Source organism: Nyctibius grandis, chromosome 25 (genome assembly GCF_013368605.1).
Source record: "Nyctibius grandis isolate bNycGra1 chromosome 25, bNycGra1.pri, whole genome shotgun sequence".
NCBI classification, from domain to species: Eukaryota; Metazoa; Chordata; class Aves; order Nyctibiiformes; family Nyctibiidae; genus Nyctibius; species Nyctibius grandis.
In genome coordinates, this window is record NC_090682.1 from 7,409,759 (window position 1) to 7,470,706 (window position 60,948).

At 58.6% G+C, this 60,948-nt stretch overlaps 1 protein-coding gene across 2 annotated transcripts; it reads left to right on the forward strand.

Annotated features, from left to right (window-relative positions):
• The first annotated feature begins 9,993 nt into the window (after positions 1–9,993).
• Positions 9,994–60,678, forward strand: BCL9L (BCL9 like). Of its 2 annotated transcripts, none has more exons than XM_068418236.1 (8): positions 9,994–10,046; positions 47,339–47,696; positions 49,402–49,524; positions 50,346–50,556; positions 51,140–51,224; positions 51,639–54,024; positions 54,468–54,728; positions 56,016–60,678. In XM_068418236.1, the coding sequence occupies exons 2-8, from the start codon at positions 47,402–47,404 to the stop codon at positions 57,173–57,175; spliced, it is 4,521 nt and encodes a 1,506-aa protein (XP_068274337.1). In that variant the 5' UTR covers positions 9,994–10,046; positions 47,339–47,401; the 3' UTR covers positions 57,176–60,678. The 2 variants fall into 2 exon arrangements, with proteins under 2 accessions (XP_068274337.1, XP_068274338.1); XM_068418237.1 differs by having other exon boundaries at positions 54,564–54,728.
• The last annotated feature ends 270 nt before the right edge of the window (positions 60,679–60,948 follow it).

Here is a 60,948-nt window from a genome sequence, read left to right on the forward strand (position 1 = left end):
GACTCTTAGACAGGACCCGCTCTACATATTGCAAAGAGTCAAAGCAGGGATCTCAAACCTAGCTGTCCTTTTGAATGGGGGAAGTTGTACTGAGTGCCTGAATCAAAGGATGTCTATACAGTTTGTGCCAAACGCAGTCCAGCCCCCCTAGAGATGTCTTTTTCTGGTGCCAGCTGGATATTGCGCCTTTCTTGAAACCTGGGTTCTGGTTAGGAATGGCCGTCTGGTTGCATCTTGTATTTTGGGGCCAGTGCAGCGTTCTGACAGGGCGTTATGGTGCTAGGAGTGTTCTGGGGCCTGATAGGGCTGTCCGTCTACCCCTCTGCAGATCAGGCCAGGGTGCAGCTTTCTCTGCCAGGATATTGCTGCCAGGTGGAGGATGGCAGGTTTGTGCAGGAGCTGCTGGCACCGCCTGTGGCTCCTCATACTGCTGGCCCTGCAGAGCAAATGTGGGCAGAGGAGGTCCCTTTACCCTTGGGGGGGCTTCTCTTCTCGGTGGGCTCCCTGGGAGTTGGAGAGTGCTGACCTGGGGTCTGTCCTTTTGTGTCCCTGACCGCACAGCGCAAATCCGCATCTGCACGACGGTGCTGAAGCATCTTCTCCCTGTCAGGAAATACGCCCGTCTCCAAAAGGGCTTGAGAGCAGCAAACCTGTGTGTCCCTCCCGTGCCCCCCCCCCAGCACGCAGGCAGTCTGTGCTGCAGAGAGGGCGGCTGTGGGCTCTGCTGTGAGGTCAAGCCAGATCCAGGCAGCTGATCTCTGTCTTTGAGGAAATAAAACAGAGCAGAAAAGATGTAGCAAAACCCCAGGAGGTGCTTTTGAGACTTAACCCTTTCCAGGCTAGGAAGCACCGGCAGAGAGAGTGTGCTGTGAGCAGCCTAAGCAGTGCAGGGGGAGCCAGATCTAGAGAGCAGCTGAGATGCTATGGTCCTTCTGGACCATACCAGAAGGACTCTGCTGGAACAGGCTCTGCTGCTGTTGGATGTGCTGGTGTAAATCCATCTGATGCGAGGTGCTGTGCTTCTCCTGGCTTTATCGAGAGCCGCCTTGATTTCACTGTACTCGCTCCGCAAAGCGCGAGTCCTTGCGAGAATGTCACAGAGGAGCACTGTGTTTCCACTGTGGGTGGAGAAGCATAAATCTTGAGTCTCATGAGTTACTTCTCTTTGATTTTTTTTTTTTAATGTTCAGGGCATTTTTGAGCCTCCTCCTCATTTATGGTTGAGATGTCAGACAGTGAAAGTAATATATTGCATCAATTATAGGGAGGCTGCTCCTCTCAGGGGAAAGTTTCTGGGCTGGGAGTGGTGGTGGTAGGGCTCCCTCGGTGACCTCCGTGAGCCCTGTTGTGCTGCAGGGACCTGACCTCGCCGGGTGACTGGAGCAGGGCGAGCTGCTGCTTGAGGAACTCTCTGGGCAGGCGTTAAGGTGAGGAGGGGATTCGGTACTTGGGCACGTAGCACAGGGGGTGTTTGAGCAGCCTGGCTGGACTGGCAGATGCCACTGGTTCATTTGTCCCTCCCTGTTCATCCCCTTGATAATCCGATTTACATTCCCTTTTCTTCCCCTGGATCCTGCTGTTACCATGGGAACTATGTTCACAGTTGCATTTCATTGGCTTCTGGAAAAACTCCTTTTTCCCTTTTCCCTTGTCTCTTTCCCCTTTTCCAGCTTGGACGTGGAGCTGTGACTGTCAGAGGATGGGGAAGCTTGAAAGGCTTCTGATAACTGGGACGAAGGCAGCGGTTAGAGGGAGAAATTGGGTTAGAGGGAGAAATATGGCAAGACCGTTAGGGACTGGGTGAAGTAATTCTGCTTGTGTGGTCTTTAGCTTGGTCTTTTGTGCGTCCCGCAGCTATGAAAGGGAGTCCTGGGCACTACTGTCCACAAGTCTGCCCGCTCACCCCACGGGTCCCACCGTTGTCTCTGGTGGCCTGGGAAGCCAGCCCCAGGGTGGTACGTACTGTGCTCTTCGTTGTAGCTGAGGGATTTTCCTGCCTGTTTCTGCAAAGACCAATCTGGTGTCGTGACTGCTGTGTGGTTGGGAGACAGGAAGGAAGGAGATGCTGCTCCAGGCTCTGGCACTGTCACCTTCTTGCTGCCTTTTGCTTTGTCCAAGAAAATTTCCTTTGGCCTGGTAGACTAAGAGTGTGCACAGCAAGTTGCAAACAATTGCAGTGCTACATCTTAACGAATTGTCATTTGTTGGCTTCTTTGCTCCTTAAGTAACTGTGCCTTGGTGTTTTCAAGTACAGCATATTTGCTTGAATTGGGAGAGAGGTTGCATCTGAAGGAGGAAGGGGCAGTGGCAGAGGGGAGAGGGGTTCCCCAGGCCCCTTCTTAGGAAGGCTGTCCTTCTGTTCCTCGGTCCCATGTGTAGGGGGCTCGCAGCTCGGCTGCTTCAGCCTCACCACTCTGGCCTCCGCTCTCCCTCGCTCTGTCTAGGCACACTGCTGAGCCAACAGGGCTCTGGCAGCCTCCCTCCATCTCTACCCATCTAAACCCAGTTCCTGCCTCTGTTTTTGTCCTGGCCAAGCACCTCAGCGTCAGGCTGACCTCGTCACCTGTGGCCAGGCCAACCCCTGTATTTGCTGTTCTGGCTCTGTCAGCCTTTGCTGCCAGACTCGCAACTCCTGCGGCCCCTCGTGCCACCTTCCACCTAGGAGAGGCTTTCGATGCTCGGTTCTCAGTGTCCACACCATACAGTGGGCAGTTGTAAGGTGTGTTGAGGTACCCGTACAGAGAGATTCAGGAAGGGCTGTCTGTGCAGGAAGGCACGATTTAATGGTTCAGGTGCCAGCTGCAAGCCGCTGCTGCTGGCGAGGATGGAGAGTTTGTTTAGCTCTTTGTATTCTAGCGCGGGGATGAGGATGTATTGCGTGCTGCGGAAATCCATTTCCTCGCTTCTGCGCCTGGGTGTTAAAGCTCCGTCTGGCATTTTTCACCGGAGCCACAGTTTCTCCTTTTCCTCTTAATTAAAATATCTCCTTCTGCTGTGCCCGTGCTGCTATGCTGTTGTCATAGCCCGGGAGATAGCTGCGTGTCCGTTGCGTCAGCTTGGGAGAGAAAATAGGGTAAACGCGACACGGCAGCGTGTTTTCTAGCGCTTCTCGTCCCAGCATCCCGTGGCTGCGAGGAGAGCGGCCGCGGCCTCCCCGGGCGGAGGAGCAGAGCGGGACCCCTGCGCGGTGGGGTGGCCGGGCCGGGCCCGGTGTGCCCGCGCGGCGGCTCCCGGGAGCGGTGTCGCGGCCGCCAGGTGGCGCCGCCGCGCCCCGGTGCCAGCCCCGCGCGCTGCCCGGCCGCTCTCTGCGGGCAGCGGGCCCGAGCCGCGCCGGTGCCGGTGCTGGGGTCGGAGCCCGCTGCCCCTCGCCGAGGCCGGCCCCGGGTTGGGCTGGGGCGGCCCGCTGCCCAGTTCTCTCTGCCGGAGCCCCCGGACCGAGCTGCGCCCGGGCAGCCCGCGCCGGCTGCAGGCAGGAGATGCCAGCGGCCTCCATGGGCGCGGGTCGGAGGTGGCGTGAGGCCGGCTTGTGCGTGCAGAGCAGCCCCCTTCACCAAGGGGGGACCTTTCTCTCTGCCCTCCTGTGTCCTCCTCGTCCCCCTGCCCAGGCAGCCGAGGGATGCGCGAGCACTCCCAAGGCTGGAGAAGCTGGCCCTCTGCGTGCGTTCCTCTGTAGCCCTCTGCCCGCGGCAGGCAATAGCATGAATGTTTAATAACGCTGACATTGGAGAGAGGGAGGAGCGCAGGGAGAGGCAGCCGGCCTCCAGCACCGCGCTCGCCTTGCCGTGCGCTGTGGAGAAGGCAGGCTGGGGTTTGATAGTGCCCCCGTGTCTGCAGGGGTGGATGCACAGGGCACGTTGTTGGAGAGCATGAAGGGAGGTGGAGAAATCCAGAGCATGAGAGGAAACTGAACAGAAATGCAAGCAACAAGTAGTTGGGCAGGGATGGGGTGGTCCCAGCAAGGAGGACCTTTTCCTCCTCCCAAATTCTGTAGAGTCCTCGTGGCAGTCAGCCGAGGTGCTCAGCACCTCTGACAGGAAAGTGCCATCAGACCTGCGTAAATGCATGCATGTCTTGGGACACGGGCGCAGGAGAGCAAGGGCTGGGTGAAAACCAAGGGAGCAGAAGTGGGAGCAGAGCCTGAACATGCACGTAGAGCCTGTGGCTTTGCTCGGATGGTCACCCTCCCCGGAGCATGCAGGACAAATGGGTCTATCCAGGCAGCTGTGTGTTGATGCAGGTGAGTCTGGCTGCATCAGCCCTGCGTGGCAGGGTATGTGCCCTGCTCCTCTGCACAACAGGTCTGCCCTGAGATGCTGTGGGAGAGGCTTTTCCTTCAGTTAGAGATTTGTGTGGTTGAGGCCTTGCATGCACCAAGATGCACATGACTCTCTCCGGAACCGAGACTGTGTCTGTGGGAATGGAGGTACCAAGTGCTAGTCCAAGCTATCAGCAGCACAAGTCCTTCTCGTGCTGGCAGATGGCGCAAGGCAGCAGCTCGCTAACTTTTCCTGTTATGACCCCATTTACAGAGTGGTGATTTCGAGTGACCCTATATACTAATAGAGACATTGAACAAAATTGAATTTGTATCAGGCTTGTGACCTCCCTGAAAACTCTCCTGACCTGTGCTCTGTGCCTTGCTGACGCAGGGCTTGAGTGTCTGTACTGACCAAGCTTCCAGGAGTCCTCTGGAGATGAAGGCACTCAGTAAATAAACCAAAGGGAGGGATTGCTTCGTTCCTGGTTCTGCCTTACTGTACGACTGTAGTAGCAGGGACAGCAAAAGCTGTTCTGGCACCTTCCTTGCCTCTCTCGTTATGCCCAGGTACGATTCACCACGGACTCGCCACTGCCCTGTCTGCAGCGTGGCTCGTGGCTCTGGTGCTGCTGTCTGTGGTTGCACACGCTCGTGCACACCCGCAGCACCGTGTCTGCCCCGGCAGTCTCTGACACCCGTCGCTGGCGCACACGCGAAGGTCTGCCCGCCTGCGAGGTGCCTTTGCACGTGTGCGCGGCGTGCGCCGTGCGTGCCGGGGCTGCTCTGGGGGCCGCCTCGGCAGGCGGGGACCAGAGCGGGGCAGGGGGCTGTGGGCAGGCTGGCGGAGCCGCGGAACGCCACCGCGGGAGCCAGCCGGCGCCGAGAGCCGCCCGACTGCGTGCACAGACCCGCAACCCCCCGCAGCCTGCGCAGGGCCTGCCCGCGCCCTGCCGGGCTCGCCCCCAGCAGCGAGGGCCTGGGCCGTCCCCGGCCGGGGCTCGCCGGCTTTGTGGCCCCGCGCCGCCGTGGCAGAGCCAGCCCTGCCTGCTCGGTCTCTCCGAACCCGCACCGGGAGGAAGGCGCCGTATCAGGATAAGAGTCCTCCCAGCCCTGGGTGGCAGTGGGAGGCGCCGGCGCTGCCGATGGCTGCGTTTATCACGCTGGTGGCCTCGCTAAGTGGTTTAACCCTTGGCGCCCCGCAGGCTGCCGGACGGGCTCTGGCTCTCCCGGCTTTACCAGGTGGCAGGGGCAGCAGCTCCCTCCGAGCTCCAGCAGCGGTAAACCTCTGCCTTTTCTGGGTTTGCTGCTCACCAGGGGCTGCTCTGGACAGCAGCGATGTACCGAGACTAGAGACAGCAAAGCAAACGTCTCCGTGCAAAGAGCAGACCAAATAGAGCCAGAGCATGTAGCAGAGCTGCTCGAGGCCAGGCTGTTGTGGTAGGAGTTAAGCTCATCTCCTGTGCCAGCATCTCAGCGGCATCAGGACTTTGTGCGCCGTGCAGCAGACCTGGGATGACTTCCCCTGGGCTGCAGCAAGGATCTGAGGTGGTGGGAGGATGAGGCTGGTGTTCAGAGCGCGCGGCAGTCGCAAGAAGGGAAGGCTCGAAGAGCTGCGTCGTGCCTGCGCCCATAGGGGCATTATGAGTGCATCTGACGTTGCAGGAATAGCAAGGCATCCAGGACCCCGAGCCTCGGTGTCTTCGTGATCCTGGAACCGTGTCAGGAGTTTGTCTTTGCTAGACGATGCTGTGTCAGCCATGCTGTGACTGCAGCAGTGTATTTGCATTTGGGAAGAGGATGGCTCAGCTGGATTAAATTCTTCTCCAGTACTCCAGCACAGGCTGTGTTTTGCCTTTAGGACTGCAGCATAGGAAAATCCCAGCATAGAGAGGGGGGCCAGGGCCCAGCTCTGGCGTGAGGACGCTGAGCAGGAGGCTCTGGCTGGCTGGCTGCGTCGCTTCACACGTTGTCTTTGCGCTTCCCAGTTTCTTCTGGCTGTGGAGGGTGAATGGCCTTGGCCTGCTTGAGCTGTGATGGTTAATAAGTTAGTGTGAAGGAAGCGGGCTGGGATCCCATTTGAAAGGAGTAGAGAAGCCAAGCTGGGCACTGCTGAATCTGCTCAGGTCCATCTGGCCAATGGCACAGACTGCCTAGGCAGCTGCAGAGGTGGCAGAGGTAGCGCGGGCTTCTCGCAGCTGACTGCCCTGCTCAAGCTCCAACGAGCACGAAATGAGGGAGCCCATTCTTCCCTGTCTGGCTGCAGCGCTGGGCACAGACCTGGGGCCTTTCCTGGGCTGGCGTTTTTCCCCTTTCACTGAGCGATGGCTTTGTGGTACCATCAACACAGAAGTGGGATTGAGACCTCGCGATGCAGCCCGAGGGAGGTGGAGGCGCGGCAGGGAGTTGCGAGGCTGTGGGATAGGATCCGTGCCAGCGTCTGAGGGGAGAAGAGGGCACTGTGGCCAGGAGTCTGTGTAGGGATGGGCAGGACTGAGGGCAGCGTGGGGAGAGCTGAAAAGACTTTTTTAGGCCAGAGTCTGCCTCTGCAGCAGTAACATAGCCTCTTCCATTTCCTCGCTGGCCCTTTGCCTTTCTGGGGGACCATAGGACGAGCCTGCGTGCCAGGTCCGTGGATTTAACGCTGGAGCTGCCGTCAGCTCCCTGCTCTGTACCTACATGGATCAGCAAAGCGAGGGCTGCTCCTAAACCAGGCGTTTCACAGCCCTAGACTCATTTCCTTCATCCCAGTTCATTTGTACTCTTCCATCTCTGGGGCCTCTGCTGGGGGTTGGTCTGGGACTGGAGCGAGCCACTGGGGAAACGCTTTGCAGCTCCAGCTAACTGTGAGTCACATCATTAATTCCAGTATAGTTAATTGGACCTAATTAATCATATTCATAATTGTAATGAGGGCCTTGCCCACAGGGGTCTTGTGAACGTCTGAGGTTGGGGCTGGCGTTCTGGAGAGGCAATGGGAACGAGCAAGTCCCAGAGCCTCGGAGGTGGCCAGGGACCTGGTTTCCGTGTACTCCAGATGTCTGTCGGCAAACGTGCCAGGACGAGGCCAATCCTTCTGACCCTGTAGCCCGGTATCCTCTGCATCCCATAGAGGCAGAACGTGTCAGGAGCTTTTGGGCGGCTGGTCCCAGTTCTTCCCAGGGAAAGCTGGAGTCACAGTCACAGATGGCTCCCTCTTGGTCCTTGACTAGTTTGGAAGGGAGACTTTTGATTTCTGGGTGTATCTTTTGCCGCTCGAAAGCAAGAAAGCCCTGTGCAAGGGAAGGGCAGGTGACAGCCGGTCTGGGCATCTCGGCCAGGGGTTGGCTAACGTCCTGATATACCAGGCAGCTCCTGGGATGAGCTGCTGCTGTGGTGGTGGGGTTGGCAGAGGGAGGCCTTGAGGAGCTCCAAGGACTCTGCTGCCTTGTCTCCTCCCCTCCTTGTCTCTCCTAGCGTGGGCGTAATGATAGAGGAGGGAAGGGGAGACTGGGAGTCGGAGTCAAGTGTAGGGAGGGCAGCTAGCCCGGCAGATGTTAATTAAAGACAGAGGTTCAGCGCTGAGCCGGCAGCGGCTGGTCCTCCTGCTGACCTTTCCCAGTCTCGCTCTGCCACTTTCATGTGCACGGGCTGGGAGAGATGCGAGGGGCTGTGATGTAGAAAGCCTTGGAGGCTGCAGGCAAGGAGCAGGAGGGAGAGGCAGCCGGAGGGCCTGGGGGACAGGTGGCTCTGCACGTCCCCTATGCACCAGATGTGGCTCGAGGGAAGCAGCTGCCAGTCTGCCCCTGGCACCGAGCTGTTGTGCCACACAGAGGTGGTTGGGCACCGTCTTTAACCCACTGCGCCTATGCATGCCGTCTGCAGGGACATGGGCCCAGGAGTGCTTCTGGGAAGGGTGAAAGCGTGAAAATACGTCCCCCCGCTGGGGATCGGGGGCCAGCGGCGCTGCCTCTGCAGGGGGTGCCCCCCTGCCTGCCCCGTGCCTTGGCAGGGGATGCTGCTGCACACCCTGCCTGCGCTCCCGCCGCAGCACCCTGGGTTTGGGGGGGATGCGGGGGGTGCCCCCACATCCCTGCCGCCCCCCGCGTCTTCTCCTGCCTCTGCACGCCCGAGCCCCCGGTGTGCGCACAGGCAGAGCGGGAGGGCATGGTGCCTTTCATGTACAGTCCGGACTGCCACTTCCCATCAGCAGAGATGGATTGCATGTCCCCGCATCCCCTTTAGCTCTGCAGTGCTCTGAGATGCTGCCAAGTGGCCTTTGCCTCCAGCCCTTTCTTCCCAGCCCACCCCTGAGCAGTTAGTGCGCTGCAGACAGGAAGGTGACACATCCTGGTTAGGATGCTGCTGGCATCATCCAGAAGCGGGTGGACCGGCTTAATAGCCTGGTGTGTATGTGTGCACTTGTGCAGCTCCCTTCTGCCTGCGAGGGGAGGGAGCAGGCACAGAGCACAGGCAGCCAGCGAGCCAGCTGTGTCCCCTCTCAGCTGCATCCTGCGCGCCTGCAGCAGCAGCCCCCAGTTCGGCCGCAGCGCCCAAGCCCCGTGGAGGGCTGCGCTCCTGCTGCCAGCTGAAGCAAATGGTGTGTTTGAGATGGACGCTGTTTCCACCCGAGCCTGCACCCAGCTATCCCAGCCATCTTGCCCCCTGCGTCCATCTGCTCCATGGGGCTCATCGGCCTCTCCCCGCTCCTGTCACACCCACCCTGGTCTAGCTGTGGACAGAGGCTGTTGCTCAGGGGAAGAGGGTGGTTCACGCATGCAAAACTTGTTGGCAAAGGCAGGAACGTGCTGCCCTTCCCAGGTGCTGGGGCCAGCCCTTGTGCAGCTTGTGCATGAGCGCTGGGAGATGCGGCAGAGAGCGGCTCAGGTGTGGGATCTCCCCAGCACCGCGAGGCTCGAGAGCAGGATAGGCGAGGTGTCAGCACGACCAGAGCTGGAGGCTCGCAGGCTGATGCTGTGGTGATAAAGCAGGGCGGAGAGCTGCTCGGTGCAAGCGCTGGTGCTGCCGTGGGGAGCTCTGGGACGCAGAGCTGCTGTCTACAGGCGACGCCGGGACCCGCGCACAGGCGTGCGGTGTCACGCACCTGGATGGCCGCTCGCGGGGAGACAGCCTCTCCCCTCGGGAGGCCGCGGCGGACCCCAGACGGGGCTCCGCGGCGGGGGGTGCCCCGGCCCCCGCCCGGCGCGGTGCTGGTCCCCCGCAGGCCGCTGGGCGGCCGCGCAGCGCCCGCGACGAGGAAGCGGTTAATCGGCGCGCGGGGCTTTTATTTTGACAGGGCAGCGCCTGGCTCCGCGCTCGGAGGAAAGTGAATGATCCTGTTTCTCCAAATGATTATTCAGGCTCCGGCGGAGAAAGGAGCACTCGGCACGCAGCGCCGCGCCCCTCGCCACGGCGCCCCCGCCCGCGCCCGGGCCGCCGCGCCCGCCGGCTCCGCAGCCCGTCGCCCGCGCCCGGCCGCCCGCCGCAGCGCGGGGAAGCCGCCCGCGGCCCGGGGCCGGGCGGGCAGCCGGGGCCCGCCGCGGCCGGACGCCCACCGCCGCCGCCGCCGGCGGGCGCGGGCTGGAGCCGCTGCCGGCGGAAGGAGCGGCGCGGCGGAGCGGGGGGCTCCGCCGGCAGCGCCGCCGCCGGCCCCGGCCCCGCGCCCCGCGGCGGGCGGCCGAGCCATGAGCGCGGCCCGCGCCGCCGGCCCCGCGCCGCCGGCCGGCCCTCAGCAGCCCGCGGAGCCGCGCCGCGCCGCCCCGGCGGGCTCGCCCGGCCTGCGCTGAGCCGCGCCGCCGCCGCCGCCGCCGAGGTGAGTGCCCCGCCGGGCCCGGGCGGCCGCCGCCCCATTGTTCCGCCCCGGGCTGGGGGGGCCGGGGCTCCCCGCGCAGCCGGCGGCGGCCGGGCCCGCCTCGGGGCTGTCAGCCGGGCGCATCTCGGTGCGCCCCGGGGGGCGGTGGGCCGCCGTGCTACTACTGCCGTGGGGCGGCGTGGTCAGCGCGGGGGGGCGGCGAGAACTTGGCGGGGACACGGCGCCGGTCCCGGCCCCGGCTCGAGCTGCCCAGGCGGGTCTGGTGCTCCAGCCCCCGGTGCTCCAGCCCGCTGTTCGCGGGGCCGGGCCGGCGAGGCTGGCCGGCTGCGTGCGCTGCCTGGGGCTGTGCTGTCAATGCTCCCGCTTTCCTTGGGCACGTCCTGGACGTCGCCCCGGGTCCGCGTGGCCCTTCCCGCTTTGCTATTAACGTTTCGGGTACCGCTCTTCCCGAGTCCTTGTAACCCGTTGCAGTGGCCGCTGGTAATTCCTCGAGGACCAAAGAGTCTCGAGTGGGGCTCCGCTCTAGATGCAAAGAACTTACTTGTGTTGCGCCTGGTTTTACCCGGGCTGCTCTGGATTTTGCAAGGCGTTATCAGTGCTGTTAAAGCCCCAGGGAGGAGCGGAACTGGGATTCCTGTACCTGGACTCGCCGTGTTTCACATGGGGTTTGAAGGCTCCTGTCGGAGCCCATCCGAAGTGCCAGAGGAGACCTCTCTCCTCTCTTTGTGGTGTCCTACTTGATGGGCTTCTGTTATTTCCTGAGGCAAACCAGGCATGTGGTCGGCTTGGAGGAAAAAGGGGTGAAACACCACACGTACATGCTTTCCTTGCATGCAGAAAGGAACCGCTGTAACAAAACCTTCCCTGCGTTGTGTTAGGGACGTGTCTTTAGCAGGTGGTGAGCTTGTCCTAGCCCTGCTCTGCTAGCAACCACTTGCTGGAGTAGAAACGTGAGAAGGATGCATATCTGAACACATAAGTAATGCTACATGACAGGGCAGGCTGTTGCGCTGTTGTGTGCGGCGTCTGCGCGCCTTGGGGGCAGCGCTGTTTGACAGGGTGTCGGGCTGCAGTGTCATACGCTTGTGTCCTGGCTGCGCGAGGCAAAGGGCCGCCGACAGCGTGGCACGGAGGGCAGCCGCGCACCTCTGGCTGTGGCGCATCCCCGCAGAGCGCCGCTACCGGAGACGTAGCTGTGCGCTCTTGACCCGCGGGATCCACGCTACGAACATCGCTACCGCTCGTTATCCTGCCCAAACGCTGTTTCATGCCAGGCACGCGGTCCCGACATGCAGCTCCTTCCATCCGTCAGTCGCCAGGTCTCTGCGAAGGGATGTACGTGCGCCTTGTTTTGCTACTTTGGCGGCAGGAGGGATAAGAGAAGTGAGTCACGGAGGAAGTGATTTGCCCAAGGTCGCACGGCGAGTCTGTGTCAGTGCTGAAGCAAGACCTCCTTTGACTCCGGTGCCTGCGATAAGGCTGGCTGCCGCCACACGTGGGTATGTCATACACACCCAAGGCTGGTACTAGTGCAGAAATCACCAGGTCAGCGTTGTTGCCTGATTCTCTTTCTCCATGGTAGAAAGATGAGTGTATCGGTGTGCTGTTTCTACAGCAATTGTCTGCTCCATTGGGGGCTTTTCCCAGAGCATTCACGCCCTATATGCGCTAGAACTTTTTTGTCTGTTTTTTTTAATGTGTATTTTGCCATTTTAGCTGGGCAGATGGTGTGATTGGTGCCTCCTCACCACCTGGATCTTCATTACCTAGAAAAATCTATTTCGTGGTGTTTAGTGTTTTCTGCAGTGATGTGTTGTAGGTGTTACTAAGTCTCCCCCTGAAAGTCCCTTTCCTCTTTCCAGACCCTCCCACTAGGAAAAAAAAAAAAAAAGCGGCAGCTAAAGGAAAGCTTAGTCAGAAACTTGAAACCACAGTTGTTGTTCAGTTGAAGAAAGTAAAATAGCCACATTTTGTACTTAAAAGCCCTCCACCTTTTGCATCTCGCCCTGTTGCTGTTGGAAGGTGGCTTTCTGGCCACTGTGTGACAGAGGGGACAGGCCACTGAGTGAAGTGACTGGGCCATCACAAAGCTGGAAGTACTGAGCTCGCTGGGCTGCGCTGCTCCAGGGCAGCTGCTGAGTATGCGCTGGAGTTGCAGTTCAGCTCCAGGCTAACTCAAGCCCATAGAGCTGTGGACCTTGCTTGTGCTGGCTTGGAGTCCCTCAGGCCCAAACTCAACTCAGCCTTTGACTTTTCTGGCATCGCGTCCTCTGTACTTGCTGTTTTGGGGGGAAAATAACTTTGCTTTTCCTTCTCCCCACTGATGTTCTTTCCTGCTGAAATGCTGTGGAGGCTCTCCCTCCCAGCAGCCCTGTTGTGTGGAGGGGTGCAGAAGCTAGTGGTAGCTAGAGAGGGGCCTCTTGGTTCCCTCTGCAGGGGCCATCAGCTGTGTCCCAACTGGTGGCTGTTACTGATTGTCCTGGTTTTGTGAGGATAAAATCTATAGAATCACTTTTCTGTTACATTTTGTTTCAGTTTGTGGCCAGCTGTGGGCTGGTGATCAAAGCCATCAGCAGTTAAACCCAGGGCAGCTGCCCCAGGCTGCCCCACAGGTGTGTTCTGTAACGTTGATGTCAGGGTCACTATAAAAGGGAAAGCTGCTGGGGAGGGGGCTCTTTGCTCTCCTCTCGCTCCTTCTCCTCTCTTCTCAACGGTTGTGATCCCAGGAGGAACTTGCCACCACTCTATGAGCTGAGTATAATTTTGTGTGTTTTGTATTAGCGTCGATATTGGTTTCCTTATGTTATTAAATCTGTTTAAATTTCAACCCAGGAGTCTCCCTCCTATTCCCAAATCCCTTTCTTGGCTGGGGAGGGGTCTTGGGTGATAGAACAACTGGTTATCGTTTAGCCCTGGGTGCGGGCTAAATGGAGGCACTGCTGTAGAGGCATGGCTCTTCATGGCTTATCCCGGTCGCCTTCAGCTGGTTGCAAAGTCCCAAGTAAAAGAAGCGTTCTGGGATTGTTTTCCGTGCCCCATCTCTTGTCGGTACAGTGTCCAGTTCAGCGTTGACATCAGGGCAGCCTTTGCTTCTTTGCACTGTCTCATGTGATTGTGTCAGGCTCGGCTGCTGCTAAGAGTGAATGTTTTTAGCCATTGGAGTGCTTGAGGATGTGTCTGTGTCCCCCCGAGGTCCAGATGTGCTCTTGCTGGCACTGGTTGTGTATCCCAGCTGCTACGGTGGGTTTTAAGCTGCTCGGGTCTAGCCATTTCCTGGGGATGGCACGGGCTGGCTTCCAGCTCTTAATTCCTCAGGGCTCCCTCCAGTTTTAAGTGCCCTGACTGACAGATCTCCCAAGCAGACCTCTTCGGGGGGACTAAGTCCCCTGTGGAAAAGCACCAGTTTGCTGTTCCTGAGAATGCGTCGGGGGGTCTGCTCCACCTGCAAGCCTCCTCCTGAGCTGTTGTTGCTGCCTCCTCCCAGGGTGCTGGCCGTACCCCAGAGCCTCAGCCGAGCAGAAGCCCAGAGCTTGCCCTGCAAATGTCATTTTCCTTGTGCTCTTCTCTTTTGGGAAAGACCCAGCGTCGCACCAGTGCCCAGGACACGGGGGGAGCGTAGGAGAGTTGTGCTATGTTTGTGACTACTTTTGCCATTTTTAACAGGAGGCGCGGCACGCAGATGCGTGGATATATGATATAACGAAGGATAGAGATATCGTAGCAGTGTGATGTACAGATGCAGCGATATTTTGTCAGTGTTATTTAAGCTGTATCAGCAAAGTGCTAGGAGGATTGCCAGCATGACTCTTCTGGCAAATCAAAATCTAATGCAGGTCAGGACTCAGTGTCACTCAGCTCTCCTTTCCTCCCAGAAAGATGTTGACTGGCAAATGCGTCTTCTGATGATCTTGCACGTGGTTCTGTTTTTCCAGGGGTGCAGGAGCTTTGGGTACTGACTTCATGTAGTTGATCTCCCTGAGGGTAAAACTACCCTAGGAGGTTTCTTGGAGTGCTGAAGCTGTAGAAAAATACACCCGTCTTGGAGCAAGGGGCCTAGAAAGCATTGCAGCTGCCTCGCTTCTCAGCTGTGCGTTTCCAGCGGCTCTGTGCGGTGCGGGGGGTGAGGATGGCCGAAACGAGGTTCCCCAGTTCTTCCTGACTTGTGTTTCAAAGTTGTGTGCTACTTGCTGGCAGGCCGGTCTTTGCTGCTCTGGTTTGGCTTCCCTTCTGCGAGCACCACGCCTGGCAGCCCCGAGTGGAAGGTACCCAGGAACTGTTACCGGAGGTTGGTGGGGTTGGTTTCTGTTGTTGTATTTTGCCCTTCCTCGGCCTCGCCCTGGGAGGCAGCACCAGCCAGACCACGTGGCGTGGATGAGAGGCACCCATCTTCCTTCCGTGGTGCCTGTTCCAGGTCATCTGCTTGGCACCAGGCCCTTGCAGGGAATGGGGAGCTGGTTTTGTTTTCTTCCTACCTGATTTTCTTTGGAACTCAAAGGTGCAGAAGGGTGATGGATTTACTTCTAATTGGGACCAATTCATGGTGGTGTTTGCAGTTGCCACAGGGTCGTACTCAGCGGGAGCCAGCTTAGAGGAAGCAGTTAGTGTCACTGGCACCTGCTTTTGATTTAAGGGAGAGCCACGCTACGGACGGGCGGCTTGCCAGGAGCCCTGCGCACTCCCCGCGTCCTTGGCAAGCGGAGCTGTGCTTGTCGGTGCCCTGGGCAGCCTGGTCCCTGGTGCGGCAGCAAAGGGAGCACAGGACACCTCAGCATGGCTCTCCGAAGCCTGCATCGAGCCTTGGAAATGGGCATGCTGCTGTTGGGCGTCCTGACTGGCTCCGACTCCTGCTTGCTTGGACCTGGACCTCCCTTCCCACCTTGCGCTCCCACTGCCCCTCTTCCCGGGCGTGGGGCGGGCTGTCGGAGAGGCACAGCTCCCCAACGGGCAGGGTTGCCTCGATGCTGGCTGCGACCCTCCGCTGGAGAAAGCGGCGTGAGGATGATGGGCTGCGGCACCCTGAAGAGCCAAGTGGGAACCTGTTCTGCTCTCGCTGGGTGTGTGTCCAGGCTGGGCGCAGCCAGTGGGACGAGGCTTGCTTCCCACTTGCTCAGCTCTTTCTGTAGGGTTGGGCCGCTTCTTCGGCAGCTACTGGTGTCTGGGCACAAGTGGCTCCCCTGGATCCCAGCGTCCTTGCTGGATTGCCAGACGGGTGCATCAGGCAGTGGTTTCCAGCCAGTGATGGGAGGGCAGGGCCTTCACCTGGCAACTTGTCCTGCTGCCTCTTTCTGGGCAGATGTAGGCAGAGGAATGTGTTAGCTGTGCCTGGGTGCCTTTGGGAGGCTATGTGTCCCCAGTGCGGGCAGAGCTGCTAGAGAAAATGGCGCTTTGTCGCTGGGCTTGGCTCCCACCAAGAGCAGGAGCTAGGTTTGGGCTTCGGTGTTTTTCAGCTGTGACTCAAGATGCCTTGAATCCCAGCTAGGGGACGATGAGGAGCCTCTTCTGATTATGGGGTAATAGCCTCAAGATGGCTTTAAGACTGGGCTGTGCGCTGTGCCCAGAGGTGGGGCGTCACCCTGTTTGGTGAGGAGCTCTGCGGGAGCCAAGTCCTGGGCCAGAAGCCAGGTTTGTGATCCGTGCCAGAGAGGGCGAGACTTGGAAAGCGAAGCAGAGCTCCTCCTGCGTGAGAGATGGCCTGAAATACCGAGCAAAACCACAGAGTGCTCCTTGTTCCTGCCTGTGCCTACTGGTCTTCCCTCTCCCTGAAGTACATGGGAGGCCACAGGATGGATCTGCTGGGGAGCAGGAGGTGCTCAGGCACCTCTGCTCCAGCCTGCCTCTTTGGGCTGCTGCTTGGGTTGGATTTTGGTTTTGGGGTTTTTCACCCCTGCTTCTCTTGTTGCTGTATCTTCCCTCATCCGTCCTTGCTGCTGCTGGTTTGAGGGCCACCTCCTTGCAGGCGGGCTGTCCGGAGCGATGTGGCGTGCGGTTGTGCTGCTCCTTCTGCCATGGCTCAGCTGAGCAGCTGTCCTTTTCCTTGCTCGGCTGCTTCATGTGGCGGCCGAGGAGAGGAACAGGCCAGGATATGGTTTGTATAGAAGATGCTCCACGACACTGACTGTTTACAGACTCTGTGGTGCTCGAAATGTAAGCACGGGAAGCACCAGGCTCTGCTGGGGTCTGTGCGAGCAGCGTGGCTCCTGCACGCTGGCTGTCTTGCAGCCTCTGGCAGTAGCAGTGTTCTGCACTGTCACAGGCCGGAGGAGGTTTCGAGCACTCTGCAGAAGCAAGGGCTTGGCTTTTTCACCTCCAAAATAGAGACTGTGAGGAAAAGTGAAAGGAAATGACTTAACCAAAGACAGGAAGGGAATATGGGGCAGAGCTAGGGACAGAAGCCAGGATTCCTGGTTTCTGCTCATCGCTCCGCTCCTCCTCAGCTGCCTCTTTGCGTGTGAGCCTCCTGTTCGAGTCCAGGCATAAGGGGGCTTTTCCAGCCCTCTGAGAAGGTGGAGGTCAGGAGCTTCTCTCGTGAAGTATCCTCCATCCTCGGCGCAGCTGTGAGCTTTCCAGTCCCTGAGTGTCTCGTCTCCAAGATCTGCGCAGCTGAGAAAACTCTAAGTTAGAAAGCTACGACCGGTGTGGTTACAGCAGAAGTTGCAAGCTGTGTCCTTAGCTAGCGAGTCAAGTGTCTGGTTCTCCAAAGAGCACCGTGGTCCTCATCCGATGTGCACTCTGCAGAGAAATGCTGTTCTCCCAAAATGCTGTACCCTTGTTTGGAGGGCCGTACCCAGTTTTTTCTTAAGGGTTTAAGTTAAGGGAAGCTGTTTCTCTCTGCTTGCAATGTGTCCCCTCCTGAAGTTGGCTTTGTGGACCCTCTTCCCTGACTTGCCGCTCAGGGCTTGGTAACTGTATGATGGGGTGTGCATCCATTGCCTGGTTCTGCAGGCAGGGACTCTGTGGAGCATTGCAGTCTTCCTAGTAGAAAATATATTGTTAATATCGTCTTTGGAAGAACAGATCCTGCTAAATAGCTGTCTGTCAGTGGGCAGTTGTGCTCCCCTGCAGATGGGAAGGGGTTTCAGCAGTGAGTGGAATGACTGTTGCTTCGTTCTGTGTTGTGCAGTGCTGGGCTCCCGGTTTCTTGGGAGAGGCACAGCGGGAGGCTGCAATCAGCAGAGGATGCTGGCTTGTAAAAAGGCGGTTGCAAGGGTCTTGAGTAGCCACGCTGTAGGTCTGAGTAGCCCTGGCGGTCTGCGGACTCGGGGCAGCGAGGAGCTGGACGGGGAGCTCCGAAGGGCAGTAACTGAGAGCAAGGGCTGCGTCTCTGGGCGACTCTTCCCGCCAGCAGGCTGGCCAAGGCTGTGGAAACCCCTGAAGCCCTGGAGCTTTCACCACTTCCTTGGCAGGATTCGTTCCAGCACCGGTCTGCAGCAGAGGATCGGGCCAGACAGGGCCTGACGGAGCGGGTCCGGCCACAGGCGGGCCTCAAGCGCGGCAGTTAGGCTGGGCTGAAAGCTGCCTGTGTCCCTGCCTCTGTGCAGCCTTGTTTGAACTTTTCTCTGGCAAGGAGCAAAAGGAACCGGGGAGACCTAGGGCTGGTCCAAGCAAGTTTCCTCTGCTCTCCACGCCCCCAGATGCAAGGGGGGGGAATGGCAGCAGCTCCAGCCTGCCCTCCCGGAGCAGAGCAGTTTGGGGGGGCCTCGGTCGCGACAGCTTTTGAGCAAACGTTTTTTTGCCTCTGGTGTTCCCTGCCTCTTGGGCTGCAACGCAGGGAGGGGGAAGTGAAACTGTGGTTCAGAACAAGCCCTCGGGATGGCAAGAAAATTGCTGAGTAGCCGGTTTCCAGGTTGCCGAGGTCCTAGCCAGGGCTCGGCGCGGCTGCCAGAAGCAACAGGCTTGGAATTTCCTCCGCCTGGTGCCAGCTCCTCTTGGGCTGGCCGCAGCACCTCTGCTGGGGCCGGGGCCGCTCTCAGCCCCGCGCATGGGGCGCTCCCGGCGCAGGGGTTTACGCCGGAGCTGCAGCTGCCCCCCTCGCTCTCGCAGCCTGGTTTCTATTTTCTTTTCCAGGGTCCAAGCTGTTTTGAATTACGCAGCCTGTGCCTCCCGCGGGGCTCCTTGAGCAGCCGCCTAATGAGCTGAGCTCCTGACAAACTTTGCTCTGGCTCTGGCTACGCTTGGAAAATTTTACAGCCTTTTCAGAAAAAGGAAATGCCAGGAAAGGCCTGTCTCTTCTTATTTTTATGAGGGGGTCCCAGTTGAGAGGGGGCGAGATGGGTTTGGAAGAGAAGACAGGAAGGATTTTGTATGCTGCGGTGTATACGCTTTCTAGTGATCGGGGCGAGCGGGCTCGGTGCCTCCTGCGGAGCTGGGCAGGACCCGCAGGGCTCTCGGAGGGTGCGCGGGGAAGCAGTGACTCCCCTTCTATGGGGAGGTGGTGGTCTGCGTCTTCCCTCTCAGCTGCCAGCATAGCTACTGGCTGTTCAATCTTTGCTAATTATGCTTTTTGTGAATGGCAGTGGTTTTATTTCTGCTGTGGTTGCAGGCGGAGGCCTCTGCACGTGGATGTGCTGCGTGTCGGTCTGCGAGGCTTGTGGGAAGGACCCCGGGTGCTGGGCTGGGGGTCTCCCCGTCACCGGGGACGGCAGAGTGCCCAGGCAGGGCACCGGTGGGCACAGGGCTGTAGGAACGCAGGTGCCGCCAGTACAACGTTTGACCCGAAAGGGACAGTCTTGTGTAATTTGCCCTTTCAGCTGAGCAACCGTGTTACAGTAGGAGAAACCGGGGCACAAAGTAAGCTGAGACTTGCCTGCCTCCCCTTGGTAAGACGGCGCTGAGAAGCGAGCCAGGAGCCCTCAGTTCTGGGTAAACTCCCCCTCGGTGAGGTGCTGACGGTCTGCCCTTGCGTTTGTCTGGTCTTCTTCAGCAGAGCCCACCGATCGCGGCACCGATCTCCCGACAAGCGCTTCTGTCCAGGGCGGCGCCGGGGGTACAGACTGGTCCTCGCCATCCCCCTCGCGTGTCCTTGCAGTGTCCCAGATCCCTTTCCAGTGGTAGAAAGCCATCTGCGGGGACCGGGACGGGATTGTTGGTTGGAGCCTCTAAAACTGCAGCGGCCTGGGGAGCTGTGGAGCTTCTCCAGTGGGAGGGATCGAGGTTTTTGTGTGATCCGTAGGCATCAGCTGCTGCCAGTCGTGGTGGATGAGCATCAGACGTGGGCAGCGACGGCCCTGGGTGGAAGGAGCCCTGCACCGGCCCTGCTTGGAGGGCTTTGCCCGTTACGCCTGTCAGGAGCGTGGCTCTGGATAGCGATTTGATTTGGCAGCCTGTGCGGGCCCGGCAGCCCTTGGCGTGGGATGTGGGCACCAGAACTGTGCCCTCCTCTCCCTTTTTTTTTTGTCACTCCACCCATCTCCAGCTTTCTGCTGTGTTGGGCAGGAGAAAGCACCTCCCCGGGGCTGCGTCCCCTCCTCCAGCTGAGAAATGAGGGATGTGTCCCCTTGCCTGTCTCTCGGGGCTCACGGTCAGGAGCTCAGATTGCGTTTGACAGTGGAGGCCAAGCTCCTTCGCTCTGGTGCTGGCAAGTACGAGCGTGGCTCTCCTGTTGGCGTCTCGCAGAGGTGAGCTCCTCCGTCCCAGCTCGCTCTTGGAGCTGGAAACACGCGGGGAGCTGCTGGGAAAAGTATTCAAAAATGGTTAAATACCTTTTTGTTATTGTTATTTATTTCTGTGATGCTGTCTGCATGTACCCGGTTTAGAATGGCTGAAGTGGATTGTTTTTGTGCTCAATAATTACTTTCCTAATTGTCAGCGGGGAATCCTGTTTCACGTGAACTTGACACTGCGAGGGAAAAGTCCAAAGCCCCGTTTGTCATCTTTGCCCTGTTCTCACAGCAAACCCAAACGAAGAACTGATTTAAGTGCAGGGCCGTGGCTGTACTTCAGTCAGTTGCACCTTTCCTTCCAAAACAAGTCAGCGGTTCAGGAATGATCTGCCTAGGTTGCCCACCTCCGATGGAGGATTCCGTGTGAGTTTTGCTCCTCACCTTTTTTTAAAAGAAACCAACCCACAATATTCAGTGTTTGAATCTGTGCTTTGGAGCTTGTTTCAAAAACAAAAAACCCTCCCCAAATCCAAACCTGGTTTTGCTCCTTGCAAGACAGTTTCGTGAGTTGAAGTTGTAAAACCTTTTGTTGATAAAAAAGGCCTTACTTTGCCTTAAGCAGATCTTCAGCAAAGAAGGGCCCTCCCAGTTACAAATATTTTGCTGTAAATGTAATTTTAGCCCAGATTTTGCAGGTGCGTGTGTTATTGCAGTGAGAAGGGTGGTTTACCCACCTGAGCGTTTGCGCGATCGGGACCTTACGTGTAAGTGACTGCTCCCCACCCCGCACAGTGCTTTGGAAATACTCAGAGACTCAGCTGCTGGGGGTGAATGCTTATCGGTTAGTTGATTATGCTTTTTCATTGAAAGTCATTTCACAAAGTTCTAGTCTAATTGAAATGTATTATTTATATTGGTAGGATTCAGACTTTTTTTGAGGGCTCTGGTTATTTTTCTGGTGCTGGTGTGGACTCCTATGGAACAAATCTAAGTTTATGGCGATAATAGGCTGCCTTTCTTAAGTACTTGCCCCAGAACTCCCAGCAGGAGCCTACAGGCTCTTGAAGGTCCGCAGTGGGTAGGTTTAACACCAGCGAAGAAGACCAGCCGCCCGTGGATTTACTAATTCTCGGGCTGATGCTGGCAGTGCCGTGCTCCGAGCCCTTCCTGTGGAAAGGGACGACGATGATCCCTGTCTGGGTGATGCCGAGCTTTGTATTCCTCTCGCTGTGCCCAGATCGAGAGGTTAATTGCTTTGCTGGACCTCAGGTTGAAACAAGATTGCAGAAGAGGGTAGCCGGAGTTGATGGTTGCTTGTTTGGGAGGGGTGAGAGGAGAGGTGAGCGTGTCCAAGAGTCATGGCGTGTTTTGGGATTGCCCTTCCTCCAAGACCTGATCCTGAGCATGTTGGGTGGCTGCTGTTTCGGTGGTTGATCTGTGGCTGTTCTGGCTGCGGGTGGTGCAGGGGCTGGGGCTGTGGTTGCAGTTGGCAGTATGTTTGGGAAGCTGTCAGGAGTATGTAAAGGATTGATCCCTCTTGGGAACTGACAGAAGATTCCCAATAGCGAACACGCCAGGAGGCCAGGCTCTCACTTCTCTTGCTACCTCCTTGCCTCCCTCTGGGCACAGACCTTGATGTGCCCAAGGCAGGTCTGGTGTCCTACTTAGCTGACTCAACCTTAGATCGTGTGCAAGTGTTTCAGCCTCAGATGAGAGCCCGGCAGTGCTCCTGCCAGATGTGTGTGCTGGTTTTGTCTGGGATAGAGTTAATTTTCTTCATAGTAGCTAGTGTGGGGCTCTGTTTTGGATTTGGGCTGAAAACAGTGTTGATAATATAATGATGTTTTCGTTATTGCTGAGCGGTGCTTGCACAGAGTCAAGGCCTTTTCTGCCTCTCGCCCCACCCCACCAGCGAGGAGGCTGGGGGTGCACGAGAAGTTGGGAGGGGACACAGCTGGGACAGGTGACCCCAGCTGACCAAAGGGATATTGGACACCATATGACATCACGCTGAGCGTATAAAGCTGGGGGAAGGCGAAGGATGGAGGGGGATGTTAGAAGTGATGGAGTTGGTCTTCCCGAGTAACTGTTATGTGTGATGGAGCTCTGCTTTCCTGGGGATGGCTGAACACCTGCGGGCCCATGGGAGGTGGTGAATGAATTCCTTGTTTTGCTTTGCTTGTGTGCATGGCTTTTGCTTTACTTATTAAACTGTCTTTATCTCAATCCACGGGTTTTCTCACTTTTACTCTTCCAATTCTCTTCCCCATCCCACCGTGGGGCGAGTGAGCGAGTGGCTGTGTGGTGCTTAGTTGCCAGCTGGGGTTAAACCATGCCAGCGTGACACGCTGATGGTCAGGGAGAGGATGAGGCAGAGCTGGGGCCTGGCTCAAGAAGAACATGTGCCATGCAGGCTCTCTTCTGCACTCAAGGTGTGCATCTGTGGGGTCTTCCCTGCTCTGGAGAGCTGTGGCTGACGGCTGACCCTGGGCTCAGGAAGGAGGAGAGGTGTGGGGGAGTTGGGACTGCAGCGTGAAACCGTGGGGAGTCTGTGCATCGCCCTTGGCCAGTAGACTAGTCTAATGCCTCGTCTGATTTGCATGTCAATTGATTTTTATTTTAAGAGGACTCATGTGGACCCAAGTGCCAGACTGCGTCTCAGTATGCTGTAGGAGGAGCCCAGGGACTGCTTGATTTGATCTGAACAACAAGCCCAAGGGTGGTATCGCCTAATGAGCCAAAGACCTCTCTGGCTGAAGGCAGCTTCTTTCCATCCGAAACGAGCAAGTGCCGATTTTTCTGGGGGTTTTAAGGTCCTTTTGAACAGTCTGTGTCATGAGTGAGTGAGGGTTGTGTAGACCCTGGTGACGGTCAGGATGCCGTCTGACGAGAGGATGGCTTGCCTAGGATCTGCCGTTGCCCTCGGGTGTCCCAGTGCCACGGGACCAATTCTCTAAGGTCCTGCTCCCCGCCGCCATACGTCTTGTCAGACTGACGCTGCCTGCCTCGCCGCATCCCAGGTGCAGGACAGAACCTAGGAGAGAAGGGTGGTTGTGGGGTAGCTGCTGGATGCAGAGCTCCCCATGTCAGCCTCACCGCTTTGGGGTGGGGAGGAAGCCAACCTCCCCTGCCCAGAGGCAGGAAACCAGAACCACGTGGGCTGCCTCAGAGCCCCACCGGCACCTCGTGCTCGCACCAAAAGCAGCGTGGCTGGGCTCGGGCTCACTGGCTGCCCACCACGGCGCCTGTGGCCCTGTTCTGCGTCCTCTGTTTGCGAAGCGAGGGGGGAAACGTGGTCCTCCGTTGGTGGGGGGGGGTCTCCCCTTTTGGCTCTGCCGGACCAGTTCTCCAGTGCCCAAAGTGGGAGGCTGCAGCCAGAGCCTCCTGGGCTCTTTTCCTCCTTCTGCTGGGAATCTGCTGTGCATCCCTCCTCAGGTGCCTGCCTGGGCTCTGACCGTCGGTGCCCGCTGTTGTGTATGCCAGGAATAAAGGCAGCGCGTGGGCTGTAGCACGTTGCCTTTGGCCAGGCCCTCGTAGCCAGGCTCGGCCCCGTCACGGCACAGCTCCCAGCTGCGCTGGGGTTTGCAGCTGCGGCTGCTTCCCGGGAAAGAAGGGTCTCGCAGTTTTCTCGGCAGGGCTTTTTCCTCCTGCGTTCGAGGTCTCTCGACAGTCATGCTGAGGTCTTTCTCTGACCCCCAGCCGGGGTCCTGGGACTCCCGCTTTGCGTCGCTGAAGTAGCGGTTATCGGAGGGAAAGACAGCGTGAGCTTCCTCGGCAGACTGTTGTGTTTGTCCTGTTGGATTACAATGCAGCAGCAGTGGCACCAGCCGCCGCCTTCCTCCCCTCGCTGGGCTGGAGCGCTGCAGGCTTTCGGCAAATGCTGTCTGCGGACATCTGCTGCCTCCTCCCCCACTGCCTCCTGGCAAGCGGCAGCAGCTTCCCAGCGAACAGCCTGCTCTTTGCTTCACCCCCCGCGCGCCCGACCAAAGCTCCCCTCTGCTCTTACAGGCTCCTTCGCAGGACCTTGAAATGGTGGTTTCCCTGGTGCTGGCTCGGCGCCAAGCAGCCTTCCGTCTCACCAGACCATAGCTGAAAAAAGTCAGGGTGCCTGATGGAGGGGAAAGGCTTATTAAAGGTGATGCTTACCCGGTTCTGGCTTGCGATTCAAACAGGCAGCCCTCTCCTTGGCAGGTCTCCAGCCAACGCCTGGGGCCTGAGGCAGGCGCGGAGTCTGGGGCAAAAAGCTCGGAGCCGTTTGAGTGGAGCAGATGCGGCAAGGTCAGCTGTGAGCTGCGGCCCTGGTGCCAGAGCTGGATGCTTTGGTCTGATGTCTGGCTCGGGTCTGTCCTGCGCAGCTGTGGGGGGCAAAGTTCGCTGTTCCAGGTATTCCTCTGGCCCCTTCCGGGAGAAGGGAGGTTTGTTTCTTTCTGCTGTGGCCGAGGGGTGGGATGATGTGCTCCTTGGGTGCAGAGGGCAGCAGGGCTGTGGATTTCTGCCTCCTGAGAGTAACCCCCAGGCTTGGTAGTCCTGCCATCCTGGCAGCAGGAAGCACCCTGCAAAGTGGCATTTCTGTGGCTTCAGCCTCTCAGCGCTGCTGCACCGGGTCCCCGTCTGTGGGCACGCGTTTGGCATGAGAAAGTGTGGCGGTAGCCTGAGAAGGAGACCTGTACCCCAAGCCCAGCCAGTCCCCCAACACGACAGTCGAGGAGATGCCCTGGCCACACCACGTGTGCTTCTAGCCTGGGGGCTTCTCCGGAGGTGAGAGTGGAGGAGCTGGGAGGGAGGGATGGAGCAGAAGGATTTAACGAAGAGGGCACAGGGAGCGGGGTGCATAGCAGACTCCTTTCTCCTGAAACTGGTGAAGCAGTAGCTGGGAGCGTGAAGGCAACGCTGGGCTAAGATCTTGGGGAAAGCCCGGAAGGAGGGCTGAGGTATGTGGATTAGCCAGAAGAGATGGTAGAGGATGAAAGAGGATTCAGCAGCTCTGAGTGTAAAGGCAGGTTTGGAAGAAGGAGCTGGAGGGATTGCAGGTGGGACATGAAAACAGGAGCTTGGAAAGATGGAACAAACGAAGCCGGTGGGGAAATTTGCCGTTTTGTACCTGGATCAGAAAGATGTGAGTGTGATTCAAAGGGATTTAGGCAAGAAGGCACAAGTTTGTGTTTGGAGGGAGAGGGATCATCTTCTTCACTGTGACCGTCCTTGCGGTGGAGGGGTGCAGAGGCACAGCCAGATCCCCCCGCCAGCTTGGAGGAAGCGCGGTGTTACGGAGGAGCATTGCTTGGCACGCGGTTCGTTGACAGCAGGTTCTGGCCCCCCGTTTGGTTAGTAAGGCTGCGGTCCGTGCCCGCGCCAGGCGTCGAAGCAGCAGTAGCAGGAGAGCTGGGTGAGCGCCACTGGAGGAGCCGGTGACACGGTCCGAGTGCCTGTGATGTGGCACAGAGACGGGAGCTGCGGGGCCAGGCTGGGGCAGGGCGTCTGGCTGACGGCGAGCAGCGAGGCCGGGAGCTGCATGGCAAGCAGGGCCAGGGCTCTGCGGTGTCACCAGCGAAGGGCCCTGGCGCACCCGTCGGCACGCTGTCGGGCGCCAGTCTGTGGCAGCCGGGACCGGTGTTGTTCTGCGGAGGGGAAGAGCCTAGAGCAGATCCGGCAGCCAGACCCGAGCTGAGCGCTCGGGTCTCCTGTTTGCCTGGGCAGTAACCGCAGGCCCCTCCTCCTCGTCGGCGCCACGCTGAGCACGAAGGAGATGAAGCGAGGGAAAGATGGGGCATGCATCTGAGAGGAAGATGAGAGATGCCGCTGAGAAACAGAACTGAGGTCCCTTCCTCTTTGTGTGCTGGCGGATACTCGGTGCGGTGGGGGCAGCGGGGCTGGGCTGCAGGCCAGAAACGCTCGCACACATCCCTGGGAGAGGAAGCTGAAATGCTGCAGGAAGCCATGCTCTTGCATGCACAGGTGATCCAGAGCTGCTGCGTCGCAGGGGTGAGACAGCAAAGCCATGCCTCCCCCAGCCAGCTGGACCCTGTCCCAGAGCCCCAGAGAAGGTGGCTGAGGAGATAAGGGAGCCCTGGCAGGCAGCCTTTAAAGCCCCCCTGGGGAACAGGAGCATCACCAGCAGCTGGAAGCAAGACTGGTAGGTCCTGGTGTTTACCTGATGCTGAGGAGAAGTAGAAGGTGCCACGTGGAAGCTGGTGGCCGCTTCCCCCAGGAGATCAGCGGGGGAGACGGGGAAGGCAGCGGGGCACGGTGTTGCCCTGGGAAGAAAGCACTGATGTGTGGAGGCAGAGGGAGCGCCAGGGCCCAGGAGGTCGCTGGGAAGGACATCCTTCCCTTGTGCGGAGAAGGGATGCCAGGGGTCCGGCAGGACCCTGCCCGCTGGAGCGTTATCTCCTGTGGGTGCCCTGGTTAGTGCTCCTGGTTGTGCCTTTGTGCCAGCAGGCTTCTCGGAGGGCAGTGGTGTGGCAGAGACAGGTGTATGGGCTGCAGGGACTGGTGTTGGGCTCAAGGAGACCAGTACTTGGCTCTTCTTCCTTCTGCAGCGGTGCCGGGTGCGTTCCTGCGAGCCGCCTTTCTCTCTATGCCGAGCCTAGTGCAGGGCTTTAACCCTGGGCACTCGGCTCTCGCTCTGCTGGGCTCTTGCTTACCCCTGCGAGGGCTCTGACTCCCGGACCCAGCCCGCCCGCAGGACGTGGTTGCTGGCGAGCCAGGAAGCAGGCTGAGCTTGCATGCGGGCGGCCGAGTCCAGGCCCCGGGCGACACCAAGGCATCGGCTGGTGCTCCGGGAGTCGCCTCCCCAGCCCAGTTCCATGCGGGGTGGCCTCCCTGTCCCTGGCAGGTCTGCAACAGCCATCCTCCCCACCCTCCTCTTTCCACGCTCCGGGATGGAGCCAGGAGAGCAGGAGGGGAGGAATCGTCCTGCGAAGGGTTAACGGTGCGCTCCAGCCCGCTGCTCCCTCTCGGGCTGTGCTGCAGGAGCGGTGTTTAGCAGCTTGCTCCAGTTGGCGTCTTTCCCAGAATGCTTTGGAAAAGCACTGGCCTCTGACCCCCAGTACAAACTGAGCCCAGCACGTGGGAGGGAGAAATTACTCCCAGACCTTCAGGCTCCAGGGTTTACAAGCTGCCTGCAATAAAGCAGCCATTTTTCCGACAGTTACTAAATCTCCCCTTTTAGCTCCGCTGCAGACCTCTACCCGTCGCTCCCCTCCCCTGCCCCTAGCCCTGCGTCTTGCTCCTTCTGCTCAAATCAGAAACACCTCCGAAGGTGAGGTCAGCCCGTTCCCCCCGGGCTGGGGAGAGCCCGAGCTGCTGGTCCGCGAGCGGTGCCCCTCGCCCTGCAGCGGTGGGTCCCCTTCGGCGAGGCAGCTGTCCTTGCGTCCGTCTGTCTGCCTGCCTCCTGCGTGCGCCGGTGCTGGCGGCCCCAGGCTCCCCGGGGGTCCTGCACCTGCTCCCCCCGCCCGGGAGGTGCACATCTGCACCCCTCTTCTGAGCCCTCACGCGGCTGGCGGGGCGCTGCTGGAGGTGGTACCTTGTCCGGGGCAGCTGACAGACCACGTTCCAGTATTGTCTTAGTGTCCGTGCTGGGGACTGGGAGCCAGAGGGCGAAAGTGGTGGTCTCGGCTTTGCTGATGGCTGGGGCAGCTTTGAGCAAGGCCTTGTTTTTTTTGTGCCTCCGTTCTGCTATGTTGAAATGGGAATAAGAGCCACGGGGTTTGCACTTACCTGTCGCCAGCTCTTAGGTAACTTACTCTGTCTGCACTCCCTGCACCGAGCGAGGGATTAATCTCCAGGGAGGCTGGCCAGTTTCTATGGGAGATCACTGCGTGGGAGGCTCACAGGGCTCCACCGGCTAGTGTTTGTAACGCCTGCTGCAGCTGCAAAGTGCCAAGTGCTGCTTATTCACATATGATTTCATGACCGTCCAGTTGTGTGGAAGCGCCGCGTCGGCGCGGGGCGGCGAGCTCTGCCTGTCTGGTGCCGTGCTGAGCTTGCCAGCGTGTTGCGTCGCCGCAAAGGGTGTGGGAGCGCGTGTTCGTGTTTGTACAGCGCTTTGGGAACAGAAAGCGCTCGTTACGAGCGGCTACCGTGCCATGGGCACTGTGGGATCCAGATAAATAAAACGGGAGCTGGTATTTCAAAACAACCTCTTCCCCGCTCCTCCCACCTCCTGTTGCGCATTCCTCCGGCGGGAGCAGGCGAAGGTGGGGAGCTGCCCGCAGCCCCGGCCCAGGGCAGCCTGCCGCACAGATGCAGGACACCTCGGACGCAGCAGGTCGCCCTGGCCTTGGCCGTGCTGCCTGGCAGGTGGATGGCAGGGAAGCAGCTCTGGGGGCAGCCCTGGAGCCTCAGGCTTCCGCCGCGCTTCAGGCCCAGCGGTTTGCCGGGCGCGGTGCGGTGGCAGCGTGGCAGCGGCAGACCTGTGCCGCCCTTGCTCTGCGCCGAGCCCCTGGGCACGGTGTGGCAGGGAAGCCATTTTCCTAAACCCGTCTTCGGCCGGTCTAGGATCTGCTGGATGTGCAACAAAAAAGCACGTTCAGCCGAATCCCCTTCTCTCCCCTCTCCGAGCGCTTGGTTTTGTTTTTAAATCTATATGGCAGGCGACCAAACTGGCTGAGTCAGTCAGCTGGCTGGCCACCAGAAGTAAAAATGTGGTTTTGTCCCCTCCCTCGTTCCCCTCTCTCCCCCCTGGATTTTTTTTCTCCTTCTCTTAGCGACAGTTTCATGTATTGACAACAAACCTCTTTCTACCTCCTCTCTTGGGGTCGGGACAAGTAGAAGCTGGTTTTTATTTTCAGAATCGGTCTAGGGGAAGAAGGTGCAGGATGGCAGCCTGGTTTTGCCTTCTTGCTTCTGCCTGTGATGATGCTGCCCGGGGGCAGGAGGAGCTGACCGCTGCACCTAGGCCTTCCCAGGCTCGTGGCCGCGTCTGCTCTCGGATGGGCAATTAGATGGAGAGATGGAGAGGTGCAGTGTCTTGCCCAAGGCCACGCAGGCCAGGCCTGGGAGGATGGCAGCTGAGGAGCGAGTCTCCCTCGGCCGCTGGCACCCAGGAGCCGTGCTGGCCGTGGGCTGGCTTTTGGGGGGCAGGAGGAGGTGAGAGGAGACGCTTTGTTCCCGAGTGTTTACACATGCTCCCAGGTGCTGTGGCGCAGGTGTGGCTGGTTGAAGCGCTCCCTGGAGTCGGCTCTTCCAGTGGGAAGATGGGAGCCAACAACCCTCCCATGTGAACGGCCTGACATCTTGTAGGGGGGCAGCCAGACACTGTGTTGTCAAGGGAGGAGCAGGCGTGTTCGGCCTCCCTGCCGGCAGCCTGTGTGGGCAGCTGGCCGGGTTTCAGGCACCTCGTGCTGTCGGGCTGCGCGCGACGCGTATCTTGGGAACAGGGGCGCGGGCATCTCCTCTGGGCACTGTTGCAGCAGGGTGGTGCAGGAGTTGTCTGCTTCCACGGCGCTGCAGGTCATCACTGGTAAGCACTAATATCGCTCCCCACAGCGAGGGGATTGCACGGCGCTCTCCTTGCCTGCTGCACCAAGCGCTAGGCTGAAACGGGTGCACCGGAGCACCAGGACTTGGATGTGGACATGAAAGGTTCGAGAGCCCCTTCTTGCCACTGGCCGCGTTCCTGGGCCTCCGCTTGGGTCTGTTAATTCCCAGAAGCAGCATCCCGGCTTGGGAGCTCAGCTTTCCCCTAGGCTTCCAGGGAAGCCACCAGTCACTGTCCCTCCTCGCGCTCCCACCACATGTATCCCTGCACTCAGAGGTAGCTGGGCTTGGGCAGAAGCAGGACGCGTGGCACAAGGGGTGGTTTTCTACCCCGTGGCCCGTGCTTTGGCCATCAGCAGCTTTACTCCCTACGCATCCAACTTCTGTAGCCCGTCTGTGGGCAGCCTTGTGACCCGTTCCTGGGGTGGAGGGGAGATGGCGCAGGGGGTGAGGCAGGTATGATCCCAGTACTGCCAGCTCGGCTCGTTGCTTGCGGCAAGCCTGCGTTCCAGCCTGAACTGCGTGGCAGGTCGTGGGATCTCGCTGTGTGTGCCGGCTCCCAGGGGGTCACTGGGCGCCGGAGCGTGTGGCACCTCGCAGGAGTAAAACTTACCGAGTGAACAAAGGAGGCTCCTCTGGCGAGAGGAGGTTTCAGATGCAAATTGGCCATTTGGTTTCAGAGACAGGTTTTCTTAATTTGTATGTTGATTTTTGCTATTTCAAATGCATGACTCGCAGCAAATGCTCCAGCCTGGCTCTGGCTTCTGTGTACTTCAGCAAGAGGGCTGCATGAGAGCAAGCAGCCGGCTGGCTGCTGTCAGGCATGCGGGTATCTGAGGATACCCGCACTGGTCTGAACTAGTTTGCTTCTTCCTCCGTCACATATCACTGCTCAATGGTAAGACATGCTTCCAAGGCAGCAGAGGCAGGGAAGGGGAGAAAATGATTTACTGGTTTTTATTTTAGCAGGAAAGGATGTGATGGGGTAAGAAATGTAAAAGGCAAAATAAATCTTCCAGAATATTTTGCTCCGTTGAAATGAAGGGAACTTAAAGGTGCACGAGGAGGCTGGAGAACGCAGCGGGGAAAGGTGTCTGCGAGCTCTTGGTAAGGCTGAGCCTCTTTGCCGCACGTCACGGGGGGAAGGCAGACGTGAGGAGGACGTTGAGGGATAGCTATCCTAATCCCTAAAAGATGTCTGTCTGCACACGCAGTTGTGCCCCCACCGCTTCTCCCTTGGTCGGTGTCCCTGCCCGTGCTGTACAGCTGGAGGCGGCTGTGCAAGCGCTGCAGCGTGCTTGCGTCCTGTGGTTCAGGCGGGAGCTGCGACAGCAGGACAGGAGCAGTGAGGAAAGGTGAGAAGTGCCGTTGGGATCTGGTGTTTGTTGGCAGAGATTTCTGGGGCTGGAAATAAGTAGAGGGCAATGGATGCTGCATGTTTACTGGGCGCTAAGGGAAGGAGCTTTGAAGTCAGGAGGTAGCTGCTGGGGATGCATCTCCTGCATTCATTTGTGCCTAGTCCTCAGCCTGCCCTCGCTTCCCGTCCCTTCCCCGTCTCCTAAGAGCTTGTGCCTGTACGGTTGAGGAGGTGTGAGGAGAGCTCTGTAGCAATACCTGAGCATGTCTCTGATGGAGTAACTGCGCCTGATGTAGCCACACTTTTTCCTTAAACTTATTTGCAGTCATTCACTCAGCAAATGTCCGGGACAGAAGAGGAACAGGAATGGTTTGGAAAGTAACTTGGAGTGACCTACAGATTGCTGGCACCCGTGGCAGGGTGCTGAAGTGGAGACAGTTGTTTTACACCAAACATGGAGCCCACTGGGGGCCTGAACTGGTACAGGAGCTATTTGTGTGCAGTGCTTTTGAAAGTTGTCTATGTTAGTGGGTACCTACTTGGTAGTGGTGCTTACCTGTTTGCTTTGGGTTTTGCTGGAGAGAAGAAAACAAGACTTGTCAGATCCATGTTGTCCTGGTCAGTGTCGTTCGCTGTTTCTCGGGCTCTTGCCTGGTTAGATTGCAAGCGTGTGGGGGTCTTGAAATCCCATTGTCCTTCCTGAGAGAAAGGGGTGAAAAAAAAAGTCCTGAACAGTATCTGCTGTTTAAATCCTTTCTACCTCGTGATCTGAAATCTCTGACAAACTGCCTGGCCTTCAGCCCCCATTTACACCCCAGCTGTGCTGTACTCCTCAAAAGGCCGGTGCTGCCTTACAGCTGTTTGTGGTGTTCCTCCACCCGACAACATGGTTTTTAATGTTGGGGGAGTGGAGGAGGGAAGCATCCCTGAGGGACTACTTAACTTCCACACCTGCTTACATTCTGCTCCCCAGGCAGGTGACCGGAGTTTGGCACAGTCTGTTTCTAACCTCGTCGCCAGGAAAGACGCTTGTAACAAGGTCTGACCCACGGGCAAACTTTTAAACAAACACAAACTCCTGCATCAAATCAATACCTGGATCAATGGGGTTTTTTCCCTCTGTCAGAAATAAGAGTGTAGCTGTGTTGACTGTCTGCCGAGGCTGTTCCCAGCACATCTCCCCACCAAAGCCTGAAATGAAGAGCTGCAATTTCAAGCTCTTTCAGTTTATATTGTCACCCGAGTCTAAGCGGTACCTGCGTTTTAGGGTTCTTGGAAAGTCTCGCTTATAGTTCTTGGAGCTAGCTGGCTATCTCGAGTGCATCAGAGGGTGAAAGAGACGGGGCAGCTTGGCAAACCCTGAGCAAAACTGTGGTGGTACGTACTTTCTGCCCTCTGTCCTTCCTACATGTCAGGTTGCCTTTTGAATGCCCTCCAGGAAAAGCCAAAGGACACTTCAGTAGTGCAGCGCTCTGGTGTGGCAGGCTTGGTCCCTTCCACCAGCCCACGTGTGCAGGTACGGTCTTGAGAGAGCCCCCCGCGGTGTTTCTCACCAGCGGGCTTTGTGTGTGTGTTGGGCGAGGAGGCTGAGCTCACCGCGCTGCGTTGTGGCAGGCGTTCCCCAGCACCTTGCCGTGGGGGTTAGCGACCGGCAGAAATGGAGCACCCTGAGACAGCTCCATCGCGTACTGCAGCCAGGCGCTTTTCTGGGAGGCTTTGTCTGTAGTTTTACTCGGTCTGGAAGGGAAAATCACTCTTGCGGAAGTAGTTACAGATGAGAACGTAGCTGCTGTCTGATCCTCGGGCTGTCATTACTGCGTGGAGGATGGACACAGGTTGTCCCCTCCCTGCGGCTGTGCGTGCACATCACCCTGTGATGTGGTGTCAGCAGGGCCAGCAGCCAGGGCTGAGCTGCTTTGTGGTGGTCCCCACTGAATAATGGGTGTTTGCGTGTGAGCTGTGCTTGGCACAGAGCAGGTGGACAGCACTGTGCCCTGAGGATGCTCGGGAGAACGGTCTGCTCCTGGACAATACGTCTGGATTTGGGAGCTGACGGCTCGTTTCCCATTTTGCCTCGTGAGCATGACGATGATCTTTGTCTCTTGAATTTGCCCACGTCGAGTAAGGCCAATGGGCCTGGCAGTCGGAAGGGTGAACCTGCCGATGTCTTTAATATTCGGAAAGAGCTATGGGAGACTTGGAGCCCACTCTGCTCCAAGAGAAAGCTGTCATGTCTGCAGTAGGAGCCTTGCCCCGGCTGTCTCTGTGGAGTGCTTGAGGAAATCCTGCAAGCCCCAGCTGGATGCGAGCAGGGCGGTGCGTCTCCGGCCTCACACAGATCAGGCTTTACTTGCTTTCGCAGCAAGGTTCTGGTGCCCGGAGGTGGGGTTGCTGAATTTGCTGAGCCAAGCGTTGAACAGGAGACCTGGCGTCCTCCCTTCCCTGCTGTGCCGTAGGGTAGGCTCGCTCCCTGGGGTGCAGGGCCAGGGCCTGGGGACAGCGGGACCTCACAGGACAGCTCAGCTCACACTGAGGCCAAGCAGGGCTGGGCTGCAGCGGGAGAGGTGGCCGGCCGTGTCCTGCAGCGCTGCCGTCCCACCGGGGAAGAGGGCATGGCAGGGCTGCCATCGCGCCCGCTGGCAGGGAGGCGTCCACGGTCTCTCGCGCCCGAGCGCCGGTGCAGACGCGCACACGCGTACAGATGCAGGTTCGTACCGGCGTGAACATGCTCGTGCGGATTCACGCGGATCTGCGGTTACGCAGGCACACCCACGCCAACACGGATGCAAATAGACCCATGCTGGTGCGGGCCTGCTCGCCATTGCAGAGGCAGACGTGTTCGTATTCGCAGAGCCCCGGGCTTGCGCCGGCACGGGCGCACGCATACATGCTCCTGCGCTCAGAGGCGCGGGCGACAGAGCTGAGCCACAGCGCTGGTCTATTTTTGGGAGCACTCCTAAGAATTGTGAGCATGTTTCAGATGTTAGAGTCTTAGATGGGGGAAAGCTAGAACAGATGGCTGGAGGGTTCAGAGCAGCAGCCCTGCTGAGAACAGATATTTATAGGCAGATTTAACCCTTGTGTGGTCTCTGGAGCCACGTTTAAAGGAGCAGCGTCTGAAGTGAACGTTGTGGAGCTGAGCGGTGACCTCTGAGGGTGTGCTGTCCTATCTGGTCTCTGTGAGCCGATTATCAGTGTAGCCTGGAAATCCCCTCTATGCTCTACCTCTTTCTCGAGCACAGGGCTGCAGCTTTCCCTAGACCGTAGAGCCTGGTTTCTATAAGCCTCGGTGAAGCTGGGCCGGTCGTGCTTATTATTTGCTCTCCGAGCTGGGGCAGCGGGTACTGAGGCTGCCCTGTGCTTGCGTGACCAGCAAAATGAGGACAAAGATTGTTTTGTCCCTCTTGCCCTGATTTTTTTTTTTCTTTTCTTCTTTTTTTCTCTTTTTGCCAGAGGTTACCCAGATTCTTCCTTTTCATTGTTGGAAGCGGAGATTGTGTTTTCTTTCAGGCATGCTGTCTTGTAAAGATACACAGATTAAACCCTGCCCTGTCAGATCCGTCAGATGTTTTTACCTGTGCTCGTCTTGGGCACTCTTGCTCGAGTATTTAGGGAAGAGCAAGATCCATCTGCGGGCTGCACTGGTTTGTTGAACACAATTGGCTGCAAAGTGGGGAGCATGGCACGTTTACGTTGACAGATCTATTTGTAAGCCCTTTGTTAGAGAGCAGCCAGCCTCCTGTTTGGGACCTGATGTAGTGTTGTATTTAGCTTTGTATAGTGTGTCTTGAGGTGTGCTTGGCCGAGCTGAGTAACAGGAGCAGGAGAGGGCGATCTGGGGGCAAGGAAGAAAGCGATGCCCTGGGGTGGGAAACGTAAAGGAATGACAGAAGAGTTATCTGGGAGTTGCAGGGGAGAAGGCTCCAGCTCTGAAAGCACAAACCGGAGCGCAGACCTGGGGAGCTGCGTGAGTCCGCTCAGGGTGCTTGTCAGCCCAGCTCTGGAAAAACTGGGGAGCAGCGGTGCTCCTGAGCTCGTGTGGGATGCCGGGAGACGGGATAAAAAAAAACAGAGATGGGGACTGCTGGCGGAGTCGGTGCTGCCAGGTCAGAGAATTGTGCTGGCCTGTATTTGCGCTTCTGAAATCAGGAAGATGGAGTCTGGTTGTGAGGTGAGGGAAGAAGCTGCAGCAGAGAGTGGGAAAGGACACGTCTCCCACCCAGACAGGCAGTCAGTCCCGTAGGGTCCGAGCCGTGGTGGTTGTGCACAGCGGCGCACGTGGCGTGCACCTGAGGTCCGTCCCCGCTGTCGGGACTGGGACCGATCCAGATATTTGGGGCCGCGCTCCGCAGCATCGCCTGCAGGCTTGTGCCCAGCACGAGGGGTCCCGGGGAGGCAGCGCCGAGCGGTACAGGACTGTTTTCCTCTGCTCTTTGCACTGCTACGCGCCTCTGGACCAGCCGGAGCTGCTCCTGATGTTGGAGGCAGCGTGCAGCTAAGTCAGGCTCTTAGTCCAGAGCCAGGTTCCTGGCTAAGGGTTTCACACAGATGCTCAGTGTACGCTTCAGTGAGCTGAGTTTGTTGTTGCGTACCCTGGTCCCGTGCCCAAGGGGGCACGAGGCTCTGCTGGAAAGTCTGGGAGTGTGACAGAGTGCCAGCCTTGCCCTGGCGTAGGGCTGGCCAGCAGTGCTGCCGCTGTGTGGGGGATCAGCTCTGTGTCTTGGAGGTGTGAATTTGGAGCATCCCGAGTTCTCTTTGCACTGACATGCTGGGGCTGGGAGATGCAAATCTGTAGGGGAGTGGGAGTGTGCTGGAGCTGCTTGCTCCCTTGCTTATTCATCCCAGATTCAGACTGTGGGGGCTTGGAAAGCAGTCGTCGTTGTCTCCCTCGTACGCGGTTATGTTCTCACTGCTCACGTGTGTGTCAAGTTGAGGAGTTCTTGGGTTTCCCAGAAGCTCTTCGTCCGAGGTCGGCACTTGCACCCACCATTGAATCGTGACTTTGGGGTGAGAAAGACCTGGTTCCTGCTGCTCCAGTCCCCCTGTAGCACATCCTGAGAGCGCAGCTGATCCTGCTCGAGACCCAGGTGCGGAGCTGGAGTGCTGAGCAGCCGTGAGCAGTCTGGTCTGCTGCACGCTGGCGTCAGCTGGCAGCTTTGTGCGTGCGGCTGGCTGACTGCGTTTTGTACCCGGACAAATTGGTAGGAGCGAGGTTGCTCGGCGGGGCCACCGGGCAGGCTGGCACAGTGTTCCTGCGGCTGGGCTGGCCCTGTTTTCTTCCAGGGCCCATGGGAAGGGCCGGCAGCCGCTGCTCTCCTCCTACCTGAGTGGAGGAGGAGAGTTCCTGGCAGCAACGACCCACCCAGTGGGTAACTGCCAGTCCCAGGGATCTGCCCACACTTGCCTGGCCTCCCACAATGGCCCCATTGTTCCTGAGAGGGCAAGGAGGAGGCTGCCTGCAGCTCCCTGGGCACCGTTAACCCTCTGCCTGCCAGCAGCGGGCCGCAGGGTGTGCGGGGAGCGGGAGGTCCCCTGGGTAGGTGGAGGAGCTCCTGCCACCCTTGTGTTCACAGCGGGGAGCTGCGGGGGAGTGCCAGCCGCTCTGCCAGCTGCCTCCAAACCCACCGGTTGCTGCTGTTCTGAGGACAGCTAGCACATGCCTGTGGTGAAGGACCTACACGGAGAGGCAGGGCCCTGCTGAGCCTTGATGTCCTCTGACAAGGCCTAGGGAGGTTCTCTGCCTTCTTCCAGGCTGCTTGCTGCCGTGACCTTGCTTTGGGAGCAGCCCTGGTCCAGCCCTGGTGCGGCTGCCAGCAGCTGCGTCGCTCTGGCTGCGACACGTGTGCCGGAGCAGGACGTGTCTTTAGCAATGGGACGTTTGGGGGGTTGGGGTGCTAATTCCAGTGGCTGAGGTATCGGTGTGGAAGCTGTTTAAAGCGATTCCAGCCTGATCAAAGTGCCTTCTTCCTTCCTGTCCTGTAACGTGATCGCGGGCCAACGAGCTGCTCGTGGTCTGCTGCGGCTGCTGGTTCCTGTTGTTGCAGAGGCGCAGCCTTGGAGGGTGCAGGCATGCCATGAGGTGTGCTCACACACGCTGCCGGGGTGCAGGCCCGGAGCCAGAGCGCGATGTCCGTATGCTTAAGAGGATAACAAGCACCCTGTCGCCGGCCAGAGGAGCTGGACACCCGCGTCCCTCTCTGCTGGCTGGCTCTGCACTCCCTGTCTTTTGGTAGCAGTGATGCTTCCCTGCAGCTTTCTGCCACACTTGCTTCCCCGTGAGCCGACTCGAGGGATTATAGGGCTGCCTCAGCACCGCTGCTCTGTCGCAGATTTCCTCTCCAGAATCCGTGGGATGAGGGGGAGGAAGAGGCATTTGGCTGGCACGCCAAGACTGCGTACGGGCAAGTTTCTGGCTGTTGGTCTTCAGAGATGTCGATCCCGGCGTATCTCGTGCTAGCTCAGAGACCTGTGAATCGTCTCAGTAATCCTGGCAGACGAGAACTTTGAAACCTAATAGACAGTGTGCGAGCATCAACAATCAGTTCTACAGCAAACCCCGCTGCTAATTTGGCTTGTATCATAACCTGAGCAGCTGCCCTGCTTCCGAAAGATCTGTTATCTCCGCTTGTCCCACTAGGTAGCCTTTGCGCTCTTCTCCCCTCCTTTGTACTGTGGTCTTTGGTGATGCGATAACTTTTCTTTCCCATGTGTTCTGGTCTTTAAATAATGGCGTAATTAGAGTAGAGCGTGGAGGGCCAGGGACTGAGCTGGGAGTGCTTGACGGCCCCAGTTACTGTACCAAATGCAAACGAAACTGCTGCAGAGCTTGATCTGGCCGAGTCCGGGCACCTGGGCTCTGGCCACAGAGATGGCTGCAAACCCCAAAGCCTCCTGCGAGCCTCAGGCACGAGGGCTGGAGGAGCGTCAGAAGCCCTTGCCCGCTCTGCACATCGTAGGTTCATGAGACCTCTGTGTCCCGGTGGAGAAGAGGGGCTCTCTGGGGGCAGCCCCCAGGACAGGCTGCTGTTCGGTCCCTCCTTGCTGTCTGTGGGCGTGCGGCGGCTGTTAAACAGGGGTCTTGCTGCCCCCCGCCCCGAGAGCTGCAGTTAGTGAGATGGGGAAATTTCTGGCTCTTTCTGCCTGTTTCTCGTGGCCTGGTTGGACGCCTGGGTCAGGGTTAGGTCACCGTGTCTCTGGAGAGGCTTGGTGAGCTGTGGGAGGGTTTGTATTGGGGCAAAGTAACCCCTGGGACTTGGGGCTAGGTCTGTGGGGAAGGCCATGCCTTTTTGCACCCCCTGAGTGGGAGAAGTTGGGAAATTTCAGCCCAAGGTGTGGAGGAGGCTTCTGGGAGGTGAAGCGTGGTGAGGAGGTGGAGTAGCCGCCCTTTTGGGGTGCGCAGTGGGGAAACCCCTCTCTGGATCGGTGCAAGCCCAGACTCTTGACAGTAACGCCAGGTGGGGAGCATGGGCTCCCCTCTCCTCGAGGTCTCTCCCTTCCTCTCCAGCCCGGCGCTGGAGCCCCAGTACCGCCCGCAGGCAGCTGTCACCGCTCGGCAGCAGGACCTCGGCTGCCTGCACCAGCCCGGTCTGCACCGGGGAAGGTGAAGGGTTTCCCAGGGTGGAATTTCCTGAGAGGCAGATGCGCGGCCGCTTCCCCTCTGACCTTAAACCCCGATGTGCCTTAGTCATGATGGCATGCAAATACGAGGCAGCGCGGGGGCTGGAGGGAGCTGCTGGGAAAAGGAAGTGACCTCAGCTGGCGTTTAAATATAGAGCCCAGGCTGCGCTGCGCGCTGGGGCCGGTATGTACAATCCCGGAGGAGCACTTGGTGACCCTCAGCGCCGCTTCTGCAGTCCGGGCTGGCCGAGGGCAGCGCGGGGGCAAGGTGCCGGGGCAGCCGGCCTTGCTTTCGCCGCTCCTCCCTGCATTTCTCGGTGGGCTCCCCCTCCCCGGCTGAGCTGGGGTACATATGTGCACAGGCGCAGCACCGCAGTCGGGGCGGTTTGCTGGCCCACAGGTGCTCCAGCCTCTGCTTTTTGTGCCCGTGTGTCTTTTGTATGTTCCGTTTAGTGCCAGGACTGGGCACAGGAAGGGAGCCCAACTCGTGTCTGTTTCAAGAGCAGGCCAAGAACCCTGGGACACAGAGTGATACGAAAAATGCACATGGTCAGGTCAAAGTAGGGCTGTCGGACCAAGCCAAGTGTGTGGCTCTGTCCTGGTTTTGTGGGGGTAAAATTTATAGAATCACTTTTCTGTTCCATTTTGCTGTAGTTTGTGGCCAGCTGTGGGATGGTGATCGAGGCCATCAGCAGTTAAACCCAGGGCAGCTGCCCCAGGCTGCCCCACAGGTGTGTTCTGTAACATTGACGTCAGGGTCACTATAAAAGGCAAAGCTGCTGGGGAGGGGGCTCTTTGCTCTGCTCTCTTCTCCCTCCTCTTTGGTTACTATGCCTGGAGTGACTTGCCACCACTCTATGAGCTAAGTATGATTTTGTGTCTTTTGTATTAGCATTGATACTGGTTTTCTTATGGTATTAAATCTGTTTAAATTTCAACCCACGAGTCTCCCTCCTTTTCCCAATTCCCTTTCTCGGTTGGGGAAGGGACATCGGGTGGCAGAACAGCTGCTCACTGTTTAGGTCTGGGTGCAGACTAAACGGAGACGGGCTTAAAATGTCTCATTTCCTCTGCCCTGAGCCTCCCCAAAGGCAAACCTGCTTGTCACACTGCTGGTCATAGTGTGCGGTGCAGCTGGGGTACGCAGTGTTGAGCGGTGGCATGGGTGTCCCTGCCACAAGGGTTTCCTGCCGGGACCCTGTCTGCAAAGATTGTGCCCTTCCTCAGGTTGGAAAGTGGTCTGAGCTTGCATTGTTGGGCTCAAAGGGAGAGCTGTGGTTTTGGGGGAGTTTTTCTGCAAGGTGGTATAGGATGTCCAGGCCTCACTTGCAGCGCGCAACAGGCGTCTCTATGCTGCCTTTATCTGAGGAAGTGGGATAAGCGTCTGCTGCAGGGATAGGGTGCGTGGCACGGCCGTCCCGCACACCCCTCTGCACTCTGCGGAGTCCCCGATGCGAGGGCTGGGGTGCAGAGGAAGCCCACGGTCCGGGGGCAAAGCCCTTGCACCCGCCCAGGTGCCTCGGCGCTGGCGGGAGGTGTAGTGAGTTCACCCGAGCTCAGCCCTGGGGAGGCTGCGGGCGCCCTGGGTGGCGGTGACACCTAGTGGCTTCGTCCCACGGTCTCCGCCTCAGGCCCAGAGATGGGGAGCTGGCTGTGACACCCCAGAAAATCTCCTGGTGCTTCCAGAGACCCAGCATGAAGCTGGACTAGCCGTGGGCAACAGACCCTGCAGCGCTTGGGAACCCTTATGTCTCTGGCTTGGAGACAGTGGGCAGGGAAGGGACCAAGTGTGATGTCCTTGTTGACAATGTCTAGTCCATCACGGAGCCCTGCACGGAGACTTCCTGCTAAAAAGAAGAGCAGGAACTGTTGTGTTAAAGCTCGGGAGCTCCTCGTGATGCTCTGGCATTGCTGGGTTCCAGTCCTGCACGCTGCTGGCATCTCATGGGCTTCTTTAGTTACTGCCAAAGGATCCTAAAGTAGTTACTGAACTCTAGACACAGCTGAAACGCCGTCCTCATAGGCTTGGCTGCATCAGGCATTTACCCGCCACGTGTGACTCTAGGCAACACTTGGCTCCCTCGTGATTCTTGTGGGAAAGTTGGGTTTTCAAGGTCTCGGCTACGAGCGCTGCTGCTCAGGAGAGCTGGTGTAGCAGAGGGCAGCGTGAGGCAGGGCTCGCCAGGTAGGCTTTTTAGCATTGCTCACCCAGTCTCAGTAACCCCAGTGTGCAAACACAGTGGGAGTTGCCCGAGGAGGTGTTTTAATCCCGTGTAGCGACTGCACAGGGAGGTCTGCGCCGTGGCCTTGTGTTGCAGCCTGCAGTGTGATCTGACAGAAGGGTTTTCACGGGGAAACCGCCCCCTTCACGCATAGGTGAGCTCGTCTTTGCGCACCCAGCACGGCCGCGCTGCTGCAGGCCGGGACAGTCTCCTGCCCGAGCTGCGTACGGTGGGACAGCCAGCGGCGAGCAGTTGAGGGGGTTGGGCGTGAGGTGCCTGCGGCAGTTGTGTGTATCCAGTCTTGCTACCGGCCTGAGCCACGCTGCTGGCATCTACAGGCTAAAATCCTCGAGGCGTTTACCAAAGGCTGCGTGAGGGTGTCCAGCTGTCACAGCAGCCTGTGACTGGCCAGATTTCACATGCTGCAGGAAGAGATCCTGCCTCAGAGGAAATCAAAGCTCCCTGAGCAGCAGCAGTACCTTTGGAAGAGAGTTCTGGCTTTGCTCCCTGACCTACTAGATGCTGTTCCACCGCCGCAGCCTGCCGAGCTGCAACGTGCAGGGGGCTGTGCTACCCTGCACACGGGGCACCCCGGGCTTCCTGCAGGTCTGTCTCTGACCCGTCCCCAGCAGGTCGTGCGAGCCGATGTATGAAGTAATTCCTTGTGATCATCCCAACAGAGCCGCGTGTGACTGTCGAGTAATGTCTGGCACATGCAGGGTGTCCGTAGGGAACATGCCAGTTGGACTCGGAAGCTGGAAGGATCCGCAGGTTTGGTGATAGACCTGGAGACTCCCTGAGCACAGGACAGGAAGCCAGGCTCTGCCTGGGGGTGTGTAGTTAAGCACCAGAAGAGTGCGAGAAACTGTTGAGCTGGGGGCAAGGAAGCGCTAAGAAAAGCTCTTCTAACACCGATGGATTGAAGCTGCGACAGGAGAAAGCTACTAGGGTGTGGGGCAGAAAGCAAACGGCCGTCCTGATTCACCTCGCTCTCTCTGAGTCTCAGTTTCCACCTGTGTTACGTGGGGATGTCCGTCCCTAGGTGGAAGGGAACGTGAATCTGAGGTTTTGTCCTGCTAGAGACCTTTGAGACTCGTGGCCAAGCAGCCCCACTGAAATGCCTCATTCCCGAGGCAGCTCCAAATGGCAGGAGATCAGCAGGGCCTGCCAAAACGACTCTGAGAACTGCTAGGATTCAACAGAGCGTTAGGTTTTCTTGGCAGGTCTTTTAGAGCCCTCCCATAGAGCTGGTGAGGGTACCACCTTTTCTGCCATTTAAAAGGGCGTGAGAAGGATCCAGGAAATGAACAGACAAGAAAACGGCCTTCTCCGGCCTAGCAGTCTGATGGTATAAGACAAAAAAATTTCATGACGCCTTCAAAACAGACAACCCTTGTCAGTGGAGCGTTGCCCTGTGGAACTCCCTGCCTCCCACGTCTCTGAGTCCAGCCAGCCGAAGGAAGGCTCAAATGAGAACGCCTTTAGCAGCAGTAGCTTGGGTTAAGGCGGTTCCTGCTGGCGATAAACGCGCTCAGGCGAGTGCTCCCGTGCAGGGGCTGGGGAGACGCTCCTGCAATCGTCGGTCGCTAAATAGCGTGCTGGCTCGGAGCTGTGCTTGTTGGGCTCGGGTGGGTTTCCAGGGCTTGTCTGGCTGTTAGAGCCCATCCCTGACTCCTGGCTGGAGCTGGCTGGGTGACAGCAATGCTGTTTCGCTACTGGTTTTGAGGGTTTTGTTTCTCACTGGAACAGACTCAAAACCCATTGAACGGTCTTGCGAAAAGGATTGTTTTGGAACAACCATTTTTGCATGGAAAAGGTCAAGTTTCTGATTCTGATCTTTTCCTCAAATCAGAAATGAACCAAGAGTCTCAGACTTCAGAAATCTTGCTTCTGGAAAGTTTGTCGTAGTCTTTGCCTCCGTGAAATACTCTGGCTTTAATGAAATAGTATGGTATTTCTTTGGAGGTGTTCCAACCCCTTGTGCTGTTAGCGCTGGGAGCACTGGTAATCTAGGAGCGGTGTTGGGCAGTGTGCCCGTGATCTCATCCAGACTTGGGGTGAGAGGTATTTCAGGAGGGAGTTGGCGGGTCTTTGGGGTCTCTCCTTTTGCTGTTCTCTGCCTAATGGCTTTCTTCGAGAAGCCCTTGAGCTTGCTTGGGACCTGTCATTTCCAAAGCCAAGGTGTTCCGCTTGAGTTTGTGATGGTGTCCACGGGTCGTTTTGGATTGGGCTTGTCTCAGGATTACTGCTTGTAGTGAGCAAGTGGGTGGTTATCAGCACAGGCGATGTGCTTAGAGGGTGTTTGTTTGCAATGGCAACCTGGTCTTGTTGCTTCCTGGACTGGCTGGCAGAGAGCAGCCGGGCGACTTTCTGCTCATTGCATCGCTGTCACGACCAGTCTCGTACGTTGGGGTGTTTGCGAGCTGTGGGGCATGTCAGCACAGCTCAGGAGGCCTGGGCTCTGGTCTTGGCTACGTATGCGCAAGTCAGTAGTCATCTGGGTTTCGCAAGAGCTTTCCCCAGCATCTGAGATAGGAGGGAGGTGCAGCGAAGCTCCTTCCTTTTTTGGATTGTCCTGACTCTGGTTTCCCGGCTTCCTTTCTCTACCTTTCTCCCGACAGGGATAGCACAGCAGCAATGTCAGCCGGCACCGAGACCAGGAAGCTGCGGGGCAGGCAGGCTGGCAGCGGGGCGGCTTCCCTGGCCCATCGGGAGGCGGGCGCGGGCTCCGCATTCTTGGGGCAGTGTTGGGAATCCGTGTTATCGTCCTTCAGAGCGAGCGGGCGCATGATTCACCAGAAAGTCCTCCGGGAACGCAGTGGGGTTTCAGGTTTCTTGAACTATCAGCTAGCAATTCCGGGACTGGGAATATGTCAGCCCAGTCTCTCTCGCCCAGAGCTTCCTCCTCCCCCTCTGCTGCTGTTCGGACCGTACTGGAGGAGACTTACTGAAAGCCGTTTGTGTTGTTTTGTTTTGAGGATTCTTGTCTGCTAAGGTCCCAGTCTTTGATTTAAAGCCGTGGCTTTTCAGATGTACCAGGCGCAGATACTCTCTGCATTTAGATGTAGCGCTTCGTTCAACAGAGATATTTATTGTGCCTTGTAAGCCTCCTTCCCCGCGTGAGGTAGGCTGGGTTGTCCCCCCGTTTAGTAACGGGGGAATCGAGGCACCCAGAAACAATACATCTTGCTCAGGGTCACTTGTGGAATCGGTGGCAGCTGCGGGTAGAAGCCAGGAGTCTCGACTCCTTGCTTTAACCGCTGGGAATTAAGTTTGCTATTGTCTTTAAAACTACTGGGCTGGAGTGGGCGTGTTGCTAAATTGCAGAGGGAGCCGGATTTCTGTGCAATCTCCTTTTTGTCATGTTCTTCTCAAGATGTTTTGGATCGTTTGTCTCCCCGTGTCAGTGTATCTACTTTCTAAATCGTTATCTTCTGTGGCCCAGATGTGTGGCATGCCTGCTGGAATCTAGTTGGAATCTAGGGGTGTGTGCAAGGAGCTTACAGCAATCGAGATGCCTATCGGCACGCTGCAACCAGACAGATGGGAGGCCGGGGTGGATCCCCGCTATGCATCTGCAACAGGGTCCAACTGTTGCTACTCCCGAAAGCAGAGCAGAATCTGCAGGCAGCTGCTGCTGGCATTTCTCCCATTAGGAACTGGGAGGGGAGTGTGGTCAGTCTCGGTGAAGACTGGAAGAGGAGGGCTTCCCAAGGCTGAGCCAGGGCGCCCCGTCAGCCCAGGGTGGCTTTCCATCCTGCGAGTGGCTGAGGCCAGGCATTGGCCGTCCTCCCTGGAGCACCAGCCTCCTCCCAGAATGAAGAAGATAGATGCCTCAAAAACGTAACGTTCTGGAGGGCCCTCGCAGCCCTGACCTGGAGGCAGCGACGAGGGTTTCGTTGTGGCGGCCGCCAGGTCCTTTGGGATCGATGCGTGTGTTCCCTGCAATCTGACCTGAGAACAAGAGGGACAGGGGGTTCGCCTCGAGCATTAGTCTCTGCACTCTGCAGGCGTGGTCTTAGCGGGGCCCTGGTTTTCTCCCTCCCTCTCCAGGGTATTCACGTGCCCGTGCTGCTGCTCTGGGGTTGTGCTGCAGTGCTGCTGAGCATTCGTGTTTTTGGTGAGGCGCTTTGGGATCCGTTTGGAATGCAGTATCGTGCGCATGCAGACGTGCCACGGGCCGACCTGCATCTCCCCGCCTGTCGTCGATGCGGATGGCGGTGGTAGCACCTCCCGGGCTGGTGTAGCCGCACCCTGGTCGGTTTGTGACCCTCAGGACTGTGGCGCAATGTGTTGCAAAGATTGCGAGTGCGGCGCAGCAGGCGGGGGCCCTGGGCCACCAGCAGCGGGAGCTGCTGCAGGGCTCGCTTTCTGGAATGCTGTCTGGCAGCAGCCTCTTCCAGCGGGGCTGAAGGCTCCCTGCGGCTGGCCAGCCAGCGGCTGCAGGCGGCGTGTGTGCTTAACGCTGCAGCTTGTGCCATATGGACCTTCTCCTCCTCCCCGCTTGCCCTCTCCATGTCTCCTTCCCTGCGCTGCTCCCCTCCCCCTGCGAGCAGTTTGACAGAGCAATTGGGCAGGCACTGGGACGGCAGCTCTGACATAAATCTCTCCTGGTGTGGAATGAGGGGTATAAATATCCAGAGAGTGATGTGATCTTTCCAGCTGCTATTAATAGGTCCCTGGAGAACAAGAGCGAGCGAACGAGACTGGCTGACACTTAAAGGGCTAGCAACTCCCTTATGTGCTGTGAAAATTAATCAGCGCTGCGGCTCACCATCTTCCTCCAGGCTAGAGCAGAGCCCTCGCCGAGGTGCGTGGGGAGGAGGCGGAGGAGGAGGGAGCGACTAACGACTCACTGGTTAGGAAGCGGGGATAGGCCAAGCTGTGCACGAACGATCCCACTAACTCACTGGGAATGCCTGGGCGGGCCGTGCGACAGCGCTGCTTGTGCAGGCTGCTCTCGGTCGGGCGCCGCGGCGTGCCAGCCCGCCACCGGCTCGGCCTCGCCTCGCGGGGAGGCAGGTGCTGAGAGGTCCCTTTTGCAGGCAGGGAACTCCCTGGCGGTGGGTGGCGAGCCGCGGCCCGCGCCTCGTGGCGATGGCTGTCCGTCGGGGATTACGGGTCTGCCGAGGGTGCTTTGCTCTCTGCTCACGTGCTCTCTGGGCGCAGCGTTTTGCGCTGGCAGAGCGAGCGCTTGCCTTTTGCCGATGGTATGCCTTCAGGCCCGCCTTTGGCAAGCCGGGAGCAGCGTGTGTAGTGCTGATGAGCTCTTGTGGCGCTATTCAGAGATGCGGGGTTTGGTCTGGAGCCGGTGCTTTCTGTCCCTGGGTGGCAGAAGAAATCTGTGTGCAGCATCTGGCCTGCGTGGTCCAGATGGGAGGAGCAGACCACAGGCCCAGTAACCCCCCGTGTGCTGGGAAATTTCTCTGCCTGTACACAGGAAAGGTTCTTGAGTGCGTTGTAGGGTTGTCATGCAAAGCACATAGCAGATGTAAGCAAACAGAGAGTAATACCTCAACTTCCACGAAGATGTGACTTATTCTTCTTCCGCCCTGCGCCCCGAGAGGTAGAGAAGACTGTGACAGGCAGTGCGGCCCTCTGCAGCTTTGGGGTCACTGGCTGGGGCAGTGGGGAGGCTGTAGCAGAGGAACGTGGGGCCCTGATGCAGGAAGAGTTACGTGCTCTAGATGAAGAAAGCCAGCGGTAGCTCTCGTGGCGATGTGCATCTTTCTGTGCTGGGAGTGTCTCCGAGGGCTTAGCGGCGAACGTGGTTCAGGCCAGGAGGAGGCGGCGTGCAAGAGCCCGCTCCGGTAGCCCCTGAGGTGAGGATGGCCGATGTCCCGCACTGCCTGTGCCGTGCTGAAGGAGGCTACTTGCTGTGAGCAGGAGGTACTCATAGGCCGGGAGGAATGCACCCTGCAGTTACCAGGGTTGTCTGTTGAACTGAGGGTTGGTAGCAGCCTTCCAGAACATGCGACGCGCTGGGGTACTGTGGAGCTGCATTCCGGTCACCTCTAACGCCCGTGCAGAGCTCCAAGGGGAAGAATCCCAGCACGAGCCTAAGAGCCTCTGCCAAGGCAAATAGATCCTGCAAGGAGGGCTGCTGCAGCATTGCTCAGCTGCATGCACGTCCTCTAGCCCAGCCCAGAAGCCTGTGCGCTCTGCCCTAACAGCGTCTTCCCTGAAATGCTCTGTCTCAGCCTGGGGGGCTATTCAAAAAGCTGGGCTGGGTCTGGAGCAGGAGAGCCTCACCCTGCTATCCCAGCAGGCCCGTGGCACGTTGCATCATCCTGCTGGGCTGGGAGCTGCCACTGAAGTGGACGCTCCCTCACCCAGGGCCTTGGAGCAGGAGCCAGAACGGCCCATCAGACCCCTAGAAGAGACGGATACTGCTTAGCTGATGAGTGCCTGCACTTCCCGGCTCTGCCCTTGCCTTGCAACCCACCACCTCCTTCTCCTCAGCTGCCTCAGCCTTCTTGGTCCTCCCCTGCCCCATCCCAGCTTTCTCTGTATAGGCTTTCATCAAGACTGTTTTCTGTCTGCTCAGTTGTCTCGTGTGTTTTGCAGAGCAGAGGAAACTTATTTAGCAGCAGAAGGGGTCCCTGAAACCAGTAAGGCACCAGATTTCTGTTCAGGGTCACAAAGTTGGCTGAGTTCTGGGAACACCTGCAAAATAGCTCTAAGGATCCTTCCGCTCACCAAAGGGCCAGGCTGGCATGGAGCACCCCGTTCTCGCCGTGGCCTCGAAAACGAGGGCTCTCGTGTCCATGCCTGTGCCTCGGAGCGCTGGCGAGCCTGCCACGCCTGGGTGGGAGTTTGCTGCTTGTTGGCACGCAGCTGACTGCGGAGCAGGAGCCTTTGCTCGGAGAGGCCAGGGCTAACTGCCGTCACGAGCGGCTCTGGGTTATGCCATGCCGCAGGCTTTGTCTGGCCCTGCCACCCAGCAGCAGCCCCAGTGCCCCGGCCCTGGGCAGCGCCCCTGGCACCGTGTTCACTCGCTGCCCTCTTCTCTTGCAGGTTTCTGACCGAAGGGCCTGGGAGCTCCCTCCACTGGCGCTGTGGGAAGCTTTAGCCAATCCAATGCACCCTGACAACAAACTGCCCAGCCATGGCAAGGCAGGCAGCAGCGGTGCCCCGGCCCAGCACCACAACGTGAGCCAAGCACCCACCTGCAACCTGGGCTCTAAGAGTGTGGGCAGCCATGGCGGCAAGGCCACTCAGATCTCCCCTGGCAACTCTGGACTGAAAAACAGCCAGAACACTGTCCCGAACTTCAGCTCCTTGAAGGGCAAGGTGAAACGGGAACGAAGCATCTCGGTGGACTCTGGAGAACAGCGAGAAGCCAGCACCCCTTCACAGGACGCAGATTCAAAAGGTAATACTTTCCTAAACCTTGCCTCGGCACGTCCTCCTCGCAGTTGCTCCAAGCGTCCTGGCGGGATCTGGGATGGGAGCAGCTGTGAGCACCTCGGGTTTCTCTGCCGCAGCTTCGGTCCGGGCTTGTCCTGGCTGCCTGTGCATCTTCGCATCACTACCTGTCGCATCCACGGTTTGGGACCAGAGTGGCTGAGCATTGTCTTTACATGTCATTCCCTAAACTGTTTGTTACAATGAGAATCTGGGACTCTGGTTTTCGTGGGCTACTGGGGCCAGCTAAGCGAGAGCGTGCTTCACTGAAACTGCACCAAACGCCCCTGCTTTGCAACGTGCAGACTTTCAACTTCGGACCGGGTCGAGTGGTTTTCTGTCTCCTTGCTGTTGGCAAAGAGCTGCCTTTGCGGTGTTCTTGCAGCTGCCCGACGACTTGGTCGTGGTTAGCGAGGAGGTGCTGCGAGGGTCGCTGCCTGAACAGTTCTGTGGTTTCGTCAGTGACGGATGGCTCTTGTGTTACAGCACGTGGCTTCTGGAAAAGGGCTGAGTCAGTGCTTCCAAACCCTCTGGCTTCCCTGTCCTCAGCAGCCTTCCCTGTAGCCTCTTGCGTTCCACTGAGCTCTGTGCTCAACGGCTCCATGGGACGCTTGAGCATCTTGCAGGGGGCTGTGGGAGGAGAAATCCCAGCGGTGCCCTTGGTTCCAACCCAGACTCGCACCCGGTCCCCGAACGCAGAGCTGCCATTCTGGCTGGTGCCCCTAAGTGTTTGGTTTCACAGCCAAAGCTGTGTAGCCTGACTGGCTTAGGCTAGAGCCGTGCCTTGGAAGAACGGGTAGCACGTACCTGAGCAGACCTCTTGCCCCCAGGAAAGCTTTCTCCCCATTGCGTTGGGGGGTTACTGTATGCCACAGATCATCAGCATTTGTAGCTTTACCCCAGTAGTGTCTTGCAGCCCAGACTTCCACAGGAAAATTATCAAAATGGCTTGATCAGGAATGCCCGAAACTCCCCTGTTCCTGCTGCGGTGCACTGTTAGATCATGGGAATATGGCCTGGAAACCACTAGATGGTGTAAAAAAGGGAGGCCGGACAGTGTTGTATTAGAGTTAAAGCACAGGACTGGCAGCTACGCGTCCTGTGTCCGAGTCCTTTCCCCAAGTCCCTGGGTGCCTTTAGGCAAGCCGCTTCCTCTCTGAGCTGCATCAGCCCCATCTGAGAAATGGAGGGAGCATCCAAGGTTGCAGAGGGCATAAAGGCCCCTGCCCGACTGATGTCTGCCAAGGGCAGAGTCTGGCTCTTGTTCCTGCAAAGGATGTGAGCGTGCCCTCCCATTCCATTTTCAGGTTTTAATTGCTAAGTCACAGAGCCCTTAAATTTAGGATTAATGCCCAAAGGTCTCTGGTTTGGAACAGCAGGTGGACATGTCCTGTGTTTGCAGGCTCCTTTCAGACAGTAAGAAATACATCTCATTCTGAACCAGTAGCTCTCACAGCAGAGTCTCACGAGGTCTGGCGGCAAAGACAAGGAGCCTGCGCTGAGCAGATGCTTCAGGATCTTTACCAGGGCTGGGCAGATGTCGGTGTAAGGCTTCTCGCCCGGTGCATCCTGGATGGGTTGGCAGTGCCAGCGTGCGGCACGCAGATAGGCCCCAGCCTTCCCAGCCCCTGCCAGGTCTCCTCAGCTCCTCTGATGGCTCTGTCTCTTTGCAGGTGAGGTGGCTCCCCGTAGCAAGCGACGGTGCGTGCTGGAAAGGAAGCAGCCATACAGTGGGGACGAATGGTGCTCTGGGCCGGACAGCGAGGAAGACGACAAGCCCATCAGCAGTGCACACAGTGAGTGTCTACCTCCTTATTAGCTCGGAAGCTTGCATAAAGCCAGGTCCTTCCTGCAGCTCAGCAGGGCGGACGGCCCTGGCACCTCTAGCTTTGCCTGCGTGTGCTGACTTAGCTGGGCGCGTGGCACGGTGGGCCATTGCAGGTGGTGGTCGCGGTGCTGGGATCGTGTTTGTGGCCATGCAGTGAGGTGTGGGACTTAGTTTGTGGAGAAGCTACCGAGATGCTGGAGGAGAAGGTGTTGAGGTTGCGTGTCTGTGCTGTACTTTGCTCTGGCCACACCAGCAGCGGGATTGCCATCTTGAAAAAGCGTGCCAGGCTCGACTCTGGTTAAGCGTCCCTGCGCTGGTGACAGCAGCGGCCAGACTCCGTGACACGCGCGGCCCTCCTGGCTCTGTGCCAGGCCATCCCCCCGACCTCGGCCGGGGCCCAAGAGGCGCTGGGGTCCTGGCAGTGGCTCCGGCAGGGCTGAGCCGGCCCAGGCGTGCGCTGTTGGGGGCGACAGGCTGTCGGGCTCTCCCGCTTCCCAAAAGCATCACAGCTCTGGGATTTTTTATTTTGTATCTGCAGTTCCGGTTCCTTACAAATAGCAACAAACCGAACGCGGCTGGGCCGGGCCGGGCCGCTGGCGGCGGCGCACCGCGGGCCTGCGGGCCGGGAGGGGAGCGGAGGCGGCGGCCCCGGGGCGGCGGGACGGCCGGGCGCGTGCTGCCCCCTGCCGGCGGCGGCCCGGCCCCGGCCCCCTCCCGCGGGCAGGCCGCGGGGCCCGCCCGGGCTGTCCTGCTGCGCCGGCCCCAGCAGCGTCTCCTGTGCTCCCGCAGATTGTAATGTAGCAGATGCTGCGATGTCCACAGCCCCGCAGCTTGGCCCAGGGTCCACCCCGCTGCCCAGCCTGAACGAGAGCGGTTCTTCCAGCGTGCCTCATGGTGCTGCCCCCGGCCTACGGTCAGACGCTGCGGGAGGCGGAGGCGGCAGCACAGGAAAGCAGCCTTCGCAGTTCGTTTACGTCTTTACAACGCACCTGGCTAACACGTAAGCAGTGAACCCCGGCCGTCCTGCGCTGGCGCAGGGCTGGCCTGTCACACCTGCCTGTCGTGTGCTGCACTGGAGTACAAGAGAGCTGGACAGACCCACGTCGCTTTGGTCGCACAGAGCGGGTCCCCCCCGAGGTTCAGGAAGTTTGCCCGGCAGCTACTGCTGGTGGGCAAACTTTGTCTTAAATGCACGCTTCCTCCCAGCGGTGCCCAGCACTGCGGTCTGTCACGCGCCGTCGGGTACATCTAGTCAGCATCTAACGAAAAGATTCACCCAAAGCAGTACAGACTTAGCAGTCCCACCTTAGGGCAGCAGGCAGCAGCAAGCACAAGGCAGAGCTGAGTGCCCGTTGCAGGACATGGGAAGAGGGAAATTCCAGGGCAAGCAATCATCAGTTGGAGAACCTCACTGGGGCCTGTGCAGGACAGGTGGGAGGACTCTGAAAATATCCCCAGTCTCAGTGACCTCCAGAGATTTCCCTCTTCTCACAGGACTGAAGAGCAGAGGTGGCACCTGGGGCTTGGGATGGGTGGGACGGGGCACAGTGTCTGTTCTCGAGCGGTTTGTGCTCTCTCCCCAGAGCTGCAGAAGCTGTCCTGCAGGGCCGAGCTGACTCCATTCTGGCCTACCATCAGCAGAACGTCCCACGGGCAAAGCTAGACCAGGTATACGGCCATGAGCCAAACGCTCCTGTCAGCACGTGCTGCTGACCCTTCCCTTCTGACGTGGCTGTTCTCCCCCAGCTCTTGGCTCAGCGGTGGAGCAAGGGGTTCTCCGCATGCCCTTTCAGTGGGGTGGGAAGCTGCTTTGCTGTGGAACCTCTTTGGAGTGAGTCCTGGCTGCTGTCAGCTGTGAAAACTTTGGGATGGGGCATGGTATGTGGCCTCGCAGCCACATGGGCAGAATACCTGATCGTGCCTTTCCAAGGCATGTAATAGGGCCTGCTTCTTCACCAGAGGGAATCAAGGTGAACTGCCACGGGGCATATTTTTGGCACAGAGAGGTCTCCTGCAGGGTGCAGAGAAGAATGCCTCCCCAGGGCTTTTTCTGCTCACGTTTATTTCCCTTTTCTCTGCCAGGCGCCAGCTCCTAAAGTGCTGGGGGTTGCTGAGCCACTTCCGATTAACCCTCCCGCTGCCAACACTCCACAGGCCCAGCCACCGGCACCTCAAGCGAGTCAGCCGCAGCCTGCCCCGCCGCAGCCTCCGCCTCCACCTCAGACCATCAGTCAAACGCCTTTGCCTGCGCCCAGCAGCCTGCCCCAGGAAGGGACAAGTGAAGATGTCCGGAGAGATCTGACTCCCAACTCTTTGGGGAACAACAGCGGCAGCAACCAGCCTGGAAGTAACCACCCAAATACGCCCACCGCCTCTGCCAACACCATGCAGCCTGGGCAGGTGGACTCCTCCGCCACGTCCAGCGCCAGCCTCCTCGCGGAGGGCCCGGGTCCAGGGATGCCGGGGAACGGGCAGGCAGGCCTGGGTCCCAGGAACCCCATGAACTCGGAAGGGCTCTCGAAGGAGCAGCTGGAGCACCGAGAGCGCTCTCTGCAGACCCTGCGGGACATTGAGCGTCTGCTGCTGCGCAGCGGGGAGGCCGAGCCCTTCATGAAGTCCAGCCAAAACGCGGGTGAGGGCGGGACTGCCCCTCAGCCGCAGGCTGCCCCCGTCCAGCCGCCTGCGCCCCCCGCCAGCATGAAGAAGTATGAGGAGCCTCTGCAGTCCATGATCTCCCAGACCCAGAGCCTCGGTGGGCCGAGCCTGGAACACGAGGTGCCCCACCACCCCGGCGCTGACATGGGGCAGCAGATGAACATCATGATGCAGCGGCTGAACCAGGACAGCCTGACACCGGAGCAAGTGGCCTGGAGGAAGTTGCAGGAGGAGTACTATGAGGAAAAGCGACGGAAAGAGGAGCAGATCAGCATCCACGGCCGGCCCATGCAGGAGATCATGATCCCGCAGGCGATGGGGAGCATGATGATGCGTGGGCCCCCGCCACCCTACCACAGCAAGCCTGGAGAGCAGTGGCCGCCAGGAATGGGCACCCAGCTGCGGGGACCCATAGACGTGCAGGACCCTATGCAGCTGCGCGGAGGGCCGCCCTTCCCAGGGCCACGGTTCCCTGGGAATCAACTGCAGAGAGTCTCTGGCTTCGGAGGGATGCAGAACATGCCCTTGGACGCTCTTGGGCCCATGAATGCCATGCAGAGGCCGGTCAGGCCTGGCATGGGATGGAGCGACGATATGCCTCCTATGGGAGGCCCCGGGAACTTTCCGCAAGGCACCCTGCCCTACCCATCAGGGCAGGGGGACCCCGAGAGGTTCATGAATCCCCGTGCCAGGGAGGAGATCCTGCGGCACCAGCTCATGGAGAAACGCCCGGTGGCAATGCAGAGGCCCATGGGGATGTCCGGCAACTCCATGAGCCAGGGCATGGAAATGGAGAGGATGATACAGGCTCACAGGCAGATGGATCCATCCATGTTTGCCGGGCAGATGACGGGGGACAGCCTGAGCAGTGCCCCAATGGGAATGGATTTTGCAGGCACTCGGGGGATGCTGAGCCCCCCTATGAGTCAGTCGGGCCTTCGGGACATGGACGCACCCATGGGCCCTGGCAACCTCAACATGAACATGAATGTCAACATGAACATGAACATGAACCTCAATGTCCAGATGACCCCGCAGCAGCAGATGATGATGTCGCAGAAGATGAGGGGCCCCGATATGATGGCCCACCAGGGCATGAGCCCTGAGGAGCTGGCCAGGGCGAGGGCTCAGAACGGCAATGGCGGTGCAATGCTGGGCGGACCCCAGAAAATGATGATTCCCTCCCAGTTCCCCAATCAAGGACAGCAAGGCTTCTCCGGCGGGCAAGGGCCTTACCCCAACATGTCCCAGGAGATGGGCAGCGGCTCGGACATGTTCAGCCCTGAGCAGGGCACCATGCCCGTTGGGAGCATCAGCGGCACCACCAGGCTCAGCCACATCCCTCTGCCTCCAGCCTCCAACCCCACTCCCACGCAAGGGGGCAACCTGGCCAACATGCACCCAGCGCCTTCCCGAGGGCTGGGCCGCCGGCCCTCTGACCTCACCATCAACATCAGCCAGATGAACTCCCCCAGCATGGGTCACCTCAAGTCTCCCACCCTCAGCCAGGTGCACTCGCCACTGGTCACCTCCCCCTCTGCCAACCTCAAGTCCCCACAGACGCCCTCACAGATGGTCAGCATGCCACCCTCAAACCAGTCTGGACCCCTCAAGTCCCCCCAGGTGATGAGCTCCTCGCTTAACGTCCGGTCTCCAACTGGCTCACCAAGCCGCCTGAAGTCCCCTTCTATGGCTGTTCCTTCCCCTGGTTGGGTGCCGTCTCCCAAAGCCACCATGCCCAGCCCAGGAGTCAACCAGAGCAAGCAGACTCTCGGCATGAACTCGTCTGCTTCCATGGGAGGACTAGATCAGGGTAGGCCGGGTCTCTGGTCTGCGAGTGCGCGTGCGCGCTCGGTTTCGGTGAGGGTGTGGACGGTGTTTCTCTCCAGCCCGCGTGCTCTTGCGGGAGCTGGGGCGGAGAAGCTCATGCCTGTGCGTGCCCTTACGTCTCACGGAGCAAGTCGTTTTTCCCAGGAGCCCAAGCAGGGCCTTTTCGGGTAGATGGCAGGGCGGACGGAGCAGCTGTTGCTTCACCCCCGCATCGCGCTCAGGGATACAGGCAGCAAAAGACGTGTCTGTGCGGGGCAGTTTGAAGTGGAAGTCTGCGTGAGCCCCCTGCGAGTCCGGAGGGTGCTGGGCTGTGCCAGCTCCGTGTTTTGCAGCCTCCTCTGGTCGCTGCCGTCGGAAGGAGGGGACAGGCTTAGAGCAAACCACGGGGCGCGTGCGGTACTGAGCCAGTCTCTCTCTTGCTTGCAGGTTCTTTGCCTTCTGGGCCTCGGAGCAGCTCTTCTGCACCAGCCAGTAACACCTCTAGCACCATGAATCCCAACATGCCTTTTACTTCCTCTCCAGATCCATCCCCCTCCCAGAACCCCCTCTCACTGATGATGTCCCAGATGTCCAAGTATGCCATGCCCAGCTCCACGCCGCTTTACCACAACGCCATCAAAACCATCGCCACCTCTGATGACGAGCTGCTGCCGGACAGGCCGATGCTCCCGCCTGGAAGCATGTCAGGTACATATTTCTGGGGCTGGGCTCGCGAGGGGTCAGACCGTCTTGTGGCTGCCAGCAGCCCTGAGGCACCACGTGGAGGAGGCGTTAGAAACTGCATTCTCCCACCGACCGCCACGTCAAAGAGCTTTAATTTGCGCTCGCTCGTAACAGTCTGCTCACTTCTCTGCCCTGCTCCCAGGCTGTCCATCAGCTTTTAGCTTGGTTGTGCTGTCTGGAAGGACATGAGCCTGTCTGGCATTTGAGGCACCCTTCTTCCATGAGTTCTGGAAGTTTTCAGAACTGCCTTTACCCTGTGTGGATGTGTTGGCCCTGGATTTTCATGGCTCCTGGAGTTGTCTCGGGCCAGGACTCGCAGGCAGAGGTCTACTGCTTGGAGCTCTTGTGCTCTTGTGCAGCGGGACAGGGATGCTCTGAACAGGGTCTGGGAGTATGGTGTTCTGAGTGGAGCCCAGGTGCCTGCGCAGGCAAGGCTACGTCGTGGCGCAGTTCTGACTTCAGTGGGCGTCAGCAGACACGCTCCGCTGGCTGGTGGCACTGGTGGGGACAGCCAGGCAAATGAGTGTTTTTCGTCACTTGGTGACCAGCCCAAAGGGGAATTCCAGCACACCGTACCACTTGATTTAGAGGTTTAAAGCTGTCTGATAAATATTTTTGGCAGTTTTCAAAATGAAAAATCCCCTTTTAGACTCTTTCACTACAGAGTAGTCACTTAGGTTGACTGCAGGCCTGCAAATGCGTTGGCTCCCTCCCACCCCAGACCCCTCCGCAGGCGCTGGTCGCTCTGCTGTGCCGATGAGCACAGTCCTCCCTCCCAGACAGCGCCCGTGTCGGGCTGCCGACTCTTCTGCTTTTTTTTCTCCTCGCTGCCCGAGGTTGCGTGGTCACAGGAGCTTGCCAGGTGGCCAACTCTGCCGGCAGGCAGCAGTGAAGGGTCCCTCCTCGGTGCCTTCCAGGTAGCTGAGAGCCCTGCTGAGATCACGGCGCAGGGCTGTCCCAACAGGCAGAGCCAGCCAGGGCTCTCAAATCAGTGGGCTGTGAGGAACTGCAAACCCAGCGTGGGCCTGGGTTAGCTCTCCACTGCTCGCGGGCTTGGGGAGCTGGAGTCTGGGGCACTTTTTCCTGACGTTGGTGATTTGCAAGCCCGTCTTGCGGCCGCTTGCTGAGTGTCACGCTCCGCGCTCGGGGCTTTCTGAGCCCGAGCGCTCCGCAGGCTTCCGGGGCGTGCATGTTGCAGCCGTGAGAGGTCTGTGGGCAGAGGTAACTCTTCTCCCATTTCCCTCCCCTTAGGTGTAACGGGGAATCAGCCGAATCAACTGCACTTGAACTCCGTGGGGCCTGGATCCTCTCAGAGCCCCATGGGAATGAACCTGCCTGGTCAGCAGCCCCTCTCGCACGAGCCGCCCCCCACCTCCATGATGTCCTCCCCGAACCCTCTGGGCTCCAACATTCCTATGCACCCGAGCGCGCCGGGGGCGGGCGTGCCGCCCCAGAACCCCATGATGCTGCCCCCGGGGCCCCAGGACTCCTTGAACCAGCAGTGCGGCCCCGTGCCCAACAGTTCGCAGATGATTCCTTCCAACCAGCTCGTGTTCCCCCGCATGCAGCAGCCCCACAACGCCATGCCGTCTCCCGCCGGAGGCATGCCCATGGCCCCCGGCGGCGGAGGCGGCCCTGGGATGCAGCAGCATTACCCGCCGGGGATGCCCTTGCCTCCCGAGGAGCTTCCCTCCCAGCAGCCCAGCCAGATGCCCCCTCAGCAGCACATGATGGGCAAGAACATCCCTCCTCGGATCGGCGAGCCCTACCCGGCCGTGCTTCCCGGGGTGGCGTCGGTGCTGAACGACCCCGAGCTCAGCGAGGTCATCCGCCCCACACCCACGGGTATCCCCGAGTTTGACCTGTCCAGGATCATCCCGTCGGAGAAGCCGAGCAGCACCTTGCAGTATTTCCCCAAGAGCGACAGCCAAGCGCCCAAATCGCAGCCTTCCAACCTCCACCTCATGAACCTGCAGAACATGATGGCTGACCAGCCCCCGGTGCGGCCAGGTATGAATGCCCCCAGCCTCCCCGGGCAGCAGGGCGTGCAGAGGGGACTCGGCATGCCCATGTGCCATCCCGGACAAGTGCCCATGCTGGGCAGGACAGGCATCCCGCCCCAGCAAGGCATGATGGGCAACAGCATGCACCAGGGCATGATGTCTCCGCAGCAGAGCCTGATGGCCCAGCAGAATTTCATGCTGATGCAGGCCAAGCAGAGGAGCATGTCTGTGTCCGGGGAGATGTATGCTCAGACAGGACACATGATGTCACCTCAGGGCTCTCTCATGGGGCCCCCGCCTCAGCAGAACCTCATGGTCACGCACCAGATGAGGCAGAGGAGCGTCTCCCTGGACAGCCAGATGAGTTACATCCCCGGGCCTGGGAACATGGCGAACCTGCCCTTCTAACCCCGGCCGGCGCTCAGGGCTGGCGAGGGGACGGGGCTGCCCGGACAAATGTTTTTACACCTTTCTTCGGGGGAGGGTTGGGGGGCAACGCCGGTGGAGGACACCACGTGGGATGCTTTTCATATGGGATTCGCCTCTACACAGAAAACCAGATGTGCAGTAAACTTGATGTGAATTGGGTTTATTTTTCCTTTCTTTTTTGGGGAAGGGAGGGTGGAGGGGCTGGGAGCGGGGCTGTTACTTGGACCCTCCGTGGTGACCAGGGACATCCAGACCCTGTGGCAGTTTGTAAAGTTTTCATTTATGGTTTTCCTCCGTCAAGTGTTTTTCTTTCCTTTTTTTTTCTCTCTTTCTTTTTTCCTTTTCTTTTTTTTTTTTTCTTTCCCCCCTCCCCTTTTTAAGCAACCAAAATGTGCAAGAGGGTTTTTGGAACTAGCTGTAAATAGGTCGCTGGGAAAGGCAAAACTTGTGCTGGTTTTTAATTGTTCTGTATTTCTGTGTTTTAATAGAAGCCTCAAAACATGTTTGAAAAAAACGGAAACAAAAAACATGCTAAAGGCAACAGTGTACAAGGATTGAAAACTCCCTGGGGAGGCAGGAGGATCCCCCAGGGTGCACAGGGCATTGAGAGATCCCATTGTAGAGTGACTCTGTGTCAAACCTGTGTTGTTCACGCGTCCGGACGGTTTGCATGTGCGGGGTGTATAGTTTCACGCAGATCTTGGGCCCCTGCGGAGGCTGTGCCGAGTACACGAACGGGACCGATGACTGAGGACCGTCGGGGAGGTCAGAGCTGTGGCCCCAGTGAAACGTTGCTGGAGCAGTGCCCGTCCAGCGGGGCAGAGCCCGCAGCTTCACGGGATACAGCTGTCGCTGCTCCGTGCCGAAGCTGCGGCGGCTGGGACGGGGAGGATGCCGGTCCTTCGCCTGGAGAACCGGCGAGGATCTGGGCTTCGCAGATGATAACGTGCTGGACCCGAAGGTCCCGACCAGCCGTGTCACCTCTAGTCCCTCCTTTTCCCTTCCCGCTGTGTCCCTTGTGGGCAGGGCGGTGCGGTGTGTAGGGATGAGCGAGGCGATGTGTTCCTGTGCTTCCGGGAGAGGCTAGCTGGGAACCCTGCTGATTTGCAGCTTTCCTACACCAGTCCTTTACCCATCCATCGCCCTCCGCTACTGCGCCGCGCCCCCTCTACCTCTGCTCTTGAATGCTCTCCCAGGTCTTCCTCCTCCGGAGTTTCACAGGCAGCGTTCGCTCCATCTCGCCCTGAGCTGCGGGCAGCAGCCCTGCCCTACTGCGCGATAGAGGTCCAGCCGTTGAAGACGACCCGTCCCCGCGTGCGATGCTCCATCTCGGCGTAAGAGCCGTCTCGCCCGGTGTCAGCGGCGCGGCCGTCCTGTGCTTCGGACAGAAGAGGCCGAGGTTGCGTCGCAGCCCCTCGTTCCTCGCCTGGCGGAAGCTGCCGTTCGAACAACTCCGGCTTTTCTGGACGCGCTCCACCATCCCCATCCTCCACTCCGTAAGGTCTTCCTGCACGCGGCACTGACGGTGTTTCCCGCGTTTGTTCGCGGAGGGGACCGTGGGGTGATGCGCGCGCACTTCTGCACACGCCGCAGCATCTCTGCACCTCCGCGGGGACCGCGTTCCAGCACGGTGTTGCCCTCCGGGTATCCAGCGGTGGACTCGGGGCACGCGACTGCCGGAGGAACAGCAGTTGGAGGTTTATCTCTGCAGAGCCAGACTTAGCACACTACCTCTCTTGTAACAGAGCTCGCCTTTCCCTGCTTGCTGCTGCAGAGAGGAGAGGGCATTCGGGAAGGCAGGTTGTCGCGTAGCGAGCGAACGGCAGCGCTTTTTATCACGTTGCAGGGTGTGCGCACAGGCCGGCGGGTGCTGAAGCGTCAGCCCTGCGGCCGTCTTGATCCAATCTGTGAGAAGACGGAGCCACGAAGTCCAGTTAGGAACACCTTGGAACCTCGGGGCGTTCTGTAGCGAGCAGTGCTGGGTGGGAAGCATGGATCTGGATTGGAGGAAGGATTTAGCTCTGGTCTCCTGCTTTGTGTGGTTTTGTAGTGTACGATGTGAGCGAGCAGCATTTCTGGAGGTGGCCTGACGGGGATATCCCGGCCTAGGCAGTTGGAGCCAAAGAGGAATAATGTTTAGCCCAGGCTAACGAAGCGTGCTTTGGACCTGACGTGTCAGCTGCGTGGATTCTCCATGCTTTCAGGGTGTGCGTTTCACGTGAGAGGATGTGGCTCGAACAGATGTAGCTCTTTTTAAGCTTGACTTGCCCAAAAGGCTGTGGCTTCTCTGGGCTGCACTTCGGGGTGTTGGCTGCTGGCAGTTTCTCATAAACATCCAAATACCAGTGCCAGCCCCAAACCTTGCTCATCACCCACCAGCTAGTCTCGGTTAATTTGAAGCCATAATATTTTCTATACGGAAGTTTTTTTGTTTGTCTGTAGACGACAGGTCTGTTGTTTAGCCCAGCTGAGATCTCCATGTGTCCGTACCTTCCCTGTTGTCCCTTGCGCTCAGCCCTACTGACAAGTTGCCTGGGGCTTGCGGTCCTCGCTCTGTCGGCAGCTCACGGTCCCTGTGTCTGCCGGAGCCCGCGGGCCGTGGTGCCCCGCTGTGCGGGGCTAGGGAGGTCGGCGCTGCCCGCTCCCAGCGACGGGGCGGCGCGATGCTGTTCTGCCTGGCGGCAGGAGGAAGGCCTGTCCTTCGGTGACAAATGAGTAAGAAGCGAAGCCTTTTGACTTGGCAGCCCTGGATACAAAAGGGAAATCCTGACGCTAGGTCAGAGCTGGGGGACTTGGGAGCAGCACTCGGTGCTCTTCTGCAAAATCCCACCGCCCTGGAGCCAGCCCTGCCCCTACCGCTGCGATGGCTGAACAATAGGGAGAAGAAGCGCTGCCTCACACCCCTCTGCCCCGGGCGCCGCTCGTAACCGCGCCTGTGAACAGCAATATGGCAGGAGCTTCTCTGGAAGCTCAGTAACAGCCAGTCCTTGTTAGACCTGGGCAGGGTTTGCCATCAGCTGGTTGCCCACTGCTGTGAGCTGTGTCTCGTCTCGTGTCTTGTAGTTTATTGCTCGGCTTCTCAGCTTGAGTTCTGTGTACTGACTCCACCTAATCACAGTAAAAGGTTTGCCCATGTTTTAGCCATGACTTCGCCGTCTTTTCCCAGCACCAAAAAAGGGAACGCTGGGAAACCGCATCTTTCAGTACGTCGGATAATCACGCACCCAGAATTAGCTTTCACGTTGAGGTAATGGTGACTGACCTGTTCTCTCTCATCCCATGGAGAAACTTCCCCAGTCATTTTGTACCATTATATAAATATATATATAAATATAAATATATAAATACAATATGTGAAGACATCTTATTGGTTTTTATTTGAAACAATTTTTAGGCTTGTTTTTGGGTATCTGTGCTGCCTGTAATGTATTGACCTGTTTTATAGGTGCCTTTTTATTAAAAAGACAAATTTCGAAACGTGACCCTGTGCCTGTCTTCAGTGGGCTGTGTGATTTTCTGCGGGGCTGCGAGCAGGTGTGCTCAGCCCAGCCCCCGGGAGCTCAGCCAGCATCACCTGCGGCCGGTTGGGGCTGATCTGAGGCTCTGCTGGCCCCACTATAAATACCTGGCGTCAGGCGGGGGCTCTGTTTGAGAGGAGAGGAGCTCTTCAGCGTTGCAGGAGTCATCTGTGCCGAAGGTATGCTGAGATGTGGCTGCAGTCGGAGTTTTCTTCCTGTGAAGTTTGGGCAGCC

Bases quoted from the DNA above. Each gene is read 5' to 3' on its own strand.
- BCL9L (XM_068418236.1), top strand. From the start codon at position 47,402: ATGCACCCTGACAACAAACTGCCCAGCCATGGCAAGGCAGGCAGCAGC. The intron at 50,557-51,139 runs GTAAGCAGTGAA...CTCTCTCCCCAG, and splicing joins ACAACGCACCTGGCTAACAC to AGCTGCAGAAGCTGTCCTGC. The intron at 54,729-56,015 runs GTACATATTTCT...CCCTCCCCTTAG, and splicing joins CCCGCCTGGAAGCATGTCAG to GTGTAACGGGGAATCAGCCG.